Raw genomic sequence first — 70,393 nt, 5'->3', positions numbered from 1 at the left:
GGGAGGGAAAGCAAAGTGTGCATCCAGGATCCTGAACAGAGCAGGGTAGGACGGCCCTAAAATGAAGTCAGGGGACCTGGTGTGAGGTTTCCTGCAGGACCTTCACTGGGGCATTGAACCTCGCTGTGCCCTGCTGAATGCCCAAGCAGGGCACATACACTGGTGCCCACATCTCTGCTGGGCTGCCCACAGTATATGTGCTTTGGCAATCAGAAATAGTCAGATTTGTGACAGAGGCACGGTGTGGTAGCCAAGAGGAAAGGCATCGTCCCAGATCCCTGGGGGATGAAGTCTTCTGCCACTTCTGCACCAGGCATCGGGTGTTGTCAAAAAGGGAGTTTGTATTAGCACATGTGATGATATTATGGACTAAGACTGATTTGGGAGGGCTGCTCCTACCTAAAATGGATTTGATAAAAGCTTGGTTCTGCTTGCTGATTTGGAGCTAACCATAACAGAAGTCCAAACAAATCACTGCTTGAGCCATTTTGCACTGATTTTTTTTCCCCTATTACTTCACTGAACCCATTGGAGCTTTTGCCATCCCATCTTCCTGAAGGCTTCCCAGTCCCAGTTTGCTGTGAGTGAGAGTCTCAGGTTTTGAAGGAGTCGCCCACATCACAGGCAAGTGCTGGGTCTTCTCTCAGATTTTATTTTGTGTAGCTCTACACTAGAAATACCAGGCTGTCTTAGGTCAAGGCATTGCCACCTAAAAGCTAGGACTAGCTAACAGCACACAACATAGTTGGTGAGGCAGAAAGAGTCTTCTGCTGCAAAGCTGCATGAGACTTCACTTGACTGCAAGGAAGATTAACTGGAGAGCAAGTGGAGGGAGGAGGGAACTTTTCCTTCCCGGGGATTTATTCTCCTCATTTGATCCTGGCTTTGGGAAGGGAACAGTAACGTCAGCAGGCTGCCTGAGCTGGTGGCAGGGTTCACCGCCACGTCTCAGCTGTGAGGAGGTAAGGGCTGCAAAACAGGGTTGTTTTCCAGCAGAGATCTTCACTGCCCATGGCTCTGCCCTCATCTGTGTGTCTCTTTGCTCTGCAGAGGAGCCCCCCGCAACGATAGCATCACTCACACCCCCTCTTTGTAGCACGTAAATACTCACTGCCACCCCACCTTCCTCTCAGGGGATGAAGCAGAAAGAGGGGCAAAGGGTCTGAGGCACCAGTGAGAGCATCAGGCACATAAGAAGCCTCACACACAGGTTTTGAGCAGAGAAAGGGGGATTTTCTACATGCCATGGCCAGAGAATTGTGCCCAGCTGCTCCAAAGCCTCCACCTGATGCTGGGGTGAGCAACCAGGTCCCACTGAACAAGCTTCATCTTCCATCGATCCAAGCGATGCAAATCTTTTGTGTCGCCAGCTGAACTGTCCCACTGAGTAGTTGTCTCTTTTTCCACTCCAGTCCAGACGGGCTTAACTTCACCTTGTAAGGCTTTTGGCCACTGTGCACCACGAGGACTCTTCTCACACCCACCAAGTCTCTTTCAAACTTTTTTTGGTTAAGCAGAGAGGGTTTCCTTGCTCTCCAGTAGAAAGGCAGGTTTGAGGCAGGTCAGGTCATGTCGTTCCTGCTGCTCTTTTCTGCTTCTTCCCCCAGCTCCCTTTCATCCCTGATGTATTTAGCTGTGAAAATGTGGCCCATTGTCTTTTATCAGGCTTGCAATAGGCTTCGCAAGGGGTGTTAATCAGCCGGTGGTTGTGCTCATCATACACATCTCCCTAACACTCAGTGCTCTGCTTTCCCTACTTAATCTCACTCTGCAAGTGATTTAATGACATATTTATCTCATCCTCATCAGGATCCCCTGGTGGGCTTGTCCTAACCCAATCCCAGAGACACCTGATTTAGTTACGTCACTCTCTCTAGTTACTGATCTGCTTACAGACAAGTTGCAAAATTGCCCACTGATGCTTGAAGAACCTTCCTTTAAAAACCTGGGGGATCCACACAGTTAGGAGGGGACTGGGCACAAGTCTTTGCTGGTGTGCATTTGGGTAACTAATTATATTTCTATTATTGTATGTGAGTGGAGCAGTCCCACCACCACTGAGGCATTTCATGGAGAATAATTTAGACCCTTTTCCTAAATTAAGAGGCTGTTACAGATACTGACAGATGTTAAGTCTTTAATTCACTAAAGTATACAAATTAGCTGTGTGTTGCTCTGTTTGGCCTAAATTCAAATGAAGCTCTGCCTGAAATGCTCTGATGGTGGGCAGAGCCGAGCCTGAGCTTCCCACAGCTCCTAGCCCACCACGTCCCTCCTGGCTCCAGCACCAACATGAGGCACAAGGACTGAGACGGGGTTGGGATGGAGGGATAAATTGCTTTGGATATAAAATGCTGTAGGAGTGATTCCTTAATAATTGAGTTGCAGCAATTACTTCAGTTGGAAAGCAATTGTAAGAGCCCCAAACCAGAGCTAAATTAATGGGGGAATTTCGCTTGACAGCTTGGAGCAGGCATTGCAGAATGACCCAAGTCTAAGATACTTGAGTGTGTCCCTCACTGGGGATCCTCATCTCTGGCTTACCCAGTACATGAGGTCTCCAGGGGGAGGTCATGGCAGATCCATTCACCCATCCTCTCACAGCTGAGCATCACCAGGGTGGTGCCTGAGCCAGGGAAAACCTTTGTTTCAGCACCATATCACTCCGGTCAGGGTTTAATAAATTTTCCTGGTGCTTCCCAAGCTCCCTGGTGCTCAGCTGGAGCCCTGGGCACTCCCTCTGCTGGCTACAACATAATTTCATAACCCCTCATCAGGGCCTCGGCCCCACCGGGAGGAGATGCTGGCCGGGGTAATCGCTATCCCCATCAGCACGATAGCTCATGTGTCACGGCTGAGGAGGAGGACAGTGATGCCGTGAAATGCCTTGCGAGCAGGGCGAGAATGAGGATTTGAGCACCAGCCCTGTGATAATGCTGGGTGGGGAGACATCCCAGCTTAGTTTGAAACATTACTATATTCAAGATATATATCTGTGCTCTGGCAGTCCTTCATTGGCAAGCCAGCAGAGCTCAGGGGTTAATTGCACAGCACAGGCTCTTTGGGGGAGGAGGTTATCGAAGGACCTAAACCTAGGTCTGCTCAAAAGGGGATTTCAGGCTCAAAACCACAAGCCCATCCGTCCCAAAACACACCATAGGTACATGCTGCATCAGAGGAAATGTTAGGTAGGTAAGGTTTCCCCAGAGCATACGGCAGAGAGGTCCATGGCAGGGTGGCAAGTGAACCAGTGAGGGTGTCCTGGGGTGTGAGATCTGGGCTGGAAGTCCCAGCTTCAAGAGCCCGGAGGTTCAGAAAGGCAACCAAAATCCTTCTTGGAGAAATACGACCTTTCAACAGAGACCAGAGCAAGAGCAGCAGCAACCCAACTCACCATCACTCCAGGTCACTGGCCACGCCAGCCAGGGCTGGCATAAGTGTCAGGAGCCACCCGTGGGTCAACGGGCAGTTTGCTTGGTCCCGTGGCCTCGGTGCAAAGTCTTACACCAGCGTCACATCTCCAGCGAGTTTTTCTCAAACACTTCGCACGCTCTGTGTTTATTAAAGTTTCCCCTCTATTTTGGGGACCACCTTGCCCTGCCCTAGACGGTGCTGCCAGGCAGCTGCAGGCAGGGGTGCCGGATCCAGCTGCGGGCTGCCCTGCGCTCCATCCCCTGGCAGCAGCTGGGACTGCAGGAGAAGGGAAAGCCGTCGCAGGAATCTGGCTTTAACAGATTCCCAGCATTTTTGTGGTGCCCTATTTGGGTGACAGAACCACGGATAATTGCTTTGCTCTGAACAGATATGTGAAACCTTAGGATCTTTTCCAGGTTGTGAGGACTGTGAAGCTCAACAGGAGAGGATGAATTCCTCAGGAAAGGTTCCAGAAATTAAAACTGCACACAGGCTAAAGGAAGAAATCAGGATGTAAAAAGCCTTTTTGGAGATGAAGAAGGCACAGTGATGTGAGGTTAGCAAGGGCCAAGGCGAATGGCTTGAAAGTCTCTCCCAGTTCTATGTTCTTAAATGGGGTGCACAGCTCTGCGGGGCGAAGGTTAAGGGCAAGCATCTCGAGAACGACATCAGGGCTCTGTAGTCAAAACCATAAAAGAAAAATGGGCATGACATCAGTGCTCGGTGCCACTTACTGTCCCCAGAGTGAGGTCAGTGATCTTGCAGGAGAAAAGGAGCTGCTGGAGGAGCACTTTCCAAGAGGGGCTGCAGCCTTTGGCAGTTCTCCCACTTCCTTGGCATAAACCAGGTGCCCCCTCCCCAACCTCAACATGGCTGCATAAACCAGAGGGCAACCTCGTCCCCTCCTTGGCACTGCTTCCTCACCCCTAATGCTTCAGTCAGCCAAAACACACGTGGGTGCATGTAGGAGGTACGATGGGCACCTGCCTTGTCACACCTACACTGGGACAAGGACTGAAAAACAACCTGTCTACATTTCATCAGAATTCTGTGGGGTCAGAATTTTCCCTCGTTTGGGGTTGAAATTCATTGTTTCAGGACAAGTTGTCAGCATTTGGAAAAATGTGGCCAGTTTTAGGTTGCAGACATTTAAAAAGTGACTGAGAAAGCAATTTCAGAAGCGGGAGAGGAGCACGCAGCAGTTTGTGCCCTGGGTGTGCTTCTTCACCATGATTTCTCTCTTGCCACTGAAGTCAGCAGAAGCTCAGGGGACAAGACAGTGTTTATTTGGGATAAGTTTTATAAAACCCTGCAAACGTTCCCATACCAGGTAGGAAAAACCTGGAACCTTGGGTGTGCAAGATCTGCCAGCAGGCACATCTGCAGAGCCAGGACCCTGCTGGGTCCCAGACTCCAAAGTGGAGGAGGTTTCTGATAAGTGGAAAAAAGGGTAGAATTTTTTCCATTGAAACTTCCACAGAATGGTTTATCGTCAATGTAGGGTGGGTGGTGTCATTTATATTTCCTTTTTCTGTTTTCTGATTAGAAAAGAGTAAGCTGCATTATTTTCTGTCAAAAAGTTACATTTCAGAAGTTGGCAGTTCTGTAAAACACACCCACCCCCAAAATCTAGCATTACAAAGCCCAAATGACAACAACCTGGAAATCAAAAGCTGAATTTATTTCTGTTATTCATTTTCTTCCAAAATCTGAAAACATTTTGTGGAAAATTTCAGTGTGAGCAACCACGCGCATCCTGGAAATCCTGGCATTTACCAGGCAGAAAAAAAGCACCATATTTTGGCCGGCTCTTTCAGCAACAGAAAGAAGGTCGGAGGAGCCCAAATGGTTCGCCAGCCTCCCACCGCTGCTCCTGAAGCTGTCTGGGGATGGAGGGAAAGGAGTGAGGCTCAGATCATTTCCTTGTGCACTCCTACAGGCTTGCTTCACTTCCCTTTATTGTCCTGGATCTACTCCTGCCTACTCTGCCCTACAGGACTGGGAGGATGCGAGAGCCAGCCTGGCATTGGGCTCAGGAAAAAAACGGCCTCCTTCCTCCCCATGGCACACAGGAATAATTCACCCAGAGACAATGCGCTGGCAATGACTTTCCAGATCAATTTATAGCCTGACCTAAAGCTTTCTTCCTGCTCAGGGTGAAAGGAGAAGGAACGAGGGCTATTTTTTGTTCAAAATAGGTGTCTTTGGTGAGGGAGGTCTAAATCAGAGGGAATTTGGGGTATTAACACTGAATCTGCTCAGTGCATGTTTTCCAACTCAAGTCATCGCTGCAAGTCAGTTATTAAGGAATCACACTGTAGATAAGGAGAGAGGCTGTAAGCACATTCAACATTTCCTAAAAAGCTGTTAAGATGATTAAAAAAAAAAAAATCCCAGCATATAGCCTGGCTATTTCTTATATAAAATGAATCTGTGAATTCCCAGAGCAATAGACGCGTTCTTCTATCTGTGGTTTCCCGGAAAGGGAAATAATACAGTCAGATTAGCTCCGGGAAAGTGGCAGCCTTCCCTTCCTCTCCAGATAAGCTGGAGCAGCACAGCCCATCCAGCAGCTCAGAGGACATGGTCTGTCACCCAGCCCCCAGGTGCTGGTTGGTGCCCCGCAAGCAACTCCTCTCCATTCCTATTTTTGTGCACATCGCTCCCCTATCCCGAAAGCTGGAGCAGACCCCTCTTAAGTAAGGGTTCAGACACGGGGTGAACAAGGGCAATGTTGGTCTTTTCTAGGCAATGTTAACAACTCGTTAGCTGGAAGAATTTATCTTGCAATCCCCTCGGTGGCTTAGCTTTCATTTCTCTATTCAAGCAGCATGAATGAACTGAAGCCTTTATTTGCATTCTCTTCAAATTGCCCTCCACCACTAGCATGAGACCTCTGGAAGTTTGTTGCAAGACTAGCAGAGCCAAGATATTTTAGCCGGGCATGATGCCCCACCGCTACCGCAAAAATCACTTCAAAGCAACTGCTGAGTCAGAATAAAGGGGCCTGGATGCATTTGCTTCCCAAAGATCACAATGCAAAGCCCGGCAGGAGGAGGAGCGGGGAGGGAGGTCAATGGATGCAGCATTCCCTGTCCCTGAGTCACTTCTCCTGCAGGAATTCCTAAGATCTGGCATCTCCCAAGCACATCTGAGAGCAGGGAATAGCCTGGGTAAAGGCACAGGGATTTGAGAGGGCCTTTATAACGAAATTCCATCCTGGACCATAGTTAAGGACACCCTGGGCTGTTGCCCATCCTCAGGTTTGGGTGGGGTAGGGGGCTAAAGCTGCCCGCCCTGTCACAGCGCAGGGTCAGCAAGATGGCAACATCACGTTTGCAAGCTGAGGAGCCGTGTGCTCCAGTGTGGAAAGTGCGTAGGGTTGCCTTCAGGCTTCCTTCCCTGGAGTCCCAGAAAAAAGGGGAAAAAGTATCTTTGTTCTTCTTTGGTCTTCACCTTGATGCAGCTTTTAAAAAGTGAAGAGCTGGCCCTTCATGTTATTTTCAGTTCTGGAAAGCAAAGTGTACTCATAAGGACTTTTTTTTTTTTTTCTTAAGGTTTTCTACAGCATTTAAATTGATGCAGTATTTTCTTCTGCACCTCCCGGAGAGCAGTGTCGCTCTCCGTATGCTGTACACCTCCAGGACAGCTCTTGCTTTGGGGAGGAAAGGAGCAATGGCAGCTGCATGTGCTCTGCAGAGAGCTCAGATCAGTGGAGTCCCCAAAGCAGATGTGGGGCCATCCCTCCATCCCCGTGCCTAGATGGCCAACACTCCCTCCTCTTCCCTTCATGAAGGGACCTGCTGATTCCTTTTCCTAGAAGGCACAAAGGCAGGGGAAGGGTGGGGAATATCCATCATTGTCTCTTTCTGTTCCTCATCCTTCTCTCTTTCCCTCCAGCCCTGGGTAATCACCAGCTAGGGCCCCAGTGTGTCCAGACCACCATCTCACCTAGCATCCAAAACTACCAAGAAAATATTGGACTGCATCTTGGGCTGGGTAGGAGTGGATAGTCCTGCCCTATCTTAAGATTTCAAAACAATTCCCACTGTGTTTGCTGAAACCTCCTGGAATTTTTCAGCAGCAGGAGACAAGTCCACCCCAGGGTAGCCCAGAGCCTGGAGGTTAGCATGTGGTCTTGGGCAATCAGGCACAGAAGATGAAATCCCTGCTCTGATGCCTGCAGAGCGGGTACCTGAATCTCCCGCGTCCCTTTATCCCTTTGAGTCCGGCCTTGTTAAAACCAGTCTGGTCCTGCGGGAAGTGCCAGTTTTGATGAATCAACATTTTCCAGCAAAAAATGTGGCATTTGCAATTTCCCAACCAGTCCTAATTGAGAGCATTCAGAAAAAGCAAACAAACAAACAAGCAAACCAAACAATGGCAAGGAGGCAGGAAACAAGATGGGCATCTCTGAAGAGCTGTCCCTGCCTGAGCATGGCTGCCTGGACAGGAGTGCCAGCAGATAATCAGCTCTGGCATGGAGACAGGAACCCTGTGCTCTGCTGCAGGAAGCTCAACCTTGCTGCAAGTGCCTGCTGGTCCCTTTGGTGCTGAACACATGTAGGTTATCTCTGTAATGCAAGAAGCATCTCTGATATTACAAATAAGGGCTCTAGACCGCTCTGGTCTGCTCCTGTCCTTGGCATGACCCATGTGCCCCATTCCTAGAGAAGCCAGATGTATCTCCACAGACTTGGCCCTCTTCTTCCTGCTGTTTCCATCATCACCATGCAGCACTTGGAGAAGTGCTGGTACCAGTCTGGCATTCGGGCACTCAAGGCTCCTCCTATACCACCTCTTTCTCTTCCAGTATTCATACTCTCCCATTAGGAGACCTATACAATTTTATCAGGTAGGTACAGATGGGAATCTCAGATTTGTACTAGAAAGTCTCTGTTTTGTCGCAGAAGCTACTCTGCTCATTTGCTTTCCATGGACCTCCGATGCTGAGTGCAGGATCTCAGTCCGAGGTGATGCAGGACAAGACTGGGCGACTCCAGCAAGCCTTGGGTTTTCAGCTGTGGAGGGGAGCATTTCTCTTGGATGTGCTTTCCCTCCAGACTGTGCAAGTGGACCCGACACTGCCTTTGGGATCAGGATGGTATCTCCTTGGAGCGGACAGATGTGTGGGATTGCTAGAACTCCACTGTGTGCCTGAATAGGATGGTGGCCTTACCATGAGTAATAGCTCTTGGCTCTTTGGACTGTCCCAGCTAAAAATTATGTGAAGCTTCACCCTCACCTTTGAGTGGATCAGACCACTTTCTCCCTGTTCAGCCTGAGGCTAGTGGTGATACAAAGGGGCTAAACCCTGGAAGGAGTCAAGAGTTAAGCATCCTCTTGAGTCCTAAAGTGGAGGGCTCTCAGTGATGGACTGACAGGGAAGCTGAAAAAAAGATTTAATGGCCACAAGAATTAGCACTGGGCTAGGCTGAAGGATGAAAGCACTATTCTTTAGCAGCAAATGTCTTGCCACGCTTTCATAACCACAAGGTTTTGGCCCAAGGCTGCCTGTCAGTTACAAGCTCTGCTGCTGGCAATATTCAACAGGGCCCAGGGGAAGGGGCAATGGAGAGGGATGGAAGTGTGATCGGGGGGAATAGCACCAGCAGAGCAGCACTGGTGTGGCAGCTGCAGAAGGGGCCCCTGTCACGGGCTCTTGGATGCATTAAGGCAGCTTGTATGGAGGATTACTGCAGGGAATCACTTATGCTTTCTGATTTTTTATTTTATGGCTGTGTCCTCTTCTCAGCAGTTCCTCTGGCTGCTTTTCCAGCCCTTCAGTTTGCAGTGGTTTTGCCAGTTTTGTGCTCATGATAGGAGTGGGAGCAATGCATCCTGGCAGGGAGGAGATGGCAGGTTCCATCTGTGTGGCTCTGATGGAGGCAGTCAGATCAGGTCTGGGACAAGAGGCTGTTAAAACCACAGCCTCCTCTCAGACCAGCTTTCAAAATCTGCCACCAGCACAATGCAGCTGCAGCCACTGCTGCCCCCTCTGCTAGGTTGCACTCATCCCCCGGGGATCTCCTGCATGGCTTCCACTTCACTGGCATGGGTGTCCCTCAGCAGAGGGGACGTGACCCTTCCCCATGCTCTCTGCCACCCCAGCCAGCTGGCACTGCCATGGCAGCTTTTCCTCCCAGAAAGTGGCAAATTTGGGGCCAGATACTTGAAGGAGGTTTGCTGCAACAGGAGCAGGGATACTGCCCTGAAATACTCAGCTCTTGGACAACACACTCAAAACTCCTTTGGATGAAATCTGCTTTCTGCATGTGACTTGTCAAATACTTGTGAACGACAAGCACGTCCCACAGCAGGGACTCTGCCTGGGCCTCCCACACGAAGAAGGGGGAGCTGGACACACTCTCTAAATTGGCCATGGCAGTCATCCACGATTTTTCTGGGTACAATTAAAAGGTGACTTAATTCTTTGCTTAATCTGAACTGTTTCCATTACACAGCTGAGGAAGTTCGGTCTCCCAGCTGCCTGGCTATATTTGGGCTGTGAACTGCAGGAAGTTGATCAGCGTGACATTGCCGCAGATATTCCCCAGTAACGTTTCCTTAGAATGAGAAATCTTGTTCAAACCTCTCTGACCTCTCCTCCTTGTGCCCTGGGCACTGAGGGTACTGGATGCTCTGCATACCCACTCCTGCACTGCATAATCCTTCTCTCTTCCTCCCAGGAAGTTCATTTGGATGGCAGAAGAATAGCATGAAGTGATGGGTGGCCCCAGGATCTTTTAAGACTGCCTTACCCAAGCACGGATGACAACACCCTAAAGTAAAAATCAGTGCCTCTTCCCCAAGGCATGGACACATGAACCGGCACAGTCCTTCAAATAGATCCACAATATTTATTCAATTATTTTGAAGGTGCAGTAGCATAAGTGCGTGTTTCTACCCATGGCCCACGAGCTCCCTGCCGCTGGCCTCGCTGCTAGTTGCAGTAGTTTTCCAATTGGTAGAGGGAGCACGTGTTGTGGCAGCATTGCTCAACAATCCCTCTCTTCACTTTCTCAAACTCCTCCTGATGGAAGGGCAGCTCTCCTACCTCTCCATGCAAGGGGCCGCTCACTGCCAGGGAAGAAAAAGATAAATTGTAGGACACCACACAGCATCAGCCCTGGCTGGTGAGCCTTGCAGACACCCCCTTTGCAGACACCAGATTTTTAAGCCAGAGTTGGCTGGAAAATAGGGAGGAAGTTGCAAAGGTTTCCCTGGGTTGGTGCTGCTTGTAGCACCTTCAGGCTCTGTGTTTCCTCTCCCAAAATAATCACATGGTGCTCAGAAGGAGCTAAGTTGAGTGGATGTCTGCAGTGTGAGGGACAAAGGGATACAGGGGCTTTACTGAGGAAGGTGCGTGGAGAAGAGAAACACTGCACCCTTCCTGGGGTGAGCAACTAGTAAGGTGATAAAATGCGCTGGTCTGCTCCAGAGACATGAGTTGCTTGGGACTGCAGCCCCCCTCGGGCAGTTACCCACTCTTCTGGGAGCCTGGGCAAACAACCAGGATGTCCACGGGATTGCAATGACAGTCCAGTCCTGGGGCTGGATGCATTTCCCAGCTGGTCCTGAACAGCCTGCTCCTGTTGGCTGCCTGAATGTAGCCTCGAGCCGATGGCAAAAGCGTTCATGTGTGTCCATGTTCACAGCTGGGGGTGAGTTTTGAGATGGAATGATGAACTGGGGTATTTGGACACAGACAAAACTCAACAGAATGTCTCGTTTGCTGGTGGGAACTTGAAAACTTATGGACAAAACTGTTCAGGTTTTAGTTGCCCAATGAAAATGCAGAAAATGGCAAATAAAACAGTGATTTTTCATGTAGGAAGTAAAGAGCTGCTAACAACAAAAAGAAAATGCCTGGAAAGTGAGAATGAGATGTGGTTTCTAGGGCAATATGAAAGTACAGCACAAGATGCAAAATCCCCAAGCCCCCAAAGCATGATGCAATGAACGAGGCACAAGAGTAACAAGAAATCATTATGCTAGTGTGCTAGGAGGAAAATCTAGGAAAGATTTAGTCCAACATTAAGTAGAAGAGGAAATAGCTAGTCAATGTTTTGTGATTTACTTGTCTTCATCCTTCAAGCCAGCTGTGAGCAGACTGTAAACACAACCAGCTTGTGTGACAAAGAAATGGTGGCTCAGACAGAAGTCCTGGAAAAAGAGGTAGAAAGTCCTCAGATATTTTCAAACTGGTTGGCCCGGATGAAATCCACCATACAGTATTTAGAGAATTTGGCTAATGAACCTTCCAACCCATTTGTGGTGGTCTTCAGAAATAAATAATCAGAGAAGGGAGCAACTAACTTCCCAGCTGGCTATTCAAAACAAACCATGGCAAACCCTCTGCTATGACATTACCTTGCTTCACCTTCCAAAGACGTCTCAGACTATTTCACAGGATAGTTACACATGCAGGAGAAGGAGTTGAATACAAATGAGACCAGTGTGTGATGGGAAGAAAAATGGTGGGAGAGGTGTCTCATAGTCAGGGGAGGTTAAGAAATAGTCCATCTTGAAACGAGAGGGTTGAAATGGCTGGGATTTGACAGGGGTCTGTTCTCCATCTATTCACAGTCTCCATTAGCTGTTTGGAAGACAGAAAAGGGAGTGTGTTTGCTGGGCTCACAGAAGAGCCAAAGCTGGGAGGAGCTACAGGTACCCATCTCCAGAAGAGACATCATTACACCTGGATCATTACAAGTCCTGGCCCCATCTAGATACAAACGCCACACTGAAGGGCAGCTCTCTGGACTGCCTCATCCCACCTGCACTGCCAAGCAGACATAAAGTGCTGGACCAGGGGCAGTGACCCAGCACCACAGGGTGTGCAGGCAGGGTGGTCATATCCTCCTGTCTCCTGGCTCTTGCACTTGTCAGTGGTCCAGGAATCCTAAGAAGGGGAACAAAAGCAGCTCCACCAGCATTTCACCACCATGAAAAAGAGATGATAAAGCTGTGGGGGCTGCTAGCCTCTTGAAGGGCAAGATTATTACTAAAAATTACTTTTGAAACTATAGAAACACTGAAAAGATGGGATGCTGTTCAGTAAGAAATGGGAAAGATGCTGAAGGTAGGCAGGAAGACTGCGTTGCACATCCAGGGCAAGGGTTTAGCTGTGGTAGCAGTCCTTCTGGGACTGCTGATCCACCCGAGGGAGGGCCAAGGCATCCAGGGAGAAAGTGATCACTATCAATGAACAGTGCAGTGCTGCTTTGAAAAAGGCAAACCACCTGTGTAGACAGGAACATGATGAGAAAAACATATAATATCGTTCTTCCAGTTTGCTCACTTTATTTGGTGCTGGGAAGGCATCAGCAGGAGTCTTGTGCACTTCTCCAGGCATCATGAGTCAGTAAGGATGTGGACCAAACACAGAACAATTTGCATGGACAGAGATCTAGAAAATATGACCTAAGAAGGTGGGGGGTGAGTGCAGAGGGGATTTAGCTGAGAGCGGGTTAAAACTAGACATGGGAACAGTCTTCAAATATGTTGAAAAGCAGCCATAAATAAGAAAGGTGTAGACTCTTCCCCACGTCCACTATGGAGAAGACAAGAAATAATTTACAGTAAGGGATGTTCAGGTTAGATATTGGGAAGAAACACACAAGAAGGTCAGTTAAGCATGGGAGTAGGCAGTTTCAGAGGGCAGAAGGAGTTGTCTCACTGGAGGATTTTAATGAACATGCTAGACAGGCATGGGTGAGGAATAGGATGGGGACAACTGATCCTGTCTTAGGGCAGAAGGTAGTTTCTTGGGTTCCCTCCACCTTTATTTTCTATGAACACTCCCAGGCTGGTGTAATGGCCACACAAAGAAATAAACAAATAGACAAGTTTGAGCTTTCAGGCACAATTCCTTTCGCCTCATAAATCCTCTTTCCCTGTCTGCCCTCCCATCTGCCTTTTTAACCTGAAGAGCTTTTCATTGGCAATGTGTTGCTCTTGGTATGTTAAAGGTATTCCTGGCATTCCCCATCAAGGACATTCCTGGTGTCACTGTCAAAGATAGGCAGTTACCTTTTGCATCACATAGCATACAACTGCATTCACGGACAGCCTAACTTACCTAGAGGCTGCTCAATGTCCCGGCGGGCTTTGGGGGAGTAGAAGAAACCTCTCTCTCCACACACCAGGTAGAGAGCCTCCACCAAGTGGGAGCCGCAGAGGTGCTGGTTGGCAGCTGCGTGGCTGATCCTGGGGCTGGAAAGAGCAAGAAGGGCCAGGAGAGGCAGCGATTGGATCCAGAGAGTCATGGTGGGCAGGGTGAGGCCTAGGGTTAAGAGGCAGAGGAGACACAGGGAAGTCTAGGAGGAAGAAATAAGTTGTCATCAATTATCTTATGTCCTTCAGCACCTTTGGCATGAAAATGCGACCAAAGTAGCAAATGGACCTTCTGAAGATGACCTAGCTTGAGAGGGAAGTAAAGCTTTCTGCATCAGGCTTTGCAAATCACAGTAAATGACTAATGATTATAACCAGAACTCTCCCCATCCACGAGTGCACATCGGTCCTGGCCTCCCTGCTGTCTTCCCCCAAAAAAGCCAAACTAGACAGGAAGAGCTTATCTCACTGAGCCCTGTAGCATATGTGCCCAGGAGAGCCAAGATCAGCAGACACCTTCAGAGGAGAAACCCTCGCTGCCAAGTCCGAAGGGGCTGTTATTTATGATGATGGCCCAAAACCAGCACAATGTGCTCAAAGACCTGAGGAGACCTCATTTTCCTGGACTAGCAAGCCAGCACCTGTCACCACCACTACATCAACTTAAGAAAACAGCTCTGCAAAGCAGGTAGAAGCTAGGAGGGCAGCAATCAGACTTACCCAAAGAAGTGGCAGGAAGAGATGGAGAGGAGTTTGCTCTGAGAGTTGGAGACCGTTTGGGTGGTAGTATTATCCCCATTCTCTCTTTCCCATATTTATATGCTTTACATTAGCCCAAGTGACATAAGAGCTAGCGCAAGCCCAACCTCCTCGATGACACTCTAGCCAAATTTTTTGCTGCTTGTGCACATTAATTTCCCTCTAGGTAGCATCCACAGGCCTTTATGCAAGTTAAGATAGAAGCAACAGTTTGCAGTTTCCATCTCATTTCATCCGACCTGTTTTTGCTTCCCTGAAGCTCTGTCCTGAGCCATCAGTGACCCTTTTAGCAGGAGATAATGGTGCTATTACAGCTGCAATGATTACTAATGACACTAATGCTGGCAATAGGCACTGCTGGCATTGAAGTGGCTCAACAGCTGTTTCTAAAATGTAAAAATTAAAGGCAAACATGTTAATCTGTTTGATTAGTATCACCTTGGAAAGTATGCAGTGCCTGGACAGAGTTGTGGGTGAGACCATGCTACTGTCAGGTGTCAGAGGAAGGAAAACACATTATAGCGCTGAGGCTGTCTGTGCCCCACTCACTGGCCATGCGGAGCACAGCCGGAGACACGCGTCCACAGCTTGGCCCGGGGGAGGAACAACATCTGCATTTTGCAGGAGACCTTGAGTGGTCGTTTTAGCTCAGCTAAAGGCCAGAGTTAGAGCATTTGAAATTTTGTATGTGAAAAAATAAGCCTTTCCCCCTTCATGAACTGAAAGGCTGGTCCCCTCCTTCGTCTGTCAGGTGGCCCTTCCAATTCCTGTTTGGGGATAAGCAAAGCGGAGACTCGGGCTCTGACGTTTGCAGGTGAGAGTTCTGAGCACCTCAGCAACTCTCTGGGGCGCTGACCAAAATTGTGTCTTCAACACTAAGAAAGATTTCTGGTAAATCCCAGTGAAAACTAGGAGATAGCTGATTGTCTTCATTCTGGCCGGTTCACTTTTAATAGGAGATGATGGGCCAGGGGTAGTCCACTGGCTTTCATGGGCCTGTTTTTGGCAATAGCTCTAGCTCGTGCTCTCTTTCACAACATTACCCCATTTTTTTAATACCTCTGTGCTCAACTTTTCTCCCACCAATAGCATGCTTGTACCTTTTTCTGCTTAAAATATACTCCCCCCCCCCCCCACCTGAAAAAGCCTGTTTTAAATGCTGGGCATGACAGACTTCCTATTGCTCTAAATCTTGATACTACAAGTGCTCAGCACCACTGAAAGGAGACATTTTCACATCTGAACTCTGCTGCTTGTTTAACTTAGAAGCCTCATTCTCCACACACAGTATAAATCAGAAAGAAGTTCACCGAAATCAGCAGAACGCCTTGAGACTCAAACCAGACCCTTAATTTCTTGAGTAGCCAAAGCAATTCCATCCATCAGCATCTAGGAGGTAGGAAGTCCTATATGCCCCTGTCGTGGCTTTAAGTGTGAAGTATCATATGTTTGCGAAATGACTGCGATTGCAAAAAGGCTCATGAGAAATGCTAAATCTCCGATGAGCATACAGGGAGGGGACTTATTTGCTCAAACGGATACAAGGCAAGGTTATCAGTTACATCCCCTGCCATGTAGGTCTTTCAGCCTCCCACTAATAAATCCAAGTTGTGATGCTCAACTACAGTTAATAGCATTTCTGCACAATGTGTAACACTATCTCTGCCTCCCTTATCCTCAAAAAAGATATGGAATGTACTTGAATGACCTAGCGATATACCCATGAAGAGGGTCTCAGGTTTCAGCAAGATATGAGTATAGGGTATTCACTTACTCAGACCTTCTTTCTACCGAGAGAAGATGGAGAATTAGCAGCTACACAGGATAAAACCTGGCATTTTACCCAATTTGAAGTAGGTTGTCAAAGCCAGGAGCAGAAGCCTTATGCCACTCATGCTTCCTCCAGAGCAGGAAGCCCACACCCGGCATCTCACACGAAGGAGACAATTTGCAGAATTACCCAACAGATCTCCTTAGCAGTCATTTTCCTATGGTCACAGGTAGATCTCTGTCCAGTGGTTGCCTTGGAAAGCTCCAGAGCAGGGTGTTCACCCAGGTTAATCACACGCTGAGGTTTGCCATTTAGGGTTTTCCCTCTTGCACTTTTGAACATTACCTGAGCTCACCCGAACTCATGTTTTATTGACAGTAGGACTTTGTAAAGAGACTCCTCTATCTGCTATGCTATATTCTCCCTTCTGGGTACACTCCCTAATGGGCTTCCCCCTTCCCCAGGGATTACCCCACTGATGTAGTAAAAAAAGCTATTTTATTTTGTGTTGAAAGTGCCATGGTATTAGTCTGTTGTTTCTCTTACTCTTGGCTAAGGAAATCCTGGAGGTAGCTTCAAAAAGGTCGTGGCATTTCTGCAGCACGGCCCAGCAGGGGAAGGGCTGACTGTACCCAAGCATTCAGGAATCCCTCTTGGCTTGCTGTAGCTTGGGTGAAGAAATAAAACAGAAGATTTATTGTAAGGAAAAAAGATATCGTTCTGGCTCAAAGTTCAGCACGGGCCAATTTTTTTTTGCAAAAGTTTCCTACTGTGATTTTTTTTCCCCTTCCAAAATATGATCACTTTGATTATTTATTGGAAACCATATTTTCTTACCATAAATGGTCCTTTGGAATACGAAAAATGCTAGCAGTGATATAAATGGATATAAAACGGATATAAACTGTGGAAAGTTTTGTCTTAGAGGGAAAACTCCCATGTCAGCAGTGAACTAAGAGAGGGGGCCAACAGGGGAGCCCATTTCTCAATGGAAAAGATTTTTCTACAGAAAAATCTCGCCTCACTCCTTCCTGTGATTTTCATATGATTTGGCAGTGGCAGGCCAAATGCTCATCCACTGTTTCAGCTACATGTGCCTCTCGTGATCCCCCCAGATCCTCAGCTCCACATTGGGCTCCCTTGGCCGAAAGGTGGGAGCAACTGGTTGGGAGTGGGCTGCTCCTGGGTCCTGCCCTTCATGCTAAACCACCTCTGGACGTGACTCAAAGCCACCTCCCTCCCTCACATCCCCCCGACCCTGAGCAGTTGCATCAGTGGGAACAAGGTTTAGGCAATCCCTGGTGTCATGTAATCAAGTTTTACAGTCTGTTGCCAGCACAATAAAATCTTTACTACTGTAGATGTCTAGCATTTTCGAACCCTGTCCTGAAAAAATAACAAGCCCACTACGGGGGAACTAGTTAACAATTACATGTTTGTGCAAGTTTTACTGACGGCAAAGTTCAGGTCCGGAAACAAGCAAGATCTCAGAGAGACCTGGGGACCCCAAAACGTCACCTGCATCCCCAACACTGCTCTCACACTCGGCAGCCACTGCTGGGGCTGCTCTGCCCATCCCCACATGTGTGTTGTCCCAAAAGCAGAGCAGAGAGCAACACAGAGGTGACCATGTGCCTCCTGTTCCCTGAAGAGCAAATTTGATGGCTTGTGGAACAAATAGTCCTGGAAAAGGTGCCATCTGCCAACACACCCCTGTGCTGTGCCATCAGCCTGACAAAACACAGCCCCGAGGCATCTGGAGCGGTCTGCATCCCGAAGAGCAGCTTTTGGAGACGGCCAGTCCCTGGAGATGCCCCAGCATGGCCACTGGTAGCTGGAGATCTGTAGTTGGGGCCATGAATTCAAGCGCATGGGCCATTTGAGCTACAGAGGTTTTGCTTTTTGCTCGGCATGGGAAATGGGGACATCGCCGGGCCCGGCAGTGACCCCCTCCAGGCTTTGCTCCGCTCCCCACGCGGGGTGCAGCAGCAGCTGGTGGCATGGCATGGAGTGGGGTGGCCGGCATCCTTGGTGCTTTTTGTCTCTGTGTGATTTCCAGCAGCTCTGCTCCTGTTGATGTGTCCCAGGACGCATGGAGCAGCGGTGTGCGACCACCCCACCAGCAGCAGTGATGAGTCGCAGGACAGGAAGGTGGACCTGGCACCAAGGAGGCTGCTTAATCATGGGAATACTTGCAACCAAATCCTGCAATGCCTGCAGAGATACGTGGCAGGTAAGGCAGCCGCTGTGGGCTCAGGGGGAGAGGGGCTGCTATAGCAAAGGGTGAGGCTCTGCAGCTTATCTGGAGCCACACAATGAGAGATGCCCTTGCTCAAAAGGGGCATTGTGCAAGCAGAGAAGGGGGCCACTCACTGGGATACAAGTAATCTCAGTTTCTATAAACTAATCCAGGCGGCCGCCTGGGTGCAGGGCATGTGAGCCAACCCCATCACCCTGCCATCCACCAGGCCCAAGGGAGACACTCCTGCCAGACCGTGGATTTCACAATTTTCCAGGCCCTTCCAGGCCAGGGACATTATCTTGCCTCTTAGAGCACAAAGGGTTGATTCATAAGACAGAGGGTGTAACCCAAAGGTCAGTGTAACCAACCAGGTCTGACCCGTTCGTTTCCATCACTTCTGGGTTAGCTGCTAACAGCAGAGAGGGTCATGAGTACATCCACACCTCTGGACATGACGCTCACCGGTAGAAAAAGATGCTCCAGGGAGCAACTCCGCAGAGCCAGTAGCTTTCATTAGAGGACAAGGGAGCTTCCCAGGTGTGCTGTGGCTCTGAGAACGGCACCCTGGGACCCAAATGCTCTGGTCACCCTCCTGATCACATCACACCTCTCAGCAGGGTAATGCTGACCTTTGGCCACCCAATTTACCGGGAACCATGGAACCTGCAGATTGGTTTGGCTGCACCCTGCCTGCTCAAGCTCCCCTGGCCTCTGCAGGCTCAAACCTCTACACAAGTAGAGCTGCCCAAGCGAAATAGACCAAATTTAATGATCTCTAGAGTAAAGCTTCCAACATCTTTCCCATCTACCTTGGGAAGAGCATATGCAAGGTTATAAATATAGATGGAAAAAACAGGTATGCTCTTTTTAACTCCATCAAAATATTACTGGGCACATTTTTTTTTTAGAAGTTAGAGGAGAAAATAGCACCTAAAAGCTGCTAATAGTTCCTAGACACAGCTATTAGCAGACACAGCAGAACAAATTAGTTTGTTTATCAATGAGGAGAAGGTGAAATCTGTGCCTATTAATGGCCTAAAAGTAATCCTTGGCGTAGATAGAGAAACATTAGAAGAGGTGATGACACCCTGCTAGAGGACAAGTAATGAACAACTAAAGTAACAAATAACCCACAGAATGGAGAAAGTGATGGAAATGTAGCCCGATCAGCATCAATCCAAAAATACACATTTTCAGCACTGATACCACATCTGTCCTTCTTCATGTTGTGGAAGTCCATGAGAACAACCAAAGGGTATCTTGACCTAGTCTTCAGGAAACAGGTATGAGAAGGGCCATTGGGTCCATCTGGGAGATTTCTCCAGTGTCCACTACTTTAGTGCAGGCACTAAAGTCTCCTGGTGCCACCACCATGGCTTGCACAGCAGGTGGCATCACAGGCATCACTTGGAAAGAAAAAGCATGGGTGGCCTGCAGAAACCTTTGGTAAAATAAGACTTGGTCCTTGGCCACGATGCTGGAAAGCATGGACAGGCCACCAGAGAGCAGCAGACATAGCAGAAAATGATGGGTGCTGTAACCAGCCAAGGCAGCAAGGGGGTAAAGCGAGAAATGCCAAAAAATGAAGGAATGGTTTTCACTGTCTCAGACTGTATTTGTCCCCTGTTGTAAAGGGGTCTCAGGGATTGAAAATAAATGATCAAGTCACATACTTCCGTGTTTTCTGCCACTGCTCATCTCTGCAGCTCTGGGTGCATCGCGGACATCTGCCACAGTTTCCCGAATGGTAAAATAGGGGCCTGCAAGTGATACTGTAAGAGGACATAGAGGAACAACGTGCTCATTCTTGCACCACACTTTCTGCTGTGTTTAAATATGAATCTTTGAGACCCCATTTTCTAAAATGAACTTTACTTTAAAAGCCCCTGTTTTGCTATTAAGATACTCTTGAAGATTTTGGCTAATGCTTCCCTGATGCCACTGCCCTGAGGCCCCACTTTTCTCCCGGAGATGTGGCTTGCCATCCGGAGGTGCCGCTCACTCCTTCTCAGGGTGCTCTGAGCTTTAGCACTTCAGATGCCTCCAGCTGGGTTGGGACTCAAGACCGGAGCTGTGATTTCTTCCTCCTTCCCCCTCACTCCCACCCACATGGGAATTGGTGTTTTGCCAACAGGAACAGCTCTGCACCAAAGAACCTAACCTTTCCTAACACAGCATCTGGCAGTGAATAAAACCCAACCCACCATTGCTTTTGCGAGCGGTGGCTGCTCCCAGGTATCCATCTCACCAGCTACGCTGGTTATTCCTCTCTCTCAAGATGCTCCACTGGGGCCAGGAGGTGTCAAGGACTTGCAGAAGGGCTGAGCCCCCCCCCCCCCCCCCCCAGTCATGGGCAGCTGGACCTCACTGTAGGTCTCCTCTGCCAGGGTATGGGGACTCCCAGGTCCGATATCATTAATTATTGCTGGGTAAGTGGATTGTTTTGAGCACTTAAAGCTACTTTAAGGATTTGGATGCACACCGGTAACTGGTCTGTAGACTTGCCTAGGGGTTCCTAGACAAGGAGGTGTAAATCCTACTGATAAGGCTTGTTAGTGTTAGGGGGCTGGGAAGGGAGAGGTGGGGGGGGTGTTTGGAGCCAGGCACAGGGCTCTCCAGGGGCCGGGAGGGGTGAGCCCGCTGCTGCAGCCCCCTCCTCCTGCCGGGGAGCCCCTGGCCGGGGGGAGGCACTGGGGTGCTGTGGGCAGTCGGGGTCAGGCTGATTTACAGCAGCAGAGGAACTGAGGCTGTTAATTCAAAGTTGCCGCTTATCGGTGTTTAGAAAGCAAGCTTCGATCTGTTGGTTAGTGATTTGGCCTTTGCTGTAAATAGAGGGGCCCCATGCTTTGCTCTGACATTTTTGTCCTTATTATCTTGTCTCAGCCTCCAAGGGAGGTGGGAGAGTTATTTAAGTCTGACCTTAGTGGAAGGAAAATGAACAACTCCCTTACCCCACCCTGTTTTTCTCTCCACTGTCCTGGGTAACAACTGCTGCATTGAACTATCTGTCCGAGATACTTAATCCTCTACCATCCCTGCAAATATTTTGTAGATCAATTCGCCCTGCTGTGACCAGAGAAAATAATCTCGAGGAGACCAAGTAGAACTAATATCAGGAGTGAAAAAATGGATTTTGCATTGTTATCCCTCCAGGAAAACCAAAGAGGATGGGCCTTGACTCCATCAGGTGCTGGAGCTCACCACTGAGCCTGTCCCGTCTTGCATTGCTGTGGTTTAGGCCTAACTCAAACCTGTGTTTCATGTGAATTTCAAAACCAGTTGCTCCATCCCAAGCTAAACCTCTGAACAACACATACAGAAACACATGATAGTGGTTGGTTGGAGCTGGAGGGAGTATTCTGGCTTTGGGAAAATTTAGCTCGGGACCCAAACCCTCTATGGTTCTGGAGGAGAGGATGTGGGGAATGCGCGAGGCGTCTGGGTGGGTCCCAGCCCTGGTGGGATATGGTTTTGGGAGGCTTGCAGTACAGAAGTCGACATGCACAAGTACTCCAGCGGCTCCTGGGTGATACACACCATGCACAAGATGGTTGAAGCGAGTTCATTAACAGAGATATGAAGGAACCCTTATTCATGTGAAGCACAGCACTTGCAAGTTTGAAAAATATCTAATCTCCAAATGCTCATTTTATTGACCTGCCACTGCCAACCCTACCAGCTGCACAATGAGAGCGCTGTGAGGCTGCGGTCATGTATCTGGGGTGCAGTCACACAGCGTTTTAAATCCCTTACCCGGTCTTTGCAAACCCATCTATTCAGTTAAAAAAAAAAAAAAAAACAACCAAAAACCACCACCACCAAAAAAAATATCTCCTGATCCGTTTTCAAGACATTTCAGATACTTTCTGCTTTCAGCCACGCCAGAAAAATGTCAGAAGATCATCATTCCCCTGGAAAACTTAGCATTTTCCCAACCATTGTAACGAACAAGTGTAGGGAACTGAAAACTAATTCTTTGCGGTGGAAAGTGCAGTACCTTTTCTGGTCCCTGGGGAAAAAAACAAGTCTGATTTGAGCTGGATTAGCAGTACGAATGACAGCTCAGGTCAGCTGCAGCCTTATCCGAATCAATTCCCGTCTCCGAGGGGTGGGGTGGGGGGGGTGTGCACGCATACCTGCGGCTATAGGATTTGTAAATAATTGAGTTCTTCTGATCCGTAGCATCACAGCACAAGAAGAAAGATTTGGTCCTGAAGGGGCTGACAGAGGTTCAAGCCCCAGATCTGCCGCTTAGACACTTCTTCCCAAAGCTGTTTAGGCATGTAATTACTTTTCAGGCTCTGTGCCTGGTCTGAGTCTCTCTGATTCTCTGCCTCCTTTTATCTGTCAGCCTTTTACAGGGACAAGAGTACTCCTCTACCTCCCAAGCGTGTAATGAAGATGAATTCATTACAGCTGTAACACTTTAACGAGCACTGTGAAGATACAGGGTATCCTTACAAGTCCTAATTTAGGAAACTCCCTCTCAGACAGTGCTGGGGTGCCTGAATGCATGGTCCAGACCTGTGCTGGCAATAATTAATCCACCTCTGTCCATGATTCTGGAAGGGATTTAACCAGAGAAAGAGTCTGGCTTTCATGGAAGAGCCAAGCTTGCGGAAGTGACTGGAGTTAGTTTTCTTAAACGTAAGGATAACTCTGGAGTAGGAAATATTTATGTGGCCTTGGGCATCTCTCTTGGTCTCTGGGGGTGCATTCCAGTTCCTGGGCATCTTGTATCTCATCCGCCACTCCCAAATGGATGCAGCAGGCACCTTAGGTCATCTGAAATAGTTCCTATACTTAAGCAAGTAGGATCCTACACTTAAAAGAGTGTTCAACACGTTTAGGATTGAGGTCGCATATCCTGGTTACATGGCAAACCAGACTACATAACGAGGCAGAGTATATACCCCGCCATTCCTCCATGGCCAGCATTACTGGAACTGAATAGAAATGGTGAGAAATGCTGGGAGAGAAAGCACATAGCGCAGGCAAGCCCCTTGGTGTGTTACTATTTAGAAGAGACCTCCCAACCACTGTTCCATGCATAATTGTGCAATTGGTAATATCCTGGCAAAGAAAGGCTTAGATCAGCTCGTCTGCAAACAAGGGACCGTTTTCCACCTCCTAGTTAACATTTTGCATGAGCGCAAGTTTTGGATCTTCTGCCATAACGGGCCCCAGGTTGGGGCAGGCAAGATGGCCAGATTGAATGTGGACAGCACAAGGATGAAAGAGACAAACTCAGGATGCTAGACCAGAAATATATTTTTTTTATTCTTAATATCATGTCAGCAGCAGCACAATTCCAAAATGAAAAATAATTCTGTTTCATATTTCTTTACACAGAGATACAGACAGAGAGATCCACCCACAGCAGCAGCAGCAACAACAGCAAGAGACCGCTCAGCGAGGCACTGGGACACGCAGACACCAGCGGGTATGATGGGGCCTGGCTCCAAGGAATGCTTTTCTCCTTCCTTCCTCCCTCGCCAGCCCATGCTCCATCTACGGGAGGGTTTAACCTGGGCTGACCCATCGCCTTGGCTTTCTCCAGGTCACTTTTTATAGAACTTGCAACTGTGTTTGGTGAGGTCTGGGGAAATGGTATGAAGGCTCCCATGACCCACCCAAAGGACATGAGCTCGTGCTTAGCTCTAAGCAGCCACATAATCCTACAAATCTGCTCCATTGTCAGGAAAAGGGAATTTATAGCATCTTTTGGTGGAGGGTGTGACTGGGTAGACCCTCAAAGTCTTTTACTCTGAGCAATCTTGTTCAAGGCAGCTCTACAAATCTGACCGGCCATGTGCATGATACTTAAGGGATATGTTAAGACAAAATTGAAAGCATGGGAAAAAAATCTAAAAAGACTCAGGAAAAAGGGTAAAAACAGGAATACCGGAGGGCTACAGGAAATCCCAACAATATCAGAGATTACAGCAGGGACTGTGGGCGCCTCTCCAGCCCACAGGAAACCGATGGGTGATAGAGACCAAATGTTCCCCGATATGGGAGAGCAGATGAAGGGAGACTCAAGGACATGCCGGCTCTATTAGTGGGACTGGTATGGGAAGCAGCAATAATCTCTGCCGACCAAGCCAAGGCAACATCAGAATATCAGCTGCTTCAAAGGGAAAACTGTGTTTTAAAAGAGCCTATCAAGTGTCTTGAAATAAATTTGTCTTTAGAAAAGGAATACCATCTAGTGGCCCAAAAAGGCAATAAAGAGGTGCAATGGCAATTAGAGAATCAGATGAATTTAGAAAAAGAGAAGGAAAAACTGCAAAAGTAAGGAGAGGGATTTAACATATATAGTGCAGTGATTCACCCTGGAGCAAGGGAGAGCTCAAAAGGGACCTGATCATAGTAAATGCAAAGCTAAAATTAGACACTCGCAAAAGCAGATTGGGATGCAAAAATTAAAAATAACTGCTGTAGCTGCAGGAAGTGGTGGAGAGAAGTGGATCGGGAGCCATCAGAGGAAGATGATTTCAAGGATGATATGGGTAAATGGGAAAAGAAAGAGAAGTCGAGAATAGCAGCATATCCCACAAAGACAACAAGTGCCATCCCGGGGCAGACAGGTACGGCAGATCAAACTGCTGTAGCTGTTAAAATTAAAAAAAGTGACCCCAAGGAGGGTAGCTGCAGATATGAAGCCACTGAAAGAAAGCACAACAGTAGAGTGGAGTGTAGGACTTAGAGAAACTGCTTCAAATTTTGAATTAAGTGGAGATTAAGTGGTAAATTGATTAGAGCATGTGCTCCACCAGCTTTTATTCATTGCACGTTGGGCACCTCCTTAATGAACTTTTAATGATACCATCATGGGCATTTACTCAAATTGCCCGGCAGCATGGTAAGACAAGGATGCAATTGGCAGCATTAACATCAGTCCATAAGCTTGAGGAAGATGGAGAGTCTTTAATGAAGTGATGGGGAGCTGCTCAAATGTCAGCAGGACATGATACCATGTACCAGCCACCGAAGCCCAGCAGAGCACAGGTATCTCCATCACCCCTGGCAGCCCCAAGGCTGAGTCAGGCTCCTTGGACAGTGGATGAATTAGGAGAGCTAGCAGCACAAATGCACCCCCACGATTCACAGCAAACTCCCATATGGCAAAATGCAGGGGAAGAAGCAATCTACAGAGTTGCTTTCACATTAAGAGACAAACAATATACTTTTACTTGCATCCCACAGGGCCGAGCACCTGTCCTGCTTGCCTTAGGAAAGTGCTTGAATGGTGGTATCTGGGGGACAAAGAAAATGAACTGTCTTATGTGGATAATATTCGAGGGACTGCAGCTACAGAAGAAGAGGTACAAGAGAGAAGTAGCTGAGTTTTAAAATTAATAGACCAAATGGGATTTAAAGTCCATTTGGATATAGCACAATTAACACAACCCAGGAAAATTGTTTGGGAATTGGAACTGGTGAAGCAAGAAGATGGATAGATGCTAGAAAGTTTAAGCTTTCTGTGAAATAAAGACTCCCACTAATCAGTCCCAACTCTGAAGAGTGCTGGGAGGATTTAATTTCTTATGGCAGCATATCTATAACTGTGCTAGTATCTTATGGCAGCGTATCCATCTTTGTTAGTACCAGCAGAGCATTATAGAAATGACAGAAAAAGAATCAGGAAGGGAGCTGGAGCAATGAGCAAGACAATGCTTTACCTTATGTGAAAGAAGCTGCTTAGAAAGCTCCTGCACTAAAATTCTCAGTCAAAGGAAAACTATTTGTAATCAGAATTTCAATGCAAGCTGATTCTGTGGGAGCAGTACTGTTACAGAAAAATATTGAAGGAAAGTCGATACCAGTAGCACATGAGTTCTCCCCTCTCCAGGGGCTTGGCCAAAATTTCCCTGGCCATGATAAAGCCTAGTTAGAGTCAATCTGGGCTGTGATGGTCTTTGATTCTTTCCCCCTCCATAGTCCAGTTGTACCCATCTACTCATACTCTGCTCATAAGCACAAAGAGAAGAAACGGATATTAACGTGGATATCCTTTTAAAGGAAACCAGTAGTAAACCAAAGGTATTGTGTACTCATGCCAGTGCTAAATTTGAACAAGGAGGAAAAATAACCCAAGATACTGTTATTAGTGGAATGAGGGAACAAACAGTGGGGAAACTAGAGAAAGGAACATTCCAAGAAGCATAGAGGCTGTCAGTAAAAGGCAATCCCCTCTACACAATCTCTCTCTACAGATAGCTACTATGCCGATAATAGAATAAAATACTGGATGCACGATAGGGAGAAAGCTGACGGCAAGCACAGAATGGGACACCCATGAAGAAAACAGGAGGTTTATTTTACAAGCTTAGAGGGAGAGTGGGAATGAAATATATGTAAAGGATGTTAAAGCACATGGGAAGACTGAAAGCAGTACTGAGAAACAATTTAGTGAGCAAGTAGATAAATTGACTCAGAGTTTGTTTACTGCAGCCTCAAGCGGGAATCAGCTAAAAGAGAAGATGGGATGGATACTTGGTCAGCCGAATGAGAGCAAGTTATCTTAGACTGTTGTAATAAGTTACATAAAGGAGTACAAGGTACCCTGAAAAGAGTGCAAAGAATTTATGTTTGGTCCCAAATAAAGGAAGAAATAGAGGATATAAATAAAAACTGCATAAGGTGTGCAATGGTGCAGAAGTGGACTAGTAAAAGAAAGCTGTCAACTCTACTGCATTGGCTAAACCCTGGACCTTGGCAAATTCTGCAGAGGGATCAGCCGGATACATTGGCACAAACTAATGAAGGGTATCAGTATCTCTTTGTCACCATGAATATCTTTCCAGGATGGACTGAGGCTCTTCCACCTTAAAGGAATACAGCCGCAGGAATTGTAAAAATGCTGTTAAGGAAAATTGTCCATAGGTTTAGAGCAGCAGCTGAGATAGGATGAGATGAAGAGCAGAGGGGGTTGTAAGTGAAGCAGCTCAAGCCTTAATGAGTAACCTGGGGATTCAGCAAGGACTGCATATACCCTACCACCTGCAATCCTCCAGACTGGTAAAAAGAAATGAGTCAGACTATTAAAAATAGACTAAAGAAAATTGTAGGACAATATCCAAAAAAGATGGGCTGAAAAGTTAACCTTGATATTAGTAGCTTTAAAAAGAAGTGACAGATTAGGGACTGGTTTATAACTCCAGCATATTTATTTTTTTTGGATAGCCTGTTCCTTGGTGGCACTGTGTCCAAGACCGTAAAATATTATGGGAGGATAAAGAAGAAAACAAGGCTTGGGTAGAAGAAGCAACATGAGAAAAATAGGTAAAATGAGAAAGGAAGAATCTAATTCATATATAGCTTATGAAATAAGGGGCCAAGTAATGTATTTGAAATCAGATAAAAATGAACAAGCCTTAGAGACAAAATGGAAAGGGACCTATTATGTTACTAATAGGATAAGTCCTCTAAGATATTAAATAGATGAGTGCAATGGTAAATACAAACGGCTTCATGGTTCTCAGATGTCCCCCTAAGGGGCCAAAAAATTCTGGAATCTGTCATGAATTTGTCAAGAACACAGACACAAAATGCCCCAAAGAAGAACCTCCAGCGCCTGTTCAGCCTGAGCCCCCGCACTCACAGCCCGCCCCAGCGCAACCTCAGCTCTCGGAAGCGAGGGGGTGCAGCCCGCGGGGTGTTTACCTCCTGCATGGCTGCAGTAGATCTGTTTATATGCTTGCATACTAACGGGGCTGGTTTATGCTTCGAGTTTTGCTTATTTTCTATTTTCGTAGGGCAACAGATTTTACTACAGCTCCCTGAACAAGCAACAGCTGACAGAGTCACGGAGCAGCAATGCAAACTCTGAGGCAAGGCGGAGGAGTTGAGGGCTCCTGCAGTTGCAAAGATTTTTAACTTGGCTTTTCACTCCATATTGATAGCTTTGGTCTTTTTATAAATTGCATTAATTTTAGACATTTAACAAGTCAGATAATGACTGTGAAGTGTTTTGGAGAACTAGAGGCAACCACTTTCAGACCTTTATGGGTTTTGAGGCCAGACCAGAAAGCAAATGCCTGCACGGAGACTCCCTGCTCAGTCCTGCTCCTGCCTGGCGTCACGGCAGGGTTTGCAGCATCCTTGCGGGCAGTAACCCAGGAGCTGGAGACTACCGAAGGAGAGGAGGAACAGTGACCTGCAGGCCAGTGACATGGCATTGCTATTGCTAACAAGGCCATGAGCCGTGCATTAATATACAGGCTTCATTGTTACATCTTGCCTGTTTGGAGCTTTATTTTCTTTATTTTATTCTGTTTTACTGGAGTCACCAATACCATTTGCATGGCTAGATAGCTAGCCTATGTCCTAACCTGCCTTAGTCTTGCATAACTTGCTCCAGCTACTTAATCTAATAGTAATAACTTAAGACCCCAAATTAAAAATTGTTACAGCTCTTAAGGGAGCCTTGAGTATTATAGCTCAAGATCTGGATCCACCCAGGTTGGGAAATCGTGGCTGAAGCTTTGAGAAAAGTGCTCTAAAATTACAATAACTGAATGAACTCAGTAGTTTTATTCACTTACAGGACAATCCTCCGAGGAGGAAAAACGTGAGGAGAAGCAGCTAGCCCTAGTGTTGAACTGCTGATTTCAGTAATGACCTTTTAAACAATTTAGGAGGAATTTAGAAGGGAGGTCAAATAAGAAAGGAAACAGAAAGGAGGGATTGAAGCAGGTGGGAGACTAAGTCAGTAGCTAGCTGTCAGTAGCTAACTGTCAGTAGCTAAGCAGTTAAAATTTGAGAGAACTGGGGGTTAAGGACACGTATATGTGAAGGTCTGAGCTAAAGCATAATGGATTGTAAATTACTATGACTGAGCCACAGTAGGAGTAATACTAGAGAAGGGTGTTATATAAGTGTTGGAGGATACTTACACCTAATGGCCAAAACTTAACTGCTAAGCCTTGCATTTCTTTAAAGAGAAAATTATAAAAGCCATATATAGCGGATAAGGATGGTAAAAGTCTATACAGAAATGGTATAACCAGTCATACAGACAACTATGTGTAATTCTTCCCTTCGCTGTCCCCCACAGCTGTTTAGCTGCCTCCACACATCGCAAGCCCAGCTCTGATACTGCACAGCTGCATAACCTTGGGCCAAACTTCTGAGCAAACTGCTAAGTTATGAGATAGCCTGCAAGAAGATAAGAAGGGCAAAAGCAGGGGGAGGAAACCTGAGAGCTTTGGGTTAAATCAGGCCATTAATATCTACAGTGAAAGCTGGATGAAACTGGGTTTGAGCATCCTACCCATACGTTACCTTCTTCAGAAATGGCCAGCAATAACATTACTGACACACCTGAGCTACACCAGGTGACAGTGGTATCGGGCTATCTAAGAACAAGATGATGCTGTACCTGTGTAACAGACTGGAAAAGTGAAAGCATGTGAAATCCTCCCAAGGACTGGCAAACTCGAGACACCAGTGGCCCCACTCAGTCTGCAAAAACCAAGAAACTCAGGGCACCAAGAGGCTGCCAAGGGCCACCAGCACGTAGGAACCTCAGTATCTGTGACTGCTGTCTGCTGTGAAGGATGGCAGCTGGGCGCCTGAGCACTCCCTGCTGTGGGAGCTTTTAAAAGAGGGCTTGAAGGGAGTGCACACCCTCTGGTCTGGGGTGGCCAGGGCTGGCTCTGTGGGGCACGGGCTGGGGAGGATGCAGGTAGATCAGGGCTGCTCTATGCCAGACAGACAACTCCTGGCTTAGGTTAGTGGTTCAGGGGAGCTGCGATGCTTATTGCAGCTGGGTGGGTTGGCGCAGCTCAGGGGTTCATGCCTAAGCATCACCCTGTGCGAGAAGCTGAGGGGAGGAGGCTGGGAGCTGACATTTCAGACCTCAGAGAGTTGGTTCAGGCAGAAAAGCTTCTAGAGCAGCTCTGCATTTCCCAAATGTACGAGGCTGTAAGAGGCAGGAGATTGTGGGGACTGAGGGTCCCTCATGAAGTTGCTGTAGGAGTTGCTTTGGGGCTAAAAAAGCAGATTAATTTATTCTCTCAAACTGCAAAAAAAATAGATATTTTTTTTTTCCTTTCTCTTTCTTTTTTTAATAAAGAAGCTTTTCTCCTCTTCCTTGCACCCAGGAGACTAGCACACAGCTCTTGACTTCAACTCTGTAGCCTGGCCATGCTTTCGGTCTGTGCTAAGCTTCTTCAGCAGTCAATAGAAAAGCTACCTGAAAAGCCAGCAGGCCTTGGATCCTTCCCTCCACCCTCCTCCGAGCTGGCCCTACATACAAAAGTGGAAAGCTGTTGGGGTCGCGTGGTGACAGGCAGCGGTGCAAATGTCTGGAGAAAACAGGGAGGAGTTATCAGCTGGGAACTAGGTGAGGGCAGAGCGGGGCTGCAAGGGAAGAGGGGAAGGAAAGAGCCCAGTTCTCGTATTAACTGATAACATTGAGCGCATTAATCAGCGAGTGAAGCTCATCCCTTACGCTCTCCAGGGAGTGACAGATCGTCTGAGGGCTGTCCAGGAGCTCGATGCTGTGGGTGTAGGGCTCGTATTTCACCGAGAAGGGCCGCTTGATGTGTGCTGCGTAGCTCCTGCAAGGAAAGAGTGCAGAGGGCTTGGTACAAGAGATGGGTCCTGGGTCTCCCTCCTACCCATCACATTTACCCAAATCACAACAGGTTAATGCCTCCTTTAGGCAGAGTTGTTAGTTTAGCACAAAAGCTCTGGTGTCACAGCTTTCCAGCTCCGCAGGACTACAGCAGGAGCTGGAATCCCTCATGTTCAGCAAGGAAGACCATGAGTTTGACTGTGGGTTTCTGTGGGCTGAACACATGGGCTTGCATCAAACTGGAGGGTACACTGAACTGGCCACCTCAGTGGCCATTCCCAGGCATCCTCTACTTCAATTCTTTTCCAAAAATGCCAAGGAGATTTAGAAGCTAATTGCAGGGAAAGCCCATGGTATTACAGTTTTCTATTTCTAAATCCTTTCTGACATTCATTTGTTGACTAATCTCTGCCTGGGGAGGGGGGAACTAGCTGCAAGCTGCCTTAAGGATGGATTTGACAGGCAATGGCTCAGGCCAGGGTGGGAGGATGGGAATAGTGTCACTGGAGCCATATGCTTGAGCAAAGTTGCACTACTGTACTCAACACCCACTGGAGTCTGTATGTCAGAGATAAGCCTGACTTTACCTCATACCTCTCAAGAGCAAGACCTTGTTGCTGCCTTTCTAATGAAGAAGTACATGGCCAAATGAAAACAAATCAAGGGTAAGGTTTCCCCAAAGTTCCTCATGTTCACCGCCAACACTGAGATCTGTACACTTGACAAAGTAGGGATTTTTTTCTTTGGTGTCTGTGTAAAGATGGAGCTGGAAATCTATATTTTGGTACTCATGGCTACAATCTCATGCTGGAAAGGTCTGGGAAGATGAAGGGACAAACAGCACTAGCAACAGGCATGCTCCTCGCCTCTGCTGAGGCTTCACCCTTTCGCTCCTGAATTGCTTAGCTTAGGGTACCCTCTTGTGGCAACCGCGGGTCTGCTCTGGCGCAGGGCGCCGGGAAGTGCATCCCTTTCCCGGAGGGATGTTCCTCTGCCTCGTGCTGCCTGTGGCGGGGAAGCCCAGTCCCAAATTGCTGGGCTTTGGGAGAAAACATCAGACAGAGCCAAGGGGCAACATGGTCAAAGCCACATGCTGGCTCTTGCAGGGAGCTGCCACGCTCACAGGAAAACAAAACCAAGTGCAAATGAAAGAGGTTTCTGCATACTCATATTGTGCACCTCCTAAAATATGTGGTTTATCTCAGTTTTACCAGGCAAGGTGCAGCTCACCTCTCTTACTAATGCTATCAGCCACAGTGGGGACTCGCAACATCGCTGCCGATGGTTGGAAGCTTGCCCTCCAACATGGTTTGTTCACTTGACGCCTTTTTGAAGTGTACAAGTATGACGTGGATGCTGGAAGGGCACTGAGGGAGTGTGTCCATCCTAGAAAACTGGTGGGAAGTTTTCTTTCTGGGAAAATAAGCTTTTCTTGAGGGATACCACTGATAATCAGGTTCATGGTGGCAGCTGGCACTAATGCAAAAAATGTTTTAATGTTTTCACCTCCTAGAGTAAGGTCTATGTGGTCTCTGAGCTCTTTAAAGAGGATCATTTACAATGCTTGTCACTGTCAAAACCCTCTAGCCTAATCTTGGCAGTGTATTTTTCCTTTGTAAATGCAAGGAAATTACTCATTAGGCAACAGTTGGGTTTTTTTTTTTTTAAGCAGCCTAGTGTGTGTGAGAGGATGGGCTCCCCAGGTGCTTGCTTTTGTGCAGCTGAACTCCGGGCTGTATGAACAGTGCAAGTGAGGTTAATAAAAGCAGAAGTTGAAATACAGCAGTCCTTGCCACATTATTTGCATGAAATACCCCACTTGCAGGAACTGCAAAGTCATGTACATTGTGTAATACTTCACCTCATCCTATTCCTTTCCTAAACTAAGATAAAATGGTATAGGCAAAGTTTTCCTCTGTCAGTCAAATGTTAAAGGACTGAGCTTTCCTCCTGTGGGCAATTCTGGCTAGGACCGAGAAAATACCTATTTGTAGAGCTGCCCTTCTCCATCCTGTTTGCAGTCCCATGGGATTGGGAAACCCAATTACACTGGTGGCATTCCATCTGGGGTCTGCTAACCCATGTTAACCAGCCTAGGGGTGCAAAAGTCCCTTTTTTTCCATGGATAAATCTACCCACACCAAGCAAATCTATTTTTGTTTCTGTACAAGCTACTAATAATGCCTGTTTTTTTTTTTTACTGGGTGAATGATGAATGGGTAAGTTGCCCAGCAGCTGCTCAGAAAGACAAACATCTTTCTGCATTCTAAATTCAGAGAATGCCACTGTTTTGAGCAGCTATTCAGCCCTCTCCTAAAACTTTCACCCACAGAGCAAACTTTTACATGATGTGGAAACCCCTGTTTCAGAAGGACACATGCTAGTGAGATGCTCCCATGAAGGATAGCCAGTACCTGACCTGTATCACTTGGCCCTTCCGCAGCAAGAAAGCAGAGAGGGTTCTGGTGGGTGGTTTGGGTCTCCAATTTCTGGACCACTAGCCCTCTGTTATGTTGCTTGGCCTCTCCTGGTAACTTCTTCCTGTGAGAACTATGCAGATGAGCTAGATTTGTCCCTCTTCTTGCTCCCTCAGCCTTGTCTCCAAGAGTGCCTCCCACTCCATTCCATTCCTCCACACCCACAGCCTTGAGTCCAGCATATTTGGGGGGGGCTCTTGGGCAAATCCAAGGGACTGAAGTTGGACCCTGTAGGAACTGGAGAATCACTTTACTTTGAAAGACCTGGCAACAGTTTCCAGAGTACTTCTGACCTTGAACTGAAAGCAGCCATGGTGCCAAGCCCTGTTTCAATATACCATACCTTCATTTCCTTCTGTTTGGGTGTCTCTCACTGCTCAGTCCTACCTCAGTTTACTTTTGGCATCACTGAAGCTCTCAGACACAAAATATACGGGCTGATAGTTCTGGTCCTGGTAGGGCTGAACAGCAGCAGCATCGGGGTCGAAGTCCCGCACCTCTGGTTCATCTGACAAAGAGTGCTATGGACACAGCAGAAAAACGCCAGCATGAAATTAAGGGGATTGAAAAGCACATATGTGATAGGCAGAGGAGGAGAACAGAGCGGGTAAAGTCATTGAAGCTGAGCAGAGAAAGAAAGTTTTTTGGTGTATAGGATCTAGAGCAGGGAGGCAAGTTATGCTGGGACTTACTATGAGCTCCCCGTAGGAAGACAGGAGCCCGGCTCCATAGGCTTTGACTATCCCATTCTGTCTGCAGAGCCCAAACTCCACTGTAAACCAGTAAAGCTGTGAAAGGAGAAAGAGAAATGCATAGGGGACACAGCTCCACATCTTCATGAGTCTGTCACCTCCGAGCCCTTGCATTGTGGCTGGAGTCTGGGGTTGTTTAAATGAATGGGCACCTGCCACTTTGTCCCCAGTCCTTACCCTGCACCCATCGCTGCCAGAGCAAAGTGATAAACTAAGTTGCTGCCATGCTGGGACAGATGAAACTGTCCCTGGGTCCCCTGCGTGCCTGGCTGCTGCGCAGTGCTGCTGCTCGGTGCCCTTGGAGCAGGACGGGTCACTTTGCCGAGGGAGAGCCAAAGGAAGTGGATGTCATTTAATCCCATCCCAAAGAGTCCCAGCAGTACTGTCATTAGAAATACGATGCCTGATGATACCCTGGTGCCCGAGAAAATTGGGTTAATGTGCAAGTGAGCTCTGCTGTTTAACTGATCTCCGCTCTGCACAGTCATCATGAAAGAGCAGGGTTGGGACAGGTCAGGTAGGGGCTCTGAGCCTGCAGATCTGAGGAGACCAGGCTGAACCAGTCCCTTGATACCGCAGAAGTGCTGCTGGAGGGGTTGGAGCCCCCATTCAGCAAAGAGGAAAGCTTACTGTTGCGAGTTTCTCAATTTCTTCATCAGTTGCTCCCAGAGACGCCAGCCCAATGTCCTGGGAATAGAAGAGAAGGGGTGAACATCAGGACAGATTTGTTCTGAGGGTCTGACAATGCGTGGATTCCTCTGCTTTATTGCCTTGAGACAACAGAAACTGTTGCCCTGCATTGCCATGCATCTGCTGGGGCTTCACTGTGCTCAAACTAAAACCACTTTGCTGCGGAGTTTGATATTTTTATTCTGTACTAGGGTTCTCAATCCATCACTAGGGCTCCTGTACATCATGTTTAATATAGATAAATCCTAGGACAAGAAGGGTTTAGGTGACGAGACCAGGGTTGGTTTGGGTTCCTACCTTGTGCCCTGCCCTCTTGGGGATGAGGAAGCAGATGACCGTCTTACCTGAGAGAACTGGGCAAACGTCTTGTCAGCCAGCATCGGGACGTGCCCCAGCAGCTCGTGACAGCAATCTCTGCCGATGCCCAGGGGAAAGGAGGAAAACACAGTCAGAAGCAGACAGAGTTTGTCCATTCAGGAGGAAGGTTAATTACTGGCCAGGTGGGATGTACCTGGGCAGGGGAGACCATCAGGGCTGGGCGATACTCACGGCTCGGGGGAGTGCATGGGCGAGGACGCGTGGCGGATGTACTGCGTGCACTGGAAGACGCGGAAGGCCAGGCTGGCGAGGAAGTCCCGCGCCGACAGCAAGCCAGCCACTGGCCGGAGCTGGAAGCCGGTCCTCTCTGAAACAGCACATAACATCTCTGTGGGGGTGCAAGGCCCATGGGATGTACCGGTGTCCCGTGTTCCCAGCATGGACAGCAAAAGCATCAGTGCTGAAAACTAAAGGGTTTCTGCTGTGCCAAGCCTAATCTTTTTGCTCCTGCTAGGGAGCAACATCTGCTCTTTAGGTGCTCAGTGGGATCATTTGATGAGGGGCTTGACCTTCAGTTGCAGCCCATTGTGTTCAGCTGCAGTCCCCATCACCTGGGGTCTACCCCTGTCCTCTGTGGGCAATGCACAAGCCTCCACCACCTCTCCTCCCAAGTCTCAACTCAGACACTCATCCTTCAGGTTTGGGTTTCCCAACTGTAGCTGCCACCACTGTGCAGACCTGGGACATGGGTGCAAAACCCACCTTTCAGGAAGCGGGAGACCTCCTCCAGCTGAGGGATGTTGTTCTCGTTGTAGCCGCAGAATTTCTCCAGTAGACTGAAAGCTTCAAGGTACTCCTTGCAGGCATGGGTGGGGTACAGGCTCTTCAGGGTGCTGTACACCTCCTTCCTTCAGGATGAGAGGTGGCAGACATTCAGTGGCTTAACGTGTCTAGTCTTCTCCTGTCCTCTGGTTAGAAAGTACTCACGCCTCTAGGTTTCTTGTCCTTTTGCCTTTCTCCACCACTAAGTCTGTCTGTGCACATTGATTAGGGGTGTGTAAACATACAGACACACATCCAAATGAGCCGCAAAGCCAGCAGTTGTATCTGCACGGACCTATTTCTGACTTTGAAGGTCAGAAGATTGCCTAAAATGTATTAACTGGAATTACAATATTCCCTGCAGGTTAGCTTCTGAAGTTGCACAATGAAGACAGTCAATATAACCAGGAGATTACCTTGTTTAGGAGCCTGTGTACTCAGCTCCTATAGCTCATATGGCCTTGTTTTCAGAGATAATCCTGCAGCAACACTCCTGGAAATAATCATGTTCAAAGGAAGTGTTTTCCTAAGTGAAGCCAGCAGGTTCCATGCAGATATTCACCACAGGCCTTGTACTTCTTTCTGCAGCTGTGATAACTGCCCTTTGCTTGGAGGAGCAGCCTCCAAGCCAGGTCCACTTAGAGAAGTGGGACTTCAAATTATCTACCTCATTCTCTGGGGAGGCTCCTTTGGAGGAAAATCCTGGGGGCTGCAGTATGAAAGTGCTCTCAGTGAAGCCCCAAGAGAGGAGGAGACAGAGCATCACTGTTTTGGAGGTAGCTTGCTCTCCCGAATGCAGTCCCTACCATAAGACTCCACGCAATGAGTTGCTGGATTTTATAACAAACCATCAATTAGGATGCTTGTACTCCTGACTCATTTTTCAAGAGGTCGTGCCCTAACCACTCAGGTTTTGACTCCCAACCTCTAGTGGTGAAGCCAATAAAGGCCACAGAGTAAATCAGCGCTCACCAGGTAGCGATCTCCTCTGCTGTATACTCCACATGAGGGATTGGGTCCCCACTGCAAGGCAAACGCACCGTTACTGACAGCAGCAGAGCACAAGCCAGGCTCCTCTTCCCTCTGAGAAGGAAGCACTTTGGAGAAGCTCTGCATGATGTTGATCAATCTTCTTTAAACCAAACAAGGGGGTGGCAGAAAAGACAAACCCTTAGTACTGGGTCATTTGTACAGGTGCAACAAATACACAGACACAGAGGAAAGCATTAGTCTAGCCAGAGGTTATAAATAGACAAGGAATTAGCAAAAGTTTAGCAGGCGTAATATGATAATATTTTCCAGGGGGGAAAAAAGAAAAAAAAAAAAAAAAAAAAAAAGGTTTTCACTCAAAAAAATTGAAACTTTGTGTAAAAATAAATTAATTCCATGTGCCTGAACTTCAGGGAGCTGATGGCTCCAAAAATGAATCAGTGGCTGGGAAATAAAAGCATCTAATAAGGAAAACTAAATGTATTTGAACTGCAGGAAAATATATTGTCAGTAAGATTAAGGATGGCAAGAAAAGAAAATCTTAACATTGATATAAGTGGGAACTAAAGAAGACTGACACTTTTAAATTTTCTGCATCATAATTGGCAATTGTATTTCCTAAATCCTTCTGTTCTGTATTTGAACAAATGAGCTATTCACATATTACAGCGATAAAGCATAGTTCTTTTCCCATGAAAAGCCTGAAGGGATTCTACACAGTGACTCATAAATGCTAACCTGCAGGCGAGATGTGAGAGAAGACATCTTAAATGGATGCGTCACCTTAGGACAGTATTTCTTCCTGTGGCACTCAGGACTCTCTTGCTGGCACAGTGACTTTCTGTGCATTTAGTATTAGTACAGGACAAAAACGTCAATGTCTATTTTCTGGGCATCAAACCTGCAAAGAACATGAAACCTAACAGAGCAGAAAGCCATGCTGGGATCACACCGGTTGCAGGGGTAGCTCAAGGATGTGACCCATATAATTTCCATAGCCTGCTTTCAGCACAGCTCGCTGCAGAAATCTACATTTAAAGTCCTGCTCAGAGAGGGAGATGCTACGGTGGAGAGTGGTGTTCCTGAATAGGATCTAGGGAATATTTTACAAACTCAACTGAATGTTAGAGCTCTGATGTTGTAGTGAAGAGGCTGAGTGCTATTACTGCATGTATCAGCACAGGAGTATTAAGCAGGAGCACAAGAGATAGTCTTAAATCTATATAAGGTAATGATGTGACCATTACTGGAATCTATTTAATTTATCAGAGAGAGTTAGGAGGTGAACCATTTAGCCTATAAATACTCTCATAGCAAACCAAATCTGATAGCAGAATTCAATCTAGCAGACAAAAGGCATGTGTGATCCACTGGGTGAAAACGAAGGCCACCAAAGTTCGGTTTAGAAATAAAACCCACATTTTTATACTGTCAGGATAATGAAACATTGAAACAAGTTTTCTGGGCATGTGGTAGTTTTTTCACTACTTGAAACACCAAAGTCAAAAATAGGTGTCATTCTAAAAGAGAAGCTGCCTTTTAAAAATTAAGTTTGAGGTCTGATGGAATTATAAGTGGCTTTTATTATGCAGGAGGTTTATTCTGGCTTTATGAGTGTATGAATTAATGACTACAGACATTTTTTAATTAAAAAGAGACTGGAATGTATGGAGAGAAGAGGGACACAAAAAGAGCTGGCAAGGCTGAATGGGGAGACAAAACATAAAAGAAGTCTCATGCAGGTAGCACAATGACTTCCCGACAGGTTACATTGATACGGCGTTATCCCTGCATGGATGTTAGAAAGAGACTTACTGCTTATAGTGAAAAGCAATTTCTGCTATTGATTTCCTTCTCTGGCGATATACTTGGTCAGAGTAGCCCTGTGATAATAAATAGGAACAGAGACAGGATTTTTAATCAGTTACTAAAATTTCTCACCCAGCAAAGTTCATCACTGGCTGGAGAAACTTCTCTCATGGTGGTGATTGCGCTACAGTTCCCTGAGCAGCTACACTAATAGGTGCTCTCCAGCTCCCTGCTTCTGAGGGAAGGCTCAGGACTCCAACATGAGGGTGTGCCCACACAGACTCACTCACCGGATGATCCAGATCCAAGTCAGGGTCAAACTTGGTGACCAAATGGTGGCACTTGTCCAACTCACAGATTTTTCTGGGAAACCAGTGAACTGTGGAAAGAAAGAGAAAAACTGGCTGTGGAAGTGAAAATGGAGCATCCCCTACTGAGAAGGCGTTGTGAGGCTGAATGCCCTTCTGGACAGTAGTTCCACACTCTCAGTGCTCTTGTCCTAGACTCATGTCTAATCCCATGATCTGCATCTCATAACCTCCCTGCCCATCTCTCAGCAGAGTATTTTGTGACCAAAGTAAACAAGAAATGAAAATTTTATTTTATTTAAAGATCCTAGACTTTTCATTAAAAACAAATCCAGAGGTCCAACTGGTTGTAGAGCAATCACTACAGATCTCTGGGGATATTTTACAATAAGAATCATCCTGTCTTCAGAACAGGATGGCATGGGGAGTGTCTTGTCATTTAGTGCTGGATCTGTAAAGACTTCCTGACACATAGGTAGGAAACTACCTTACATTTATAATATAAAACACTGGTGTAGGGATGGAGAACTCTGTAGGACAGGTGTGAACGAAATATGAAATTTTATCTCCTATTTCTATTTTTTCAATCTGGCACCAGAAGAATGGGCTGTGGACTCTGGAGCCCACTGAGAAATGGACAAGGAGGGAAGTGGCTTTCTGGATTCAGGTGTCCTAGAGGCAGTCTTTTCTGGTTTGCTTCAATTCAGCATACAGTAGCCCTTCCCCTTTTCTGGGAATAACAAAGCCTCCACCCTGTTTCTACAGCTCAGCCTCTCCACAAAATTGAAACAGTTGGTAAGTTCCTTACATTTGTCTTCCTTAGTGGTCCTCACATCTTCTGCTACCCTCTTGATGGAGCTAATGAAAGTATTTAGGTCAGAGCTGTGGACTTCACAGCGCACAAAGTATTCCAGCTCAGCGGTCCCTTCACGGGGCTTTCGGCTAAGCCTGGTCTCCAGGTGATGAATTTTAGCTTCAAATGTCTTTGGGAACATGGAAAAGGAGAATAAAAACATTAAACAACATTTTAAACATGTGTTGATACTTCCCAAAGATGTCCATATGGATACATTGGGGAACTCCTCTTTGTCTTTTTCTTCTTCCCCCCCCCCCCCCCCCCCCACACACACACACACACTGGAATAAACACATTTATCCATTAATTCCACAGTTTTTCCTTCTGGACAGACAGCCAGTGGGGCTGGTCAGTAACCAGCAACGGAAGACTTCCACAGCGGCAAAGAAGATGGGTTCAAGCGGGGAGGTTGATGTGGCAGAATGCCACCTCCTATGACCCCCTCTCCTCTAATCTCCCGCTTAAGGTAAAGGTGTTTTGGAAGGGGGTGGGGTGGCTGGCGAGGACGCGGAGGGGCGGGCGCGGGCCGGCGGCGGGGCGCTGGCCGTGGTGCTGAACCGGCGGGGCGCTGGCCGTGGTGCTGAACCGGCGGGGCCCTGGCCGTGGTGCTGAACCGGCGGGGCTCAGCCCTCCCCGCTCGGCGGTAGCGTTACTTCGGGGGTCGCTGTCAGAACTGACATCATTTGGGCTCATTATCAGAACTGACCTTCCCCGAAGAATAAGAAGAAAACAAAACAGAGTCCATATTCTTCCAGAAGACCCTGGTCGATTCGTGGATATTTTCTTTAGCTCAGTGAAAACTGGCAGTACAAGCCCAAGTCCCTGGGCAATGACCCAACCTTTCCAAAGTCTCTGCAAGTTGGGAGAGGAAGGGACATGGCTTCTTTTGTTAATCGGAGGCATAAAGATGAGAAGGAACAGATGCGATGCCACAGGTAAATTAAATTTAGGACCGTGTTTTTTAATGTACCTACCAACTTCACTATTACATTGTCCCCTCAACAATCAATACCTTTGCATTAATCTGACAGCCTTGATTGCATTACCTATGCTTTGGCTGCATGTAACACATACAGAAGAGTGAAACCAGCTTCCCTGCAGCCTGGTTCATGATGAGGCAAATGTCATTATGCCCATCTGCTTTCATATCTTGTACCTGCATTGCCAGAGGGATCTGTGAAATGAATCTTCCTCTGTTGTGGCTTGACATGCTTGTCTTTTTATTATATTTAAAGCTCTCTCTGCGACAAGCTCAAAAAGCTTTTTTACTCAGAAAGCTCTTGATGCAGCCTGTAAGTTGTTCCAGGAAGAAACAAATAATATTTGAACATGAGCTGCCCCTGTTTCTTGCTTGATGTTTTTAAAAATTATTTAGATTATAGACCTTAAATGCAGTGTAACATAAAAATCTACCCAGTACAAGATCCTACACTACAATTCTATATTTCATACATGCTAAGCAGTCTGTTGTATTTTAAATATCACGCTGATGGATCTTTCATGTCTTTTCTGGGAGCTGTGCACTTCTAGGAAAAATACCCCAGCCATGGCATCACCAAGGTTTTTGTCTGACAGGCTTGTCTTAGAGATTCATTCAGTCTTGAGACAAGAACCATATGTTGCCCAGAAAACAGCTTTTCTTGCAACAGTCCTCTTAGAGGAGATTCAAGATGTTTTGTAATTGCTGAAGATCTTAAACACTTTTCATAAGATTATCAGAGATAGTAAGACCTGGGCAATGAATAGTTAGAATGCCTTACAATTTCAGGGAAATACTTATCCACCAAATACACTTTTTGTACATTTACATCTGTTAAGTACTGGTTTTGCTGCACAGTGTTGCTGGTGATGTGTTTTTACCCCAGAAGTGGTTTCATTTCGTGGGGAAGAAGGTGTTATATAATAATGTGTATTAATGTATGAGGTAGCAGCATGCCTTTGTGATGAGAAAGGCCAACCACATACTAAATTGTAGTAGCAAGACTGTAGACCGTAGGTCAAAGCAAGTGATTCCTCCTCTCTATCTGGGATGAGGAATACCACATCTGGAGTACCATGTCCCATAGAAGAAAGGCATTGATGTGCTGTAGCAGATATAGTGGAGGGCTGCCAAGATTCTCAGGAGGCTGGAGTACAAAGTTATATGAAGAAAGGCTGAGGGAACTGGATTTTTTCAGCCTTAAAAAGTGAAAGGGCAAGGGAGATTGGTTCACTGTCTACTAGTACTTGGTGGGAGGGCAGAAAGAAGACAGAGCCAGATTCATCTGAGAAGTACACAGTGGGAGGACAAGAGGCAACAAGCACAAGCTGGAAGCAAGGACATTAAAAAGAAAAAAAAAAAAAAAAGAAAGAAAAAAAACTTTTACCATGAAGATAGTCATACACTGCTCAAGGAGTCCAAGAAGACTGTGGGATCTCTACCTTGGTGATATTCAAAATGCAACAAACACAGCCCTGAGCAACTTGTTGTGAGAGGACCTGCTCTGAGCAGGAGGTTGGACTAAAAACCTCCAGAGGCACCTTACAACCCATGTGATTGATTAATAGGAACAAATTGTCCTCTCACTGCTGAAGTCAATGAAAATAAATACTGTAAATAAAACATATCTCAGAACCTCAGTTTGCAAAACACTTTTGAATCCTTCTGGATGAAAATGTACTACATAAACGCAAGTTGTTGTATTTGATTACTGTTTAAATAGACAGCACTTATGTCAGTCTTTCCATTCATGGTGCCGAGATGCTAGATAATGCAACATTATAGTGCTGGCTAGGAGGAAAAAGCTCAATTAGTTACCAGTTTTCTTTGGTATTAAAGCCATATACAGGACACATCTCTGGGGACAACCAACAGAACCTTTAACATGTGAATCCAATTCATCCCTGAAGTAGAGAGATAATTCTGAAATCAATATATCAGTTTTACACCCAGGGTGAAGTTGTTCCTGTAAGACTTTGACCAAGAACCAATGTGGCAATGCCATTCAGAGACTGCCAGAGCTTTGTTCCACACATAAGGCAGGTTTGGTCTGTAGCCATGCAGGACACACAGCTTGCTTTGAATGGGGGATCAGAGCCCTGCGCATGAAGAAGTTAAAATGCTGAGCAGTGGAGGGAACTGTCAGAGTACACTACAAGGCACAGGGGTGTGTGTTGTAAGTGCGAAACTGTGCGGTTGGATTCAGTAATTAGGCAAATTTAAGCCCAGAGCTTAACAGCACTACCAGACAGAGGTATGGCTCATTCTTAGTGACGGAAAGTGAGGACACGCTGGGGCATGAGCAAAGCCTGACTGTGGGGACATCAGACAATATCTGCAGTAGGCAGATCTAGTCTGAGTCTTCTTTAGTAGGCTTAAGTGATATTTCTCACAGAAGAGCCATGAAACTTGTAGTGTGTTCCTTGAGTCCCATATAACAGGTTAGGTACTCACCTCAAATACCTTAAGTGCACGGGACAGTGGTGAAGTCTTGGCTCCCTTGAGCATGAAGAAGAGGTTCAGCATGGCTCTCCCATCCTTCTCCTCAAAGACAATGGTCTCTGTAGACTCTGCAGCATCAGTGGCTGCAGCTGCAGCCTCTCTTTCCTTCCTGGCATCCTCAATGAGGCTTTGACGTCTACCAATGAACCGCGGAGACTGAAGGCAGAACAGAAATAAGTAACACTTCTGATAGAGCTGTAGGGGAGCTCAGAGACATTGCTGGTAGTTGGATGAGGTGTGACAAATGTGGCTCAGCAGAGGAAGAACGGGAAGGTTGTACTGTCTTGCCTGGCTTTGTAGAGGAAGATCTGGTGACGGCTGAGACTTTAGGATTGAGCTTTTTGAAACGTGGTGCTTCAGGAAAAAAATCTGTGTAAAATATGCTTGTAGCGTGACTGGAGAGTGGGCTTCTCCCCTCACCTTTCCTAGCAACAGTTTTCAATATCTTTCAAAAAATAAAAATCAGAAACAATTTTACTCAGTTTTCCGGTGTCTGATGAACTCAAGTGAAGTGGCATTAGATAAACATGAAGTCATCTGAGAAAAGATACACTATGAGGGACAGCTGAAGCTCACAGCTGTAGTCTGGCCAGGAAGCATGAACTGTTTGCAGGTGTATTAGCAGGCCAGCTTAGCTAAACTGCTCCCAGGATCCAAAATGACATTTTCTTCTGGCATTAAGTGGATGTTTACCCACTGAAATATAATTGGAACTGCATCCATATACCCCAGAAAATAAATTGCTCCCACTGATCTATAGATTTGTTTTGTCCCAACAAACTCATGCAGATTTCTGTTACTTATAATTGCACCTAAAATGCTGTGACTCTGTGCCTGGGGTCATGTTAGGTCACTCATTCATATTTCTAGTGAACTACAAACTATTTCAATCACTTCTATTTCTTTTGTTATACAAATGGCTCGTATACTAACTTATTTGTTCTTGAACTTTTTACAACCAGTTTTCCATTTAAAAGCCGCTCAGCTGGTTCCAATTTTCTGTGTTCAATACCCAAACCAGATGACAAACCCTCAGAACTTGCTAAAAGAAACCTGGGGTAGCGCTGAAGAAGGAACAGCGTATAGAGTGGGACTGACTGCAGTTTTCCCTCTGATTACATTGAAAATATCTGGAAAAGAGATAGATGCTAACCAAGCAGCACCTTCCCTACCTTGTGAAAATTTGAAGAATATTTTCCTGTTCAAAAGACAGCCTGCTCAACTGCTAAGCCCTTTTTTCTCTCTGATTTTCAAAGCCTGCCATCAGTAACTAATGTTTCCTGTGAAAATCCTCTTGAAGGATTTAGTGATGTAAAGCTGACATTATAAATGCAGCCTGGAAAATGCAGCACATCTAGGCACCAGCCCACGCATTTCTAGCCGTCCTTTTGTAATAAAGATTCCCCTCTGAAATTATATCGGCTGATCCTCAACCCCTTTATTCCTTGTGGCACAGAAAACCACTTTCTAACAAATAAGCACATATTGCTGCTTGTCTAAATTGATGGTATTCATGCCCAAAGAGAAAAGACATCTAATAAGCATCCTCAGTCATAACTTTAAAAATCTTGTGAGCATGTGCTCCGGCTTAAGCGTGTGTTTTATATCAGCAGTGTGTTCAAAGCCAAGCCAGTGTTTACTTTAAAGTGCCTGCAATAAGCAGGGCAAACAGCCTTGTGCTCACCACAGTGACTGGGCTCTGCAGTGGTCCCCAGCCAGGCAGTGCATTAGCTCAGGATGTTTTCGCACACAGTGCCCCAGGGTGCAGAGGGGCAGCAGGATTTTATTTCTGGGGTGGAGCAGGGGAGAGGAGAGAAATTAGAGCCCCATGTTTGGGCTGTAAATCAGGTTTAATATCTGACTGGAAGGCATTTAAATAGCAAGTAGACTTGTGTGGCTGCAAAGCGGCACCAGGAGAGGCAGCCTCGACCAGTCAGACCTGTGTGCTGGGATGGGTGGCCCCAGGCAGGCAGAAGCAGGGGGGGTTCAGTCCCTGTCAAGGCGTCTTGGTATGTTCTAGGTGGGTAAATATTTTTTTTTTTTTTAAAAAAAAGCCTGAATTTTGCTTGGGAGCGCTGCCTGCTGCCTCCTCTGCCAGGTAGAGGCTGCCCATCTCATCGTCCTCTCTTCTGCCCCTCATATTTACTCTCATCAGGGTATTACCTCCTTTTGCTGGAAATTAGGAATCTGGCATATAAACTAACCAAACTGATCTCTCATGATAAATGCCTTCCTTTCTTTGGAAGGCGCCTTTACATGGTATTTCCGAATTGCCTTGCAGACTAGCTCCCTGAGTGTATATCTAGCTACAGCGAAAACTTTAATTTGATTTTGCAAAGCATTTATTTGCCTAACCAGGGCCTGAGTCTGATATGGTCATTCACCTCTCATGAAGGGTTAGTTTGCACCTCTTATGAAGTATTAGTTCATTATTCCTTCTTCAACTTTGCTGCTGCAACTCAGTGTGCCCAGCCTGAGTAGTGTCATTAAAAATACTGTGTTCTGAGTTAAGGCACTTAGCTTTTTCTTTTTTTTTTTTTTTTTTTTTCCAGGCTCATTATTTGCAGCAAGCAGGATGGACTTTAAAGACTACTTCCCTCCCTGCAGCGTGGGGACAGTAACGCCCCACCGCTGCTTCCCCAGGCTCTCCTTCCTGCTGGTTTGCCTCCAACTGCTGTCTCCTGCCTGGCTCTGCTTGTGTGCTCTGTAACCAAACCGTGCTCCAGCTACAGTCCCAGGGTGTCTTGTAAAAACTATTAGCAGCAGAAAAACTAAATATATAACAAAAGGCTTTTCCACAGTGTGAGTTTGATGTTTGGCTGGCCCAGCTGACATGTAAAAAACCTGCCAGTGTAGATGAGTTCTGGGATCGCAAAGGTCTTTTTTTCCCCCTCAGTTTGCACAGTTTCCCCTTCAACAGGGTGCTGGTCCCTGGTGATTAACGGCAAGGGAACACCTCAGACCTGCCAGAGCTGGTGCAGGGCTTAGCAGGGACTGAGTGGCCAATAGCCCATGGTCACGCTGACACCACAGGGGCTGGGGACACGCGATGTCACATGCAAATGCAGAATCATGCCTCTTGCCTGGTAGAAACCAGCAAAAGAGGTGACAGGGTTGTGGAGATCTGTGCTAGGTGACAGCCGAGGGCAAAGCCTTTCACACAGCCCACTCGCAAAGTGATCCTCACAGGGCTAAGTTTGGGGTTTTTTTTTTAATTTTTCTGAGAATTTCCATTCAAAGAAGGGACACAAAATTGGGCTGAGGTTTTACATCCACCCCAGGCTGGAGGAGCTGCTCACCCCAAGCAGGTTGCCACGCTCCTGCCAGCACACCTGGTAAGCCCAAATTCCTCCGGCCCCATTGTTGAGTGGCCCGTTTCCCATCAAACATGAAGCAGCACCCGAAATGTGTAATAACCAAACACTCTCACCTTCTGCAGACAGCAGCAAGCATCACAAATACTAATTTGATGAGCAGCCTGGAAGATACCGGGTTTTCAAGAACCACTTAAGTGTTCATTATTTTGCCGGAATGAAAACAGTTGTATGAGAGGGAAGCCTTCCTTGATTTCCATTTATTAGAGAAAGCAAGCTTACCTCCTTGTTTCCTAAATGTTTCCCTTCCTTTCCAGCACACTCCACCCTCCGAAACACCTCAGGTGTAGTGGTGGATTTTACTGAGTCAGAGCACCACACAAGGTTAAGAGGAGAGTGGATAAAAGAGGCAGGAGGAGTAGGGGAGGGAAATGGGGAGCTCTTGTGCTGGAGTCACTCTGCAGACATCTGCCAAACACAGCTCTATTCCCAGATTTCCTCCTGCCAAGCAACCTGAGGGGGTCCCCTCCCAGTGCACCCGTTACCACCAGCTGCTCTGGCTCCCCCAGGGTCACCAGCAGCCTGGCCACATCTCTGACCCACAGGACTGTCCCATGCCAGGAGTCTCCAGTCTCCTCCTGCCTGCCCTGGCATTTGGGTTAGGAGGTCAAATGTCCCTGTTCCTACAGCCAGTCCAATGGGTTGGCCTGACTTGGCTTTCTAAAGGCACTTGAGAGCTCAGAGGAAGTTTTCCTCTCTTTTCCCTGACATATACAGAGCTGGTGTGTGCAGAAGCATTCCCAGGGCTAAACCCAGGGCTGAGACCACATCAGGGAGGGCTGGGAACAGAAACGGGGGAAGGATGTGCTGGGAGAGAGCGAAACCGCAGACACAGCAGCAGCGAACAAACTGATTAAATTGCCTGTGCCTCGTATGTTGTCTGAAATAACAGCCACACTTTTTCATTATGCTGGAACAGGTGAAATCTCTGTAGTTTATTGCCTTGAAACCAGGAGAGCATTAAGATTTTCAAATTGCCTTTCACGCTGGGGATTCCTTGTTATTCCTGCCTTAGGTATATGGGTTATTGACCTTGCTTTGGTTGGGGGGTGGGGGTGGCATTAGTTCAAGCTTTCATCCCCCTTAATGTTTTCATTTCACATGTACCAGTATGTTGAGAGAACTGTTTGGGTAATTTCCCTTTGCCAGCCTGGAGCCCGGAGGCGTCCATGTGAGGGAACTCTGATAAAGGCAGTGTTGGTCCATCTATCCCTGCCTGCCTCTGCCTATAGCTATGGGAGAGGCTGCGGTTTTCAGGAGGGGGGAAGAAGTGGGGTAGGGTTGTCTTACCATGATGGCCTCAGCTTGCTTGGAGTCCAGCTCCGACACCGCCCTGCGGAAGCCTTTGGCTGCAGAGGTGGAGATGTTCGGGGTTGGCATCTTTGCTCTTCCACAAGCTCTGCTCTCCGCTTTCCAGCTCCTTGCCAGCTTTTTATAGGGCAGGGCTGACGTCAAAGACTCTTTCAAATCTTCTCTCCCCCCGCCACCTCCCCATCACCACCTCCCTCCTTTCTCCCCCTCAGGCTGAGAGGAGGAGGGGACGTGAAGGAGAGAAACGTTTCTGTCCCATTAAATCTAATCGCTACAAAGATTGCAGACACCCTGCCTTCGCAGACCAGACTCTCCCCCCACCTGTTTGCCTGCGCCCGAAAGATTTCTACTCTGTTTTTTTCCCTCCCTTCTTCTTGATGGAGTTCATACTTGTGCTGTGTTTCAGTCCAACACATTTGCTTTCCCAGCTTGGGAGTTGCATGAAAGGATTTTGATCTGTGAAAGGAAGAAATAAAAGAAAGGAAGAGATTCAGCCCTCTCTAGCCCTTTTTTCCCTTGTTTGCTTTGTCATTGAGGCAGTAAAGGAATAGGAAAATAACACTGATTCCCCCAAGGCATCTGTGGGACTGGATGCTGCTCTCACATACAGACCTCCCAGCACCCAGCTCTTGCAAACACTGTGTATTTCAGTGCTCTCCCACCACCTCATGTCTTGGTTTGGCCACGTAACACTGACAGCAAGGTGGCAGAATCAGGCCTCTTGAGTGCTCAGAGATAAAAAAGGCTTTAGAGAAAATAAGCTGGAAAGACCCTCTCAATCCTGCCTTCCCAAGGACTTTGCTCCTCTTGCGGTAATTCCAAAGATACCAAATTCCCCAGGACAGCTGGGGCTGTGACAGCGGGTGACAGCTCAGGACCCATCCTGGGTCTCTACTTTGATGTGAGTAAAAGTGGCCTTTTCCTCTCGGGGGATTTGCAGTCACTCTTGCACCCCAAACAAGCACCATGGGAATGCACGGTCCTGCTTTGTGTGAGCCACTGCCATGCTGGGGACAGGCCACCGGCTGGCACAAATCCCTGCGGTGGGGAAGCCACTGGTATTTCACTGCCCGACGGCCAGAGAGCTCACCCACAACCTTGCCGACGGCAGCATTGCTTTGGAAGACGTCTGCTGAAGACACCTGGTTAGCGTTTGAGGCTTGTCTTTCCAGTGGGGGGACAGCTGAGTTTGTGCCAGAGTGATGATGACTTCTGTAGTGCCAAAAGCCCTGGAGGATCAACATCCCATTGATCTCCTCGAGGCTGCAGAGCTCTTGATGTTTGCCATCTCCTGCAACGCCACCAGCCCCACCAAGGCTCCTGGGGAAGCCCCAGCTGGCTAAAGGTTCGTGGAAGTTGAAACTGAAGCAAACAGCTGACAGCAGCTGAAGATTTGGTCCAGCAGTGAGCCAAAAGTAATTTTAAGTCAGGTGGAGCCGCTTCTCTTATTGCAGGAGCTGAGGACACCCTGCCGTTTGGTACAGTGGAAACCAGAGGAAGGAGTTAAGCAGCCATCAGGGCTCCTCTCTCCCCAGCCTGCATCCTCTGATGTGGTACCTCAGCACACCAAGTCCATCCCTTGCTTTTGCTTTAATTTCATCCCTAATCCCCTCTGAGTCTCCTAAACCTCCTATCTGCCCTCTGCTAAACCCTGGATGCTCAGAACACAAGATAAAAACCCACCAAACTGATGGAAGGTAACAGTGCCTGGTGTTACAGCATCTTCTCAATAAACATTTTTGGGGCAGGTCCTGAGTCATCCCTGCAGCGCAGCAGCTGGGCAAGGCACAGCATTACAAGCTCGGTCACCTCCTAGCTGCTGGGGTGACCTTGGGGACCCCCTTACTGGGGGATACAAATTAGCATAATCTTATGGTTGATTTTTTCTGTGCCGCCGGCTGAGGTGGCCCATGGCAGCTGGACAAGCTGGGCTGTGGGGAACACTGCTCCGAGTTACCCATGCTGCTGCTTTAGCCAGGCGTCCCAGCTGTGCCTGCTGCAAGCTGCACCTTTTCACAACCCTTTGAGACTCTTTTTTCCAGCAGGTGCACAGAACAGAAGGTCTTCAGCGTTGCTTCATGCTGCCACCAAGGGATCGCTGTCACACAAGGAGTGGTGGCTGTCACTGATGGCCAGGCTCCTTGATCTGCTCAGGAATTGGTTGCCTCCTGGCTAAGGCAACAGAGAGGCTGGGGATGACTGAGACAGCATTCATTTAAAACACAATCCAGCTCCTGCTGAAGTTAGTCTTCCTGTGAAATTTAAGATGATTAGAATCTCCTGCAAATTGCCATCCATGCTGTCTCATGTTTCCATGTTCTGTCCTGACATTTTTGAAGCAAGGCTTTTCTCACAGATCTCATAGACAGGACTTTCAAGCACTATGATGCCCATTTCTGTGCTGGAACATTTCTGTCTCAGAGCCACAGTGTGTGAAGAGGGATGCCCACCCCAGACAATCCTGCAGAAGTCAATCAATCACAGCAATACATCCTGATTTTTACCCCGCAAGAGATCTGGTCCTCTCCAAAGACCAAAGGGAAAAATTCTTGGATTTTTGTGGGATTTTATCTTCAATACCCTTTCCAATATAGGGGGGGTTAAAGATAAACAGTAGGTCAGTAGACTGTCAGAAACATCTCCTTCAAACAAGCAGGTGTCTGTCCTAGGTTACACCAGTGTCTTGCCTTAGGGAGACTGAATCCACTCTGCTGTTAGTGCTGCCTAGTATGCAGGAAGTAGATCTCCTATGGAAATATATGAGTTAAAAGCAAACTGAGAGCATATTGATCATCTAAAAATAATCTGTGAAGACTGGCAGGAAGAAGAACCAACTCCAGACTAGGCCACAAAACTAAAACTTACATATCTATCATGTTATACATCAGTGAAGAGCCCTCACTGGGGATTCTGTAACTCCATTAATGCCAGTAAAAGAAATATATAAAGAAAGCAAAGAAGATGCCTCTCACAGCCATTGCCTGTTTGCTTTGCTGAAGAAGTTGTCCTGTGCAGCTTCACAGCCACACATGGCCGTTTCACACGGTGGTGGCGTTAGATAGTCTAGGGTGAAGCTGCAAAGGTGTTAAGGGCAGAAAGCTTTGCCCTTTAAGCTAAGTACTCAAGAAATGCTGAATTAAAACTATTCAGAGACTTTGCTAGTGTGGTACACTGTTACAGTATGAGCTTTGTCAATGAAAGGCCTTGCCAAGATTGGGCCAGCTTCACTGGGATTTCATTTGGGAAGGAAAAAGGGACTTGGGTAGGATGAGAGTTACAAGAATTGCATTTGAATATTTTTATCAAAGAAACTTTTAATTTTGGATGAACTCTTCTGAATTGTGTTACCTTTAAAACAGCATGTAGAATATGGAATTTCAGCATTTCTTGTTTGAGTTTTTCAGTTCAATTTTAGGACAATGACAAAATTCAAATTAAATTCAAATGAATTTAATCTTTTTTGCTTCATACTGTTTCCTTACCTTAAAATCAGAAAGAGAAATCATTTTGCTAGACCTTTTATTTTTGGTAACTGACTTAATTTAAAGGTCTCTTTAGAACAGCATTTGCCAAGGATGATAAACCTAAAATCAGCCATCAAAGCAAGTTCTGGTTATCCAAATTTGCAATTAATTTTCTGAAAGGATATGTAAAGAATTGAGAAAACTGTAAATTACTTTAATAAATATGGGAACAGAACAAGTCACTCAGCCTTCCTGCAGGCTGTAACATATTCAGAGATCACATATGAAGGCTCTTCTGGCAAACAGTGGCTTTAAAAAACATCAGTAACATCAGACAAGTTTTCAAGACTATTGTTTGAATAGATGGAATTTCTTTGAATATTTTTTCTGTTTTCCTTTTGTCTCATTAGGTATTTAAGCTCACCAGTTCTACTTAGTTATCCCAAAGCCCTTGATTTTTAATCCCTCTTATTTATATGGATGACAAACTAGGCGTACAACTCTTTTCTTCTTTAAACCCTGCTAATCTGTCACTGACCATCCCTGTCTGGTGATGAGTCCTACATTGTATGGACACACTCTCCAGCACAGAGGCTCCACATAGCCCAAGTGTAGTCCTGCTTTCCATGCAACCAAGGGCAAAACTTCTAGATTGCCGTGAGTGATGGTAAGACTTTCTCCTTCTGATGAGTGGTTGATTGTCCTGTCCTGGAGGAGCTGACAGAGGAGGTGAGCTGGGAGAAGCCACGTGGCAGCAGGTTCTCCTTTTGGGCAGGAGGGTGAGCAGCAGGTGGGCATCCTTCAGAGCAGTGTTATCAGCATAGCTGCAAGAGGACATTGCTTTTTCCCAGCCCGTCCAGTGCAAAGCTCCTTAACTCATTTTTCACCTGTGTCCTTCCCAAAGTCCTACCTTTTTGGAAACCACCCACAGCTTGGATATTTCCATCTCTTCGTGTGTCTAAATCTATAAACAACCTGTTTGGGTCCATGTTTAAGCTCTACTGCTATCAGACATGACTGCTGGGGGGTGTAAGCCTGTTTGGTTAAACCAAGCCAGGCTTCTCTCAGCTTTTGTTATGTTTGACTAACTACCAGATTTGCTAATGAGGAAGAGGAGCCTTTAGAAAGCTTTATGAAGGAAATACAACAGATGGATGGGTCTTCATCACATCTTTGAATGTGTGTGGGTGCCATGTGTATCCAGCTGTGTGTTTTAAGGGATTAATCTGACATAAAGCAGAAACAGCAAACACTGTTGGACACTGCTTTGCTGCACTCGTCCCCAGACAGAAAAGCCCATAAACTGGGCAGCTCTGATTGCACCTCGCTCAAGAGTAAAGCAGACCCAAAAAGAATCCAGAAGTGGCATTAAGGTGCAGAGCGCTGCTGGTCCTCGGGAAGCTCATTTCACCTGCCACTGTATGTAGGACTGGTGGTGCAGAGAGGAGCGCGAGATATTATTTTCTTTGGGTGGATCCATGTGCATCCTCAAGCGCTGTTTGTGATAATCACCATTCCCGAGCACCTCGTGTATGGGGACCAAGAGGAAAACCCCATCTGCCAAATTATCATCCCTCATTGTGGGAGTTGGAGAGATCTCCGTTCAAGAGTCTGTGGTCTTGATACAAGTCCCAGCGTGAATGAGTGGTAAAAGCACTTACAGCCCAGCCTGGCAAGGGCAGGGCTCTCTCCAGCGGCCCAGGGACCTGCAGGGACAGTGTTTGCACTGTGAGAGTGCCCCGCCAAGGGCCAAAGGGATGGTGTACACTGATGTGAGGGCGAGCTGCCACCCCCCATCACAACCAAGGCCACCCCGATGGCCATGTGGGGTGCCCAGACCCCCCTGTTGCTCTTGGTCCCACCCACCCACTCTCTCTCCCTCTTCCCCTCCACAGCCTGAATAATTACAGTCTGCCACATGAAGCAATTACAGGGGGGTTAACCAGCTCCATCAAGAGATTTTTTTTTTTCTCTTCCTTTGCAGCTCCATTCAACATCCCTGAGTGCCACAAAGGAGTTTAATAACCCATAATGACACCTCAGGCCTCCCTTCACATCATTGCAGTCTCCCTAGGACTGGGCAGCGGAAGAAGGAAAAAAAGATAATTAAAATCCTCATCTCCCTCTTAACTTTGCAGCCTCCTATTATCTAGAAAACACTGACTTATGTGCTCATGCTCTCGAACAACTGATGAGCCCAGGGGAAGCAGGGCTGCAAGCTGCAGAGATGTGTTAGCTCTTCAGTAAGGGCAGCGAGATGTTTTCCGCCACCCTGGGAAGAAATCTCTGCCAGATCAGATGGTTCTGCCCCTCCATTCTCCCCACTGCTGAGGTGGCCACTGGGATATGAAGAGCCCCAGTGCAGGGGTTGTTCTTCCAGCCAGTGGGTAAATCCCAAAGCAAAATCAAAAAAGCTAACTGCATTAAAAAAAAAAAAAAAAAAAAAAAAAAAAAAGATATCACTTTCCTAGAGAAGATGGAGTAGGTCTGTGCAACCTCCTCCAGTGCCTTTTTGCCTCCGTATGTGCCTGTAAATTTTCACAGCATAGTGTACAGGATAGATCTGCTCCGCAGACACAAAACGATGACTTAAGGATCAAAGCCAATACCCTCAGCAGCTAAACACAAAACTCTGAGATTTCACATTTCAGAAGGCCAGATCAGTCTTTAGCTAAAACTGAGAATATTCTTATTAGGCAAAATTGCCCTCCCACCCCATTTTGAAGCATGGATCCACAACTCTGTTTTCATCTTCAGATACAAAATTTTGTACTCATGCTGCCTAAATTTTACCTCAGAACCCATTGAATCTCCTCTAATTGGTCAACAATGAAAATGCAATTATGGAAATTTTTTACAGCAATCAAGTTTTCAGAGAAAAATAACCTTATTTCTAGCAAAAAATGGTTTGGGGAAAGGGTTTTCAGAGGGAAGGGAGGATGATTGGATGGAGGGAAAAACTGAGCTTCTCCCCAGGAACTGAGAATTTAGCCCTGAGTTTTTGGAAGGAAAAGCAGCATGAGTCCCTCTCTTTTTCAGGAAATGGACCTGGAACAGGCAAATGAAAATTCAGAAATATTGTATTGATGATTCACCTGCTGTGACAGAATCCAAAACAACCATCTTGTCTCAGATCAATGGGGAAGCACTTAGGAGCAATTTTCTCTTTGGAAATGTGGGCAGCAAGCAGACAGACAGGAGCATGTTGTGGAATAAAATGAATCGTCTCTTGGAGCTTGACACCTTGTGGGGTTGTAAAATTCATTGCTGACCTCTCTGGCCCACTGTATTTCAATTCATAAACAACTTCTCATCAGGTCATTAGGGAATGTCACCTTTGTGTGGAAAGGTAGCTTATGCAACAGGTCTCCTCCTGCCCTAGCAGTCCTTGTGATTTTAATTTATGTCTGTGAGACCAAATACCAGCTCCTGGAGTCAGCTTTCTTAAAAAAAAAAAAAAAAAAGCAGCAAAAGCAGCCCTTATGAGAAGGGAGGAAAGATTGAAGAGGAGTCTAGAAGCTCTCAGAGAGGTGGAAAAACCCTCCAGAAACAGTAATTACCATATGGAGATCTGGCACGGAATTTTTGAACTTTGAATTTGACACTGAATTTGCTTTTCCGGGAAAAAAAAAAAAAAAAAGGTTGCAAAGGTAAACAACTGCCTGAAAACATCAGAAACATTATGACAAGAAAAATCAAATGCCCAGCACTAATCCTATTGCCAACAACCAGCACAGAAAACATGGGGCTGCCTTTCTGACTGCTCACCACAGGCCCGTGAGCAAGTCGTTTAACTCACGACCTTTGTTTCCTGCCTTCTGCCTCGAGTCTGGTGACTGCTGTAACCTTCAGCTGGGAAGAACCAGTTAACAGTAGGAAACAGATTCAGAAATCAATGGAAATATTTGACTCTTGCCTCCTTTCCATCCTCCTGCCTGTGGTCTGACTGTCGATCAGGCCTTCACATTGCTGAATATGTGTGGAAAAGGGACTCGTGCTACTGCTTATTTTTATTCCAGACCCTTGGGAGTCCCAGCACTAAGAGGTTTGCAGTGACCTGGGTCCTCCAACTCTTTCTCTAGATGAAAAGAGAAAGTTGAGGGCATGTCTCTATTTTACTGCCACGTTCATTAAGTCCTAATCCTACTGTATTTAGTCATTCTTGAAAGTGGGCTTTGAGACACTTTGTCTCTTCACTGCTAGTGACCACAGTGTCTGGCCTGATGTGTTTAATCCTCTTGCTCATCCACCCATGTCATGGAATAAGACATAATTTATCTAACTCACGGCAGCATCAGAATGGAGAAAGACAATTCGTGGAGCAAAGTTCCCAAAGCAAGTTCCCATCATCCTTTCAGAACTGGAAACACTTCACTCTGTGTTGGTGTGGTTTTAGCACAGCCAAAGTTGATGGCATGGGACCAGAAGGGACTTTGACCCATTGCCACCAGTCCTCTGTGGCTGTTAGGACCTGTAGTACAGTTGGGATGGATGTGGACCCCACATCAGCTGCTGGGCCATTCCCCTGAGTGCTGTTTTCCCCTCGATTTCCCACTCACCCACCCCTTGCTGCTCTAGCTGTGGAAGCAAATTATGGTAGAAGCAGCCAAGGATTTTCCATCAGTGCTTCTTCAGTGTCTGCCCAGCACTCTCCTTTTTCAAGAACATGTCACTTTGATGTAGATACATCTCCTTTCCCCTCCTCCTGTTCTCTTTCTCATCTTCCATAACAGCAGCTACAGGTCAGCAAGGTGGACCAGTGAGATGCAGCTCAGTGCTACTTCTGCATGAACGGAAAGTTGCCGGCTTCTTACCCACTCATTTCCCTCTCTCCTCGGGCACTGGATGATAAAAACCATGTGCCTATCAAACAAAAGGTCTGATGTGATTTTAGCATTAGGAGTCGCACAAAGGGTCTCAGACCTATGAAAATGTCACCATATTGACTTCATACAAACGTTTATTCATCGTTCTGTTTATAGGCAGAAAGGCGTTTTGCATTCAGCATCGAATGGATGAGATCTCTCATGGAGACACAACCAGTTATGAACTGGAAATTGTCACCAGCATTTCATCATTAAGTCAATGCTTTCCTACTGATTCATTCACTGCTAAGGATCTCATCTCTTATTCCTAACAGATACTCATCAAGTAAATACATGGGAAAGAGCATGAGAAAATATTTTCCTCTCCTTTTTAGAGGATGAATGTAAATTTATCACCCATGGCAAGGTTCATTCCACCCACCAGGCTTAAGAGGATGACTCATCAAAGCCCTGTGCTTCTCTTCTGGATCTTCAAGGTGTATCAACAGTGTTTTATTGATCCACAATCATGGAAAGTAAAGAAAGAAAAGAGTCTGAGATCCATACTGGTACAATATGCCTGACTTCAGTAATTCTGCCATTAAGCTACTGGGATGACGCAATGGAAAAGCAGGTCTACGAGATTACATTTCCTATCATCCCAATGGTAGGACTGTCCTCTACACATACAGATCCTTTAATCTAGTGGAGAAGAGAACAAAAAGATAAGTAGATAAAAATTAGGCAAAGAAGAAAAGTTCTAGTCATCAGTAGGACGTACATTTTTAATAGTGACAGTGGGCATTGGGCAAGTCAGGTTCCCCTTTGCTTGAAGTGTCCTAACCAGAACAGGTACCTCCCTTGAAGACTGTGTCCATTGTGCACAGAGATGAGACAGGCTAACACCAGCAGTGCTGTGCAGGAGGAGATATGACTGTGATGGCCCATCACCACAGAGCCAGAGCAGGGGTACCTACCCTCCCCAGCTAGGAAGGCAGAGTAGACCCCAAACAACTCCCACCAGAACAGCATGACTGAGGTCCTTCTACCTTTCACCCAGCCCAAGACTGGTCTTGGAAACCTCATATTTTTGAGTGAGAAAAGACAGGTAAGAAAACACCATCCCTGCAGAGAAAGTCTTCCCACGTGTACCAGCTGGGAAAATGTGTGTCACTGCATCACCTAATGTGGTGGAAATTGTGTTTTGAGTGATCATCCTTCCCCCTTGGTGCAGGCAGTGCCTGCCTCAGGAGAGTTAATAGTACTTTCGTTTATTTAATTTACATCAGAGACGTGCTAGATGGCATGGAAGCATGCTGGTACAGGAGGAAAAGCACCACAAAGAAGAGGCTAAACCCCCCGTCCAGATCTTTATTGTTTTGCCTCCCTTCCCCTTCCTACCCCCAAAACATTGACAGAAGCACCTCAATGCCTTTCTCAGGTGAGCCAGTATGTGATTTTCTCCAGCGATTTCTCCAGCGATTTCCTCTTTCTCCTGCCTCTCCCATGGGTTTGCCTTCCCCCAGCTCCCCATCCCCTTCCTCCCCGCCGACGTCTGACCAGTGCACTGGCAGGAGCCCAGCCATAGCCTGAAGGGATCTGCCTTGTGCCTTTAGTGGGATGGCGTTTGGTTTCCCTTATCTGTCCCCGGTAGGGCCATGTGTTTTGTCTCTGCTCACCCTCCCTGCAGATACGTGGTTGAGGGCAATGAGAGACAAGGGGTCCTTGTAAGTGCCTTATGATAATTGCAGAGCAGCAACTGCTCTGAAAATCTAAATTCCTCCCTGACATTTCCAGTCTAAAGCTCCCACTGACTCAGCTGCTGCTTGTGATATTTAAACAAGGATTATCTCCTTTTTTATTCTTTTCATTTTGATAATAGGATGGCAGAAGGTTAGTTTAACACTTTCCTACAGTTTGTTTGGCTGTTACAGATCCAGCATTTTTCAGGTCTGTAACCAAATCTGCACTTCCCAAGTCAGTCACCTGTCATGACTGGAATAAACAAAGACTCCCATGATTAGAAAACAAGAATCTTTCCATGGATGGTCATCTTTTCCAAATTTTTCTTCAGCATGATCTTTAGAATACTGGGAATTTTACTACTTTGCGTCTAGAAGGACTTATCCCATTGGCTTCAGCACAACGGCACCTGACTTATTTCTCTGGATCCTCAGGTATTCCATCTTACAGTAGTTTTCTGTATACTCAAATAGATGTTGAGTAGCATCTCCACAAAGGAACCTTAAAGAAATCTCCAGGCACTTTTTGATCCCCAAAAGATAGAAGTGCACCAGCACTGAGGGAGAACATGCACTGATCTCCATCAGTTCAGGAACTACCTGGCAGGTGAGGGACAGCATGGCAGGTAATAAATAGCCCATCAGACCCCCCCCCCCCCCCCCCCCATTTCCGTGCTTCAACAGGGCATCCAAAATTCAGAATTCAGAAAGTCAGTCCCCCTTGTGACAACACAAAAGAGACATCCAGACCCAAGTCTTGGGTCATCCTGAGGGAGCCCTCCATGCCCTGAAGGATACTCCAGACTGGGGGGGGGTGTTGCCATGGGCTCACTCTCTGGTGCCTGCAAGATGCTTCAGCCTCCTCACCATCCCTCAGAAATGGGAGCGGGATCAATGTGCGTGATAACCTTTCATTGCAGCACACACCGAGCCAGATCAGCCCTTCCAGTGCCCTGCCATTAGCCAGCCGTTTACTCCTGAAACTGGCCGAGAAACTGCTGAGGGTGGGGTGAGGGGGAGCCAAGGGGGGAGAAACCAAGGCGGCCAAGGCTGGGATGCAATCCTAACACTGCATGCAGGACCAGATTCTCATCCTGGTGCCAGGGTTTTGCAAATGACTAAGTAAAATCTGAGCGTTTCTCTCTGCTCTTCAGAGATGGAGGGGTTAGGAGGTGCTAAGGAGGCGTTCCCACGCCCTGTGGTGGTTAGGGTGGGGTGGACTGGACAAATCTAAACAGTGCAGACAGACACATTTGAAATCATGGAGAAGGCGGGCACACAGCTGTGGGCTAGACCCAGTGGAGGTTTGGGAGGGGAGTGAGGGTCTGCTTGTGCGCACTGACACTGGCAGCAGGGGGCGGCAGGGGCCCCCATGTCTCGCCCTGGCCCCTATCGCACTGCTGCAGTCAGGCAAAGCAAACACATCCCTATGTGGAGATGCTCCCGCTGCCCTGCCGATAAGCAGTGCAGGGTGGGGGCAGAGAGAGCTGCCTGTTGTTCCTCGTGCCCCATGACGCAGGGATGCTTTTCAGCCCTGGCAGTGCCTGGAGAAGGTTTCCATTAAGCCCCTGTTTGATCGGAGCCAGCACTGTTTGGAATGCATCTCTGCTGGGGGAGGCCAACACCTTCAGGCACTTTGAATGAGCAAATGGTGCAGAGCTGGTGTGGCCCTGCTGTCTGGTTTGGGTCACCATCCCGCCCTCACTATCCCCCCTCCCAGTGCCAGACCTTCCTCATGCAGAAGCCAATGGTCCCAGGGACATCATCCAGGGCAGGGGCAAAACAGGTCACGCCAGATTTCAGATGGGCAGAAAACCTGGCCTCTATCTCCATCTTGTGGTACCCACCAACTTGGGGCACCTGTTTCCACTCCTGGGGTGTCCCCATGGCAATTGAAGCTGCCAGGCAGTGGAGACCCAAGGCTGAAATCCAATGCTGCTCACCATTTTGCTCCTTGAGAATAAAGAACCGGAGAAAGAGAGTGTTCTTCTCTTCCAGCACAACTCAGGGAGCTGTACACCAGCTGGGTGCAAGACCTCCTCTCCTGGCACTGTTCTCTCTCCTAGAGAGCAGCAGGCAAGCACCAAAGTATGGTCAAAACAGTGCACCTTAGGCAGAGAGTGATAACAGGTGCAAGGGTGAGACCAGTTATCCTTAGAGCATCTTTCCTAGCTTCTTTCCTAGCTTCTTCTCTTCCCAAATTAACATTTCCCCCTGGTTCAGATCTATTTGAAAGGCTCTCTGTGCGAGCAGCTCTTACAGCATGTTTGGAGCTGATCAGGTGAGAATGTGTTTTGAACTCCTCTATCAGGGAAGTCCATGCCCCAAGAGGAAAACACCCTGTGTGTAGTTCCCACTGGTCTCCTTTTGAGCCTTAGTCACCTCTACAGCCCCAAAAAGGACCAAGGGGATTCCTCATGCACAGGAAGAGCTTAAAAGTTAGATTCAAATAGAGGTTATCCTCCATTTCACAGATGGCCTGTGACACACTCGCTGGCTAGATGGTCGTGGTGCCCTTCAGAGGGACCTCGGCAGGCTGGAGAAGTGATCAGATGGGAAACTCAGCAAGTGACAGTGCAAAGTCCTGCCCCTGCAGGCGAATAATCCCACATACCAGCCCATACTGGGGGCCAATTGGCTGGAAGGCAGCCTTGCATGTAAGGCCCTAGGGGTCCTGGTGGACCTGGCTGGACCTAGACCCATGCAGCTGCTCTGCCTGAGCAAGGGGCTGGACCAGGTGATCTCAAGATCTTTTCCAACCTCAACCACTCTGCCACTGTGGGATTGTCAATGGAGAGAATAGAAAAGTAAAAAAATACTAAAATAGTAGCTCTTGAAAAATATCCTCTTGAAAAGCCCACCTCAAAAACCAACAAAATGAAAGAAAAAGGAAAGAAAAAAAAGAGTCTCCCTCCCTCCAGCTGTTAACTGGACAATGTGCTTTCCAGTTTGCTGGGAAAAATTTTACATAAGGATCCCTTTGTTTTCTTCTAAATAATACGTCACCTCACCGCCTTGTTCTGATTGCTACGACACATTGCAGTTCCTGCTGGATCAACCACAGGGCTCCTTGCTTGGTGTCATTGGATCCCTGATGCCTGCGGGGCAGCCACGAACTGTGGGAACAGAGCCGTGGAGGGGCCAAGCGAGCATGATAACGGGTGACCAGCTGCCGCTTGTGACGTGCCTGGTGGCCTGTCACCTCTGCTGGTGGTGGCAGGAGTGACTCGGTGCTTCAGGCTGGCCCCACGCTGAGTCATGGCCCCCCTGGTCCTTCCAGCCACTGCTGGCACAGGCAGGCCTGGAGAAACGGTGGCTCACATGGCTGATACTATCTCCAGAGAAGGCTCCCCCTCTCCTTCCAGAGCCTCTCCAGAAGATGGCTGATTTGTTCATCTCTGCAAGGTGCTTTGGAGAGCCCAGAACAGGAATATGCTGCATTTCTGTTTGAGAGTAGCATGAAAAACCATAGTCACGTCCTTTCTAAGGCTATTCTGCAATTAGGACTCCGTGTACTGCTCCCTTCCCTGTCTCCCATAATGGTTGCCTCATCAGGCCTCCAACATCAGTAAGCAAAGCAGGTTGTGTTTCCCACCCGTGCCTCACAAGCTCTCATCATCTCTCCGTTATTGTCCTGCCTCACTGTAGGTGGAAGGACTGACCATGTGCAGGTCAGTGTCTGGGCTTCCATTCTTGCTAGCAAGAGCTGAAAAGCAGACCTCCTTCTCCCAGAGTCCAGAGCTGTGCAGGACATTAGAGGTGTTTTATTTCTTTCCATAGCCCCATGTGTGTGGCTGAAACAAACTCCATGCTGGTGTTTTCCTGAGAAATGGTGGCCTGGAGATGTTTGCGAGATGGTCCTGAACCTGAAATCTCCTTCTGAGTGCCAACCTGCCCTAAAATAGGAGCTAAAGTTTGTCTAGAAACCTACTGTGCCTATTTTGCATGTAAAGCAGTTGTGAAGTCATAGCCATCTCCCCCCTGCCTTTTGGTCAGCGATATCAAAACCCTGTTAGGTCTCAAAGAACTGTAAATCAGAGACGCATCCACAAGAAGAGAAATCCAAACCATCCTCTCAGGTCCCTTCTCCACCGTGACTCACCGTACACAGAAGGAACTGTTCATAATGTGCCTGATGTTGCAAGTCTCTCCTTGCCCTTCCTCCAAAGCCTTCCCCCTGCCCCAGAGAGGGTTGCTGGTGCTCAGCCAGGGGTTGAACTGGGAGGCAGAAAACCAGAGCTGCTCCCACAGGTCCTCACAGCAGGCAAGCTCTGCGTGGGGAGGGGGGACACACATCAACAGAGGATTGCAAAACCTCAGCAGCTCTCAGGTCTGTTCCTCTCCTCCTCTCTGCTGACAGACACTTCTACCAGGAGATGTCCGTAAGGAAGAAGTGGTTTCCTGAAACAAGGGGGGCTTGGAACAGCTCTCCTCTTTCAGTAAACACTCATTTGTTTAATGGGTGGAGATGGGCACGAGGGAGCCTGAAATGTCATTCCCTTGCCAAATTTCCAGGAAGCTGAGTGTGCTGACTCCAGCTGGGCGCACAGCCCCAGCCCGCAGAAGCCTTCTGTCCCTCGTCTGCTCTTGACAGCACGTTCGCTCACCCTCTTTCTCCCTTGTTTTTCCCCTGTTGTTCAGATCCTGCTTCACTTCAGGGTGACTGTCTCTGCGAATGGGTGTCTGCCTCTCCCTCCCCACCTGCATCAGCCCCACCTGCAGCCCTGGGATATGTCACAGTGCAGGCAGGGAACAGCCCCAAAACAAAACGTACCCCACGGCAGGGCAGGGCTTGCAGCCTCTCTGCTCCTTCTCTCCACGGTCAAAACCCAGGCCACCCAAAACGGCAGATACCTGTATTGAAGTGACTGATCTGGGCCTGATTTTTGGAAAGGCTGGATGTTTAGGTAACTTATGAAAAATTATCTGTCTGCTGTGAAAAATGGAGTCACAGGCTTCACGTGAAGCTGTTTCTAAGAGGTCTTAAGCCCCCTGTTCCTCTGAATGTATTTTTTAAAACCTGCTTTTTCCTTTCTTCCCCATTAACTGGAGGCAAGGGGCAATTTCCCTTCACCGCAGCTCTTTTCAGCATTAAATAGTGACCTCCTGAAGTGGCTCAGGGATGTGCTGGCATTTTGCAGCCTTTTATTAGGCAGCAGTCCACTTACAGATGCTGAAGAGGGCTTAACCGCTGTGGTTGTCAGGAGGCAGGGAGAGGTGAGGGAAGGGTAATTGAGGGTTTAGACAGCGCTTCGCTCTGCAAGACACTTACCATCAAAATCAGGCGGGTCTATTGATCGGCCTCTCAAGTGGTCTGCCTCTCCTATTAGCCCTTTCCTGGATGATGCACAGGGTATTGAAGAAGTATAGATTTTTGGTCACACTTTGCAGTGACACCAGAGGCAGCTGGAATTGGGAGGCTCAGGAAAATAGGAAGACGTGATCTCTTTACAGGAAAAATACAGGGTTGCTGCCTCGGTGCAAGGGCCGGTCTTCATGGCAGCATCACCTTGTGCGGGGCAGCGCACCCAAGCTGGTCTGGGAGAGTCTCATAGCAAATCCCTTCCAAATAACGTAGTCTTAATTTAAGGTACCCCAAATGACAGGCTGAAAGCTTTTCTGTTGAGGGAGGTGAGGAGTTAAAATACAAAGAAGAGTCAGTTGTGCAGTATAAAAACACTGGAGAACTAGCCCAAAGCAAAGCACACTTGGTTAAAAAAGAGGACAGCATCCCCTCTGGCCTGTGCTGTTTGATATCTTAATCAGTGGGCTGAAAGAAAGTGTTAGTGGCTTTGCAGACTTTGCAGACAGGGAATGAACTGGTGGTGCAGTGAATGCTGAGAGATCTGTAGTTTCCCGTGTAGTGTGTGTTAAGATGGAAAATGGATTTAAATGGATGACCCTTGCACCACAGGGACATGTCTGCATGTCTGAGACTATCGGGAGGGCGTTGGCTGTGATGAACCCCTCGCAGGGTGCACTGCGAGGGGCTGCGAGGTGCAGGGGAAGGGGCAGGGGTTGGAAGGTGCCAGCCCAGCAGCGGGCAGACCTTTGCCAAAATCCTCCCTCTCTTGGCGGGCATCCCCAGCCTGCTGCGGGGTGAGGCTGCTGTGCCAGCGATCCGTGCTCTGCCTCAGGGCTCCCCTGCCAGCACCTGGGGCTCACAGGCTTTGCCCAGCTGGAGCTGGACCAAGGCAGGGGAGCGTCTGTGACAGGCGGGAGGCACAAAGGGGAGATGTCATCATGCTGTGGGCTCCCCACCGCACCGCGTGTCGGTGCACCTCAGTCGCATCCCTCCGGGCTGGCGAGCTGCGGCCCCTGTGCCTCAGCCCTCCCTGCTGCGGCAAGGGCCGCTTCCCCCGGGAGGGCCAAGGCGGGGGACACCGCAGCTCGGGGACGGGAGGTCCCGGGGGCTTGTCTCGCTCAGCGGGGCCGGGCCGGGGGGTGCTCTGGGGTGGAGGGGCCGGCGAGTGCCCCGGGAGCGAGGCGGGGGATGCCCCGGGCGGGGGGTGCCCTGGGAGTGGAGCAGAGAGGCCAGAGGGTGCCCCTGGGCGGGGGGTTCCTCGGTTCCTCGGGAGCGGAGCGGAGGGGCCGGGGGGTGCCCTGGGATGGGGGGGTACCCTGGGAGCGGAGCGGAGGGGCCGGGGGGTGCCCCAGGAAGGGGGGTACCCCGGGAGCGGAGGGGCCGCAGTACGGTGGGAGCGCAGCGGGCGGCGCTGCGGCTCCGCCGGCGGCCCCGGCACCCGCCCCCCCCGTCCCCCCCCCGCCGCTCGCCCAGGCGTGGGGGAGCTGCAGGCCGGGCTGGGGAGGAGGGAGGGCAGAGGCAGCGGCACTCCCGAGCGGCAGCGGTGCCGCCCCCCGCCCCAGCCCCGCTGACGGCGGCGGCGGCGAGGGTCGGGGACCGGCCCGGTGACACCACCTGGGTCTCCCTGTTCGGGGGCTGCAGCGGTTCCTGCTGTCAGTGCACAGCTGCAGAGCCCCTCTCCAGGCCCCCACCAGCCTCCACCCAAAGCATTTCATGGTTTGCTACAAGATCTACAGACAGTCCTTTTCTCCTTTCAATTTACATGCTGCAAATGCCCAAGGGCTAAGCTTGCGCTTGCAGAATTATTTTCGCAGGGAAAATAACCCAGGGAATGAGTCTGTCAGTTGAAGACTTGAAGAGTGACTGACTTCTGAAGTATAATACAAAGTATTGGTAATCCTCTGGCAGTCTCCTGAAGTTGACGGTGATCTCCAGTTTGTAACAATTGGCCTTAAAGCCTCTCAGGAATTTTTCTCTGATTTCAGTTTAGCCAAAATCCCTGCAAAATTCAGCCAGTTCTTCCCTATCTGCCCTCCCCAGGCACTCCATGCTATTGCTGGGCTCCCATTCTTTCTGCTCAGTGGGGACCTGCAGAGAGATGGGTGGCACACAGGTGACAAGTTGTTCAAGAAAGAGGTTGGGCAATGATTTACAGCAGTCCCTCCCCTGGATGCCCAGCGACCCCTCCCTTAGCCCTGAAATGGAGGATGGGCTTTTTGGCACCAAACTGATCCCATCACAGCAGCCTGGGTCCCTCCCCTCCCTGGGGGGTTTGAGGGACCCAGCGGTGCCAGTCAGCAGTTCAGGCTCATAGGAGGTGGGCACCCATGTCAACGTCTCAGACACCCCTTAGGCCCTTCCTGTTGACTGTCACAGCAAAAGCCCCCCAGTAAGGCTGTTGCTACTGCTCTGACACTGGTTGGCTCTGCCCGATGAGGCCAGCTACCTTACCCTGGACCAGCTGCAGGAGAGCAGCCCTGACCTGGGCACGTCCCCGAAGGACATTGTGACAGCCACGAGCCATGCCCAGTGCTACCTCTCCTCTCTTGATGCTCCTGGCCCTTTACAACCCACTCTTCTATCCTCTGAACGCCAAGAAAAAGCATCCTTTGCCTGGAACATAGACGTTCCCGCTTTCTGCTCTCTTTGGGGCCACATGACCGCAGCAGCTCCCTCTGCCAACGCAGCGGGACTGGCCGGTGCTTTGTAAACACGCTGGGCAGATGCACCCGCCCAAGAGGGCATGTTTTCTGCCAGGACTCTGCAGAGGCTCCGGGGCTACTGTTGGCTTCAAAGTTTGGGGTTTTTTTTAAAGAAGCTTCAAAGTTTTCAAGGCTGTCTTCAGGGTTTGGATTTCAATCCTAGCAGTCAGCTCTAACCATGTGCCCAGTCTGTCCCACGCTGTTGTCACCATGGCAGGATTTGAGCCCTTCTCACTCACCGATGCATTTTTCAGCCCCCGCTACTGCAACACGCACCCCTGTTCCTTGCTGGCTGCAGCGTTTCCCAGTCTCAAAGTGCTTGAAGGATTGTAGGAAACCCTGCCGTCATTTTCAGCAGGCAGGCAGACAGGCTCGCCGGGCTGTGGCAGCACAGGCTGCTTCTCTGTGTCTCTTTGCATTTCTTCTGCTGGAGCTATGGGGGGAGCACAGCCCCTTCCCTGAGATGCGACTTGCAGGGAGGCCGGGCAGTAGGGAAGGAGGGGTATGAAGAAAGGGAAAACTTCGTCAAGTTTGCTGCAAATGTGATGGTGTCATGATCTTTTCTACCGATCAGAGGGCCTGCTGGGAAGCATGCAGCTCCCTGGTCACATGCCCAGGAGAAGGGACAAACGGTCACCCGTTAGCGTCAGCGCTGACTGATGAATGTGCATCTCCTCACGGATGAGTGGCTGGAGGTCCCCACCACACCATCACCCCCCGCTCCCCCTGCCCTCAGCACATGCTCCTTTATTTTACCTTCTCTACAGGAGACCAAAGAGCTCAGGTGCTGAATCAGAAAAGGCTGGGATCTAAAGAGAGCCATTGCCCTCGCTCTGCTCTTGCTGTGCGTGTTTGCACACCGAGTATCTCCATCCCAGCGGTGCTTTCTTTGGATGATCAGGACCAAAATAAACAGGTTTGGAAACTCTCAGGCAAGCATTCACAACGTCTTCTTATCTGTGACTTGTTCAGGGAAGTGGGAAACAGAATCCGAAAGAAGGAACATGTTCATAAAGCCGTGTTCAACAACTGTATTTTACCAAATTGGTACCCGTAATCAATAAGAAGCACGAGCAGCACATTTCCAAGTCAGGGAAGATGGGCACCACTGGCTGTCAGGTCTGCAGGGCAGAGCCTGTCCTATTCCGTGTGTTTAGCCATCATCTCCTCAAATACATCCCTCGAAGGCAGATTCTAGGTAGTCCCATAATGAAAGTAATAGCATTAATTATTATAATGAAGGGTAAATAGGACCCGTTCACTTTAGAGTCAAAGGGGCAGGCAAAGTTTTGAGATTCACAGAGAAGCATGTGAGGCACAACTAAAAGAAGCGGGAAGGCAGCAGAGGCCGCAGCGATGCTGCACGGTGGAGGAACATGTGGTGGGTTGGGGTGCAGGCTTGTGTCCCAGCCCTGCCACTGCTCTGAGCAAGGATGCAATCCAGAAACATTTTATGTAGCCAGATGCATGTGCATCTTGCAGAGCTAGAGGCTGGGATCTGCCACAGGGCAAATTCCTGTCCTGTGAGGGAGAACATTATTAATCTACCAACCCTGCAAACTCATCCTGGATCTCACAGGAGCTTTTTACAGGCAATTGCAGCCTATAAAAAGGTCTCCTGAAGCACCAGTACACCACCTTTCTCATCACCTCCTGCTGCTGTTTATACCTGAGCAACACGCTCGTCCTCACCATCTGCCCCTGCTTGCAATATAAGCCCACTGCTTGATCCACTTGATGGGTTGAAACCCAAAGACGTTGTCTTTGCAGGGCTGGGGAGAATTAAACGTAATTGCTGCTGCAGCCACGGGACTTTGACAGGTAGGTGCAGCAAGACCTCTTGTTTCAGAGGTGCCCCTCTTCAGAGACAGCTCTGCAGAGGAGAGCTGTAGCTAGGAGAAGGGAAAGATGAGTTCTTCCAGTATTTAGAAATATCTCTTTGATAAGCTCTCCCTGGCACTTGCAAATGTGCCAGGGCATCTGAGTGCCACTTCTGGACATTGAGCAAGCAGATGCTGTGCGTAAAAGCATCTTCTGGGTTATAATAGCATCCTGCCACCTCACCCCTAGGCTTGTTTGGAAGGGCTCATGTTTCCAGGTGATCTGGCAGACCTCTGGCCTTCAAGAATTTCTGCTGGTAATGTAGTTTACACCAGAAAAAAACCAACTGAAGACGCACAGGGATGCCAGGAGCTGGGTACGTCTTCTTGGGGCTTCTGGTAACTGCTGCCTGCCAAAGAGAAACTGTGGTTACAGAATCCATTTTAGCTTTCTCTTCCACACCACCATTTCACCCCTTTGTCCCCCTTCGGAGAGCTGCTGAGAACAGCAAAGATTTGAGAATATTTCCTTTTTACTTCCCTTGGCCCTAGATCTGAGCTAAACCAGGACTCACAAGGGGGTTTCCTGGAGAACTGCCCTTCTTTTCTTCTCCAGATGCTCCCCCTGCTCCCTCACAGGCATCTTGCTGCAAATAAGCTGAAACTGTAGCACCAGCTCCAGCAGTCTCTGAAAGAGAGGCGAAAGGGGGAAGGATCCACTCTCCAGAAAGGAGAAAAACATCTCAGCATGTCTTTCAGGCTGTAAATGGTTAAGTGTTGAGAGAGCTTGGAAGCAGCTTGCAGACTTGCCTAGAGAGCAGCATAGGCACAGAGTACAATTAAAAGAGCAAAACGACAGCTTAGCACTGGAGGGCTTCAGAAGTTAGAAGAAATTATTTTTTAAAAAACAAGTATATAGATCCATGAGGAAGTTCCCACAATGTCTGGGAGTGAAAGCCTGATCTGCTTGGAGATGGGGGGGGTTCCCAACCACTGTCATCTCCAAACCCCTGTGCCCACTCTGCCCCTGTTTCTCTCACTCCTTGCCAGCGGGTGCAGCAGCTGTGGTGGGTGGGTACCCTCCAAAGCACCGTGGGGGACAGGTTGCTTGGCAGCTTCTTGTCTGTGCTGAGAAGTGACGCCTGGAGACAGAAGGAGAGGAGGAAATGTCAGGGTGTCACCCTCCCGGGGCCTGGAGACCCATCAGCCAGGGGGACACGTGCCTTGGGGGGAGCTGAAGCACGGTGGCCGCTCACTCTCTCCTTGCCCTTTCCACCGCCACGGTCCGAGAGCAGCTGGGGCACTCGGGATGCTCAGCCAGTGTGTGCACAGCATCCTGCACCTAGAGGTGGCCGAGCCGAGCCAAGGGACACCCCCACACAGCACTGCCCCCCCCACATGGCTAAAATACGCTGTTTTGTCACTGAACATAGGAGGGGACCTCCTGGAGTTGTGTCAGAGTTGGAAGGGAGCCCAGCTCCATTGCCAGCCTCTGGGGCTCCTGTCAGGAATCCCTGGGAGTTTCCCACTCTACATCCTGTGCCCTGAGCACCAAACATCCCCGGGACCAGGCACACCAGTGACTTTCCTGATGCCATGCACCTTTTCACTGGAAACCAGTGGAAACATCATGTTCTCTTGTAAAATTGTACGTTAAATCCCACAGGAAGGGTCCTAGCAGTTTTAAGGAAACCAAATACAGCGTGGGTGCTTCTGGAGTATGAGTACTTCTTGCAGCCTGAAAAATGTGTATGCTCAGGGGATACTTTTGTCCCAAAAATCTGCTTTTTCCCCTCTCCCTTGCTCGCCGGCAGCACAGGCAGTTCCCGAGCTGCTGGCTCTGTGCTAACACCAGCTGGCTGCTTGGATGCTACTATTCCCGGGGCGTCGCTTAGAGGGTGTTTTGGACCCCAAAGAGGTCCTTCCCATTACAGCAGCTTTTAGGTATGTTGCCCAATCTGCAGTTCAGTTAATATCTTGCAAGCAACTTTTCCAAGTTCTCCAAGGCTTTTCCCATCTTTTAGCGAGAACGTGCTTCCTTCACAGATTGCTCTGGGGCTGCTGGAGTGGGCACAGCGATGCACCCTGCGGAGGGGTGCTTTGGCACCCCGTTCCTGCTTTCTTGCCTCGCCGGGACAGCTCTGTACTGTGGTGGAGGGTCCTGCCCTGAGGCCATGGGGACAGCCTGAATTTGGGGATGTCCCTCCCTGTGCTCCGGCCTCCACAGCAAGGAGGCAAGGGCACAAGCTGAGGGGCTCCCCAGGCCGTGGGGCAGCCAAAAAGCAGTTTTTCTTCCTATCACCCTCCATAAATTGCTGGTTGTGCAGGGAACTCGGGGCATGGCAGGGCAGAGATCTAATGCCCAGGGGAAAGAGCTTTCTTCCCTGCCTCCCAGGGCATGAGCTTTCCCCTTGATCCCATCAAAACCCCTCATCTCACAGCCCCGCAGGTTGTCCACAGCCCTCCTACATCAACA

General features: G+C 48.0%; 2 protein-coding genes across 3 annotated transcripts; both read right to left on the bottom strand.

Annotated features, from left to right (window-relative positions):
- Positions 1–10,357: 10,357 nt before the first annotated feature.
- On the bottom strand, positions 10,358–14,332 carry INS (insulin). 2 transcript variants are annotated; one of them, XM_074918544.1, is made up of 3 exons: positions 14,254–14,332; positions 13,499–13,702; positions 10,358–10,494 (listed from the first exon to the last, which is right to left on the bottom strand). In XM_074918544.1, exons 1-3 carry the CDS (start codon positions 14,330–14,332, stop codon positions 10,358–10,360), a joined length of 420 nt encoding a protein of 139 aa, XP_074774645.1. The 2 variants fall into 2 exon arrangements, with proteins under 2 accessions (XP_074774645.1, XP_074774647.1); XM_074918546.1 differs by having other exon boundaries at positions 13,499–13,707; positions 14,260–14,288.
- Positions 14,333–30,714: 16,382 nt separating this feature from the next.
- On the bottom strand, positions 30,715–48,148 carry TH (tyrosine hydroxylase). The gene is made up of 13 exons (XM_074918099.1): positions 48,059–48,148; positions 43,347–43,550; positions 39,866–40,040; positions 39,040–39,128; positions 38,756–38,823; positions 36,923–36,973; positions 35,891–36,036; positions 35,360–35,495; positions 35,155–35,224; positions 34,751–34,807; positions 34,061–34,156; positions 33,756–33,889; positions 30,715–30,874 (listed from the first exon to the last, which is right to left on the bottom strand). Exons 1-13 carry the CDS (start codon positions 48,146–48,148, stop codon positions 30,715–30,717), a joined length of 1,476 nt encoding a protein of 491 aa, XP_074774200.1.
- Between the last annotated feature and the right edge of the window lie 22,245 nt (positions 48,149–70,393).

This window comes from Athene noctua, chromosome 14, assembly GCF_965140245.1.
Source record: "Athene noctua chromosome 14, bAthNoc1.hap1.1, whole genome shotgun sequence".
Taxonomy (NCBI): Eukaryota; Metazoa; Chordata; class Aves; order Strigiformes; family Strigidae; genus Athene; species Athene noctua.
Note: the sequence above shows the minus strand (reverse complement) of the source record. Positions and strands in the feature narration are given on the sequence as shown.

What these genes read in the sequence shown, in the direction of transcription:
- INS (XM_074918544.1), bottom strand. Translation starts at nt 14,332, where the DNA reads ATGGGGATAATACTACCACCCAAACGGTCTCCAACTCTCAGAGCAAAC. An exon ending in TCTTCCTGCCACTTCTTTGG is followed by an intron (nt 13,703 to 14,253) that starts GTAAGTCTGATT and finishes TCTTAACCCTAG; the next exon opens with GCCTCACCCTGCCCACCATG. An exon ending in GGACATTGAGCAGCCTCTAG is followed by an intron (nt 10,495 to 13,498) that starts GTAAGTTAGGCT and finishes CTTCCCTGGCAG; the next exon opens with TGAGCGGCCCCTTGCATGGA.
- TH (XM_074918099.1), bottom strand. Translation starts at nt 48,148, where the DNA reads ATGCCAACCCCGAACATCTCCACCTCTGCAGCCAAAGGCTTCCGCAGG. An exon ending in ATTGCTTTTCACTATAAGCA is followed by an intron (nt 36,974 to 38,755) that starts GTAAGTCTCTTT and finishes TTTGCCTTGCAG; the next exon opens with TGGGGACCCAATCCCTCATG. An exon ending in AAATTGAGAAACTCGCAACA is followed by an intron (nt 34,157 to 34,750) that starts GTAAGCTTTCCT and finishes CTCCTTTCACAG; the next exon opens with CTTTACTGGTTTACAGTGGA.